This window comes from Dysidea avara, chromosome 15 (genome assembly GCF_963678975.1).
Source record: "Dysidea avara chromosome 15, odDysAvar1.4, whole genome shotgun sequence".
NCBI classification, from domain to species: domain Eukaryota; kingdom Metazoa; phylum Porifera; class Demospongiae; order Dictyoceratida; family Dysideidae; genus Dysidea; species Dysidea avara.
Genome location: NC_089286.1, coordinates 2,417,340 through 2,479,588, shown reverse-complemented (window position 1 = coordinate 2,479,588; position 62,249 = coordinate 2,417,340). Strand labels below are relative to the sequence as shown.

The 62,249-nt window shown below is 39.3% G+C and overlaps 4 protein-coding genes, 1 long non-coding RNA gene and 1 pseudogene across 13 annotated transcripts; 4 read left to right on the top strand and 2 right to left on the bottom strand.

Moving 5' to 3' along the window:
• Positions 1-10,230: 10,230 nt before the first annotated feature.
• LOC136245195 (uncharacterized) lies at positions 10,231-12,356 on the top strand (annotated as a pseudogene).
• Positions 12,357-12,365: 9 nt separating this feature from the next.
• LOC136246085 (uncharacterized) lies at positions 12,366-18,772 on the bottom strand. 8 transcript variants are annotated; one of them, XM_066037533.1, is made up of 17 exons: positions 17,844-18,772; positions 17,647-17,765; positions 17,453-17,597; positions 17,194-17,338; positions 17,018-17,143; positions 16,935-16,970; positions 16,852-16,881; positions 16,774-16,800; positions 16,690-16,719; positions 15,884-15,913; positions 15,781-15,834; positions 15,690-15,731; positions 15,599-15,637; positions 12,760-12,801; positions 12,674-12,712; positions 12,571-12,624; positions 12,366-12,515 (listed from the first exon to the last, which is right to left on the bottom strand). In XM_066037533.1, the coding sequence occupies exons 6-17, from the start codon at positions 16,958-16,960 to the stop codon at positions 12,464-12,466; spliced, it is 465 nt and encodes a 154-aa protein (XP_065893605.1). In that variant the 5' UTR covers positions 16,961-16,970; positions 17,018-17,143; positions 17,194-17,338; positions 17,453-17,597; positions 17,647-17,765; positions 17,844-18,772; the 3' UTR covers positions 12,366-12,463. The 8 variants fall into 8 exon arrangements, with proteins under 8 accessions (XP_065893605.1, XP_065893604.1, XP_065893603.1 ...); XM_066037532.1 differs by having other exon boundaries at positions 15,690-15,734; positions 17,844-18,595; XM_066037531.1 differs by having other exon boundaries at positions 12,760-12,804; positions 17,844-18,591.
• A 684-nt stretch (positions 18,773-19,456) lies between these two features.
• LOC136246083 (uncharacterized) lies at positions 19,457-25,694 on the bottom strand. 2 transcript variants are annotated; one of them, XM_066037526.1, is made up of 4 exons: positions 21,491-25,694; positions 21,313-21,443; positions 20,730-20,788; positions 19,457-20,677 (listed from the first exon to the last, which is right to left on the bottom strand). In XM_066037526.1, exon 1 carries the CDS (start codon positions 25,670-25,672, stop codon positions 24,395-24,397), a length of 1,278 nt encoding a protein of 425 aa, XP_065893598.1. In that variant the 5' UTR covers positions 25,673-25,694; the 3' UTR covers positions 19,457-20,677; positions 20,730-20,788; positions 21,313-21,443; positions 21,491-24,394. The 2 variants fall into 2 exon arrangements, with proteins under 2 accessions (XP_065893598.1, XP_065893599.1); XM_066037527.1 differs by having other exon boundaries at positions 21,379-21,443.
• Positions 21,380-24,377, top strand: LOC136246084 (mitogen-activated protein kinase kinase kinase 7-like). The gene is made up of 2 exons (XM_066037528.1): positions 21,380-21,776; positions 23,238-24,377. Exons 1-2 carry the CDS (start codon positions 21,671-21,673, stop codon positions 24,299-24,301), a joined length of 1,170 nt encoding a protein of 389 aa, XP_065893600.1. The 5' UTR covers positions 21,380-21,670; the 3' UTR covers positions 24,302-24,377.
• A 29,196-nt stretch (positions 25,695-54,890) lies between the features above and the next one.
• Positions 54,891-55,817, top strand: LOC136245857 (uncharacterized). Its single transcript, XR_010696168.1, has 3 exons — positions 54,891-54,976; positions 55,041-55,218; positions 55,269-55,817. It is a non-coding gene; the product is annotated as an uncharacterized lncRNA (long non-coding RNA).
• A 1,269-nt stretch (positions 55,818-57,086) lies between these two features.
• Positions 57,087-57,602, top strand: LOC136245194 (uncharacterized). The gene has a single exon (XM_066036695.1). The coding sequence runs from the start codon at positions 57,087-57,089 to the stop codon at positions 57,600-57,602; it is 516 nt and encodes a 171-aa protein (XP_065892767.1).
• The last annotated feature ends 4,647 nt before the right edge of the window (positions 57,603-62,249 follow it).

The window sequence follows — 62,249 nt, the reverse complement described above, 5'->3', positions numbered from 1 at the left end:
TTTGCAAAGTCATTTCCAAAATTGATTGGCCATCTTAGAATTGCTGGAAATACACTGTACATGACTTTCTGTAGGTATACCGTAGCTGTTGGATATCTAGACTAAGAAACATTACCTCCAGCAGCAATCCAGAATTGAATACACCTAGAACACACTTTGGACTCAATTCACATACATTTCAAGAACCCATCTGTGTAGAAGCTTGCTGTACACAACAGTGACTTCATATTTAATTGGATTACTATTAACATTAATTACCACTTTGTATGCATACACTTATCAGTTTTTGTAGCTTATTAGTATAATCAGCCAGTTGTGTTTACCTACCCATGTCTGTATTACTACTTTTTGTATGTTATCATTAGGTTGTTTTGACATATCTCTGTCTCTTTATTGTTCTAGTTTTGTAGCTAATTAACTTTCTTTGTGAACCTGCATGGTTAACCTTTAGTTGACCTTAGCACCACATCTTGTATAAATACAGTGTATGTGTGTTTGAAAAGTCAGTCTGTGCTAAGCCTTGAGAGAGCAAGTTTGGAGAATTGTAGCTAGAACCACTCCGACACGCGACATTTGGTGGCAGCGGTGGGATCAGTCAAGCCTGAAGCAGCTACTAAGAAAGCTAGTCTACCTGGATTGTACTTTGAACCCAACACTCAAACGCTGTGGTACCGTGGCATCGGATTGTCGACAACGGTACCCTTAAAGGTCTAGTCTAGATATAATTGTGAACTAGTTGCTCTCTTGTATTACATATTGGACAGGGTCATAGCAATGCCAACCGGAAAAGGGGCAGATAAGAACACAGACTCCGAGGGCTCGTCACTGGCTGGAGTGCTAGAGATGCTGCTGGAGCAGAATCAAGCAATGCAGGAACAATATAAAGCCCAGCAGAAGATGCTGTTAGACATGATGGGACAGCAACAGGAAGCCCACGAGCGAGAGATGAAGTTATCATTAGTAGCTATATATAGCTACTAATGAGCATGGACCTGCCAATCGTCATACAACAATACCACACTGTACGCTATTATACATTGAAACGTGTCACATGTCTACAGACTTGGACTCACAATGACCAAGCCAATTGTCCCAGTCATTACAGTCGAGCCAAGAGATTGTTTGAAATTCCTTCGCCACCTGAACTTCACCATTAGTAAGACATGGACAGCAGTTTGACATTTACTCGCCCAGTTATTACCAGGTCCCCATTTACAGGGCTGCCCACAAGGGGGGGACTGGGGCATTTTGCTCCGGGTCCCAGGAGGCCCCATGAAGGGTCCCCTGAATACCTGTTTAGAAGATCGATATACTCCAATAGAGCAGTCAAATCTAAATACTCTAATAGAGCAGTCACAGTATTCTTCAGAGGAGCAGTGTAGCTTGGGTGAAGGGCCCCACTTTAACTCTTTGCCCTGGGCCCCTTAATTTCTCTGGGCGGCCCTGCCCATTTAACAGCTGGGTAGACTGGAGCAATGTGAGTAAAGTCTACACCAAAGCATCCTGACCGGGCATTGAACCTGCACCTTTCAATTAACAACAGATGATGATATGAATAACACAAAACTACGTGATCTTATCATTTCTGCTGCCATCCCCATTTTACAATTATGGTCATGGTCCCATCAAAATAATAACTGTGTCAAGTAAATTCATGCAGTAGGTCCCAAGATGTACATGTACTTCATGATGACCGCATCATTATTGTGACCATATCAAGTAGGGGTCATGTAACACATTATTGATTCCTGATGGAAATTTATAAGTAATGACCACTCCTGTGATACATTTACTGTTGGTTAGATTGTGGAAGGCTACTTTTTTGCTGGTGTTGCTAAATACGTATGCTGCTTATAAGGGAACAGTTACTTGTGTATTATCTTGTGAGATCATGTGATCTTGTCGCAGGTGTTGACTGTAATGCAGATGAATGGCATGGCACTATCACCATGATGACAATTGCTACTACAGTAACTCTAGACCTATGCCTACGTACTGTAGCTTTTACTTCAACTGGCTTAGACCCATAATTATGAGTGTTGTGTTAAATGTTACTATCATGTACAAAAAAATGTACAACAGATTTTTTAAAATCTAATTTAGTCAAGAGTAATAGTTTCAAAACATAGAGGAACTAGTATTAACCTCTTAAAGCCATACAAAGGTTTTGAGGAATGCGTGTTTTTACCAAATGAGCTAAAGTATATAGCCAGGTTACTTGGCCTGTGAACGTTGTGTTAGCCTTCATTTCATAATAATGCATAATAATACTGAAATAAAGAGAGATATCAAAAATCAGTTCTTATACATTTTTAAAGCTATCTCTGTACTCCTTTACCACAAAGTTTCAGCTTTGTGGCTTGTACCTGCAGGGAGAAAAAGTGAAGAATGTAAAATACTGATTTGCACTAGTTACATGATTGCACAAAAAGTTTACATTGGTATGGCTTCAACTTCTGTTTGTGTAACTACAATGGTTACATGCTCCACCTGTCCGAATTTCAAGGACATAAACCAAACCCACATAAAGTTATGACATCACAAACACAGAATACAACTTTTGGAAAGTTATGATGTCCAGCACTGTACAAGTAGAAGAAAACTGGTTGTTTGGAGTGAATAGGATCAACTCGGAACGAGTTATGGATCATTTTCTAAAGGTATGTAATGAATTTGCGTACTTATAAACTAAACTTTGTTTTCACGGCGTGTTTTGGTTCTTGTGCTTTCGTTGTAGGGTAAATCTCTAGATGTCATTTTAATCCTTACTCCATCACGAGTAAAATGACATTGATTGCGTAGCCATAGGATAAAGACTTCGAAAATTACAATGCTGTGTTTATAACCATGCGTAGCGGTCCATCAAATTATATAGCACGTCACGTTTTTGGAAAGTTATGATGTCCAGCATTATAGGCACGCTAGAAATCGCTCGCTTGAAGTTTCTATTTAATGCCCACTGCAAGAATGCATTTTGCAAATACCTATGTTGAAAAACTATCATTTAACCTGCTAAACTATTATTTTGTAAGCACTGTAAGCATATGATTCACAGCCACTAACATGCACTGTGGTTAACTCTCGTAAATTATTGCCAATGCTGGTGGACTTCAGAAAACCATCCTCGCTGTTATAAAGACTTGGACACAACTGTAACATGAAAATACTACAGTAGTTTACCTTTTAGAATGATAAGGAAGTAATTCTACATCAGGATTTAAGAAAATTTGATGGAATGGTAATTTCTACTATGCATATGTGTAGAAGGAAACGAACTCTAGTACAATGTGTGGTAGTTGGAAACAATGCAAAATTCTTCTTAAATAATTTTTTCTACTTGGCGCACGCCCCAGTTGGTCCCGTTCCATTCCGTTCTGGCTTTTAGCACTACCCGGTTAAAACACCCACATTATCAGAGGTACACTAGCCTGACACCTAACTAACAAGTATAACAGGTTATTACACCCACATTATCAGAGGTACATATTATATCACTAGCTGGACACCTCACTAACACGTACGCATGACTACACGCGACTAACGCATTTGACATACGTAAATATGACTAACACGTATTTGTACTCACCTGTATGAACAGCCTTATGGTTATCACAAGTACCATTACCAATGTAAAGAACAGTATCAAAGCAGTGACTTATCATCCAGTACACCGGCCAGCTGAGTCCTACAGGAGAGAGGGGTGATTATGTCATGTGTGTGTAGTGCATAGTGTGTGTGAGCCTGACATGTGTCAGGCAAAAAGTAATGCATTATTATAGCTTTATGATTCTCAGTAGCTTTACAAACTTTTTGTTTGTGTCTCACCAGATATCACAATTTTACATAGGTTCTGCGCTCCAAAATACATCCCAAAGTTACTAAAAATTGCAGCTGGAGCATCTAAATAGAAAATTTTTTCGTAGATTCATGCCCCCAGACATCTATGTACATGTAGATAGCTTGGGCTCAGTATAGCTGAAGTATAGCTGTTAGGTAAACAAAAATTTTCTGGCTACGCCACTGCCCATGTTGTGTGGGGCTAGACTATAAAGGGTCACAACTGGCCTGCTTGTGTTACAGGTGACCATGATTACAAGCATTAAAAATTAACAGTAATTAGAATTTACCCCATGTGTATGCAGTGCATGGCCCCTCAGGCAATGAATTAAGACCATGCCTGTGTATGCAGTGCAGGTGTGTATGCAGTGCATGTACGATTAAGTTAGTGTCTCACATAATCCTTTAGCCTGTCAGGTAACTTAACTACTCTTCCCTTTGAGGTCACCGTTGGCACCTTAGGAGGTGTTTGTGCTTGACATAAGAGAGTCATCTTCTGGGACCTCGATTGTCACATTGCCTGGGATACTGCGTGCCTCTTGAGGTGATGGTAAGCTTGGGGACTGCTGTGCTACTGGCCTAATGAATTTTCTGTTTCGTCTATATGTTTGTCCATCATCTGTTTGGACAACGTATGATCTATTTCCCAATATATCAACAGTGGTTGCCTTTCTCCATGAGCCATCTTTTGATATTGGTGCATCCTGACAGGCTGGCCAATTTGCAAATCTGGAAGGGTTTTAGCATTCCTATCATAGTAAAGCTTTGCTCTTTGCCGTCGCAATTCAATAGTTTCCTGCACATTTCTTGGGACTTCTGGTAAGAGCAGTGGCTCTGCTGTGGGTAACAACGTTCGTGTACGCCTAGAGTGTAACTTTTGAACTGGGCTTGCCGTGTTGCTTTCTGTAGGTGTGTTGCGCCAATCCAGAATTGCCAACTGGAAATCGCTGTAGTCCTTCTTAGCTTTTGTGAGTAATCTCTTTGCAATTTTAACGGCTGACTCAGCTTTCCCATTGCTTTGAGCATGGTAGGGGGAACTTGTTGTATGCTCAAATTTCCATTTGGCAGCAAATGACTCATATTCTTGTGAGCGGAATTGAGGCCCATTGTCACTAATCACTCTGTTGGGTATTCCATATCGGGCAAAGTGTTTCTTTGTGCAGTTTATTACAGTGATACTGGTCATGTCCGGAAGCTCATCTAGCTCCCAGTAATCGCTGTAATAGTCCACTGTTATCAGGTAGTCTTTCTTATTCCATGTGAAGAGATCTTGTGCTACCATTTCCCATGGCCTTGAAGGAATTTTGTATGTCATCAGGGGCTCTTTCTGCTACTTTGCTTGGCTCTCACTACAAACTGAGCATTGACTAACTTGTTCTTTAATTTCTGCTGTCATACCAGGCCAAAATATTACCTCTCAAGCCCTCCGGATACTTGCTTCAACACCTTGGTGGCTGGCGTGAGCTCTTACCAACATCTCTGCCTGCAGTGACTTTGGCACAATAACTCTTGGGCCTTTAAATACACCATTTTGTGCTGTCACTTCATCCCGGTATCCCCAATATGTGCGAATGCACAATGGCACTTCCTCTTTTTTATCTGGCCATCCTCTTAACACTGTTCGTAGTAGTGTTAAAAGAGTCTCATCGGTTTGAGTGTGTTTCTGCACTTCTCGGTGTGTAGCATCACTGATTCGAACATATTCTATTTGGTTTATGGACTCGATGTCCCTAAAAAGCTGGTCTTCTGCTTGCAGTTGAAATATGTGGTACTCAGCTGCCTTTTGTTTTCCAGTTTCACTAAGGTAGGCTCGGCTTAACATATCAGCAATGCGCATTTTGTTTCCTGGGCAGTACTTCACTTGTAGTCGATATTTTTGAAGCCTTAGTAGCATACGCTGTAGGCGTTTTGGTGCTCCAAATATGGACTTACTAAATATAGGCACTAATGGCTTGTGGTCAGTTATGACTGACACCAAGTCACGACCATTCACGTATTGATCAAATCTCTCACAGGCGAACAGAACTGACATACACTCTTTTTCGATTTGAGCATATGTTTGCTCCGTGTTGTTTAGTGCTCTAGATGCGAATGCAACGGGTTGGCCATTTTGCATAAGGGTTGCTCCCAATCCCTTCTCTGATGCGTCACATTGAATGCTAACTTCTTCCTGCACATTGTAAAATTTTAGCACTGGTGCTGTGGTAACTAGGGTCTTGACCTTTTCAAATGCCTGCTCTTGTTGTGTCTGCCAGAAGAAAGGTGTTGCTTTCTCGGTCAATTGTCTGAGTGGTGCAACCACTTCTGCCAGTCTTGGAAGATAATGAGAGAGATAGTTCACAAACCCCAGTATTCGTTCAACAGCCTTCTTATTCGTGGGTTTTTGCATATCTCGTACTGCCTTCACTTTCATGGGATCAGGGCGCAGGCCTTCGCGGGGGAGTAGGTGACCCATGTATGCCACCTCTCGTAGGCGCAACTTCAGCTTCTTTTTATTAAGTTTGAGATTCTGCTCCCTTGCCCTTTGCAGTAACTTGCGAAGATTCTCATCATGGTCTCTCATGTACTCATTTTCTGACTCTCCACACCCATAAACCAAGATATCATCGGCAAGGACTTCCACACCCGGTAGGTTCTGTGCTATCAGGTGCATCCGTCATTAGAATTCTTCCGGTGCAGACGAGATTCCGAAGGGCATTCGTTTGTAACAATATCGTCCAAAGGGAGTCCAAAATGTGGTCAGATAAGAGCTTGCCTCATCCAGCCTGACTTGATGGAATCCATCTTTGGCATCTAGAGTAAGCCACCGATGTTCGGCCACCAGGTGTTTTCGGACGCCAGTACACAGAAACTACGGAATCTATCAAGTTGAATTTTGCATCATTATTGCCTTAGGCCATCACCATCCAGCACACCAACTTTTGTAGAATTCCATCAAGGACTGTGGGTTTGGCGAGCCATTAGGTGGTTGTCCGAATCGCATGTAGTTTTGGCCAAAAGTATGAATTTACGGACTGTAGTTCGCAAAGCTTATCAGATGCACAGATCTTAATGCAACTTGGTATCTAGTAAGGGTAGTCACCTAAGGTTCAGCATACCAAATATTAGCTAATTACTCAAAGCCACACCCGAATAATCGCTGAATGTATGAGAGCATGTAAACATTGGACATTTATGCTACACAAAATTGCAGCTTCTGGTGGATTTTATTAGCCAATTCAGACGTGATCAACTGCTCTACGCTACCAAACAGTAAACTAAATCATTTTAAGCATTTAATATAGTCTTATGCACGAGCAGCCGGACCTAGAACAGCTGATACAAAGCTCAGCATAGACTAGGTGCTGTTCAAGCACAAAAACTGTTAAAAGTATAAACTTACGACGAAAAATTACATACCTACTAGATCAACAAAAACATTCATTTGCTCCAACCATATATAAATGAAAGAACATGCTCTTACCGTATAGCAGGTTTCTTTCGAGGTAACTTTATTTCACTTTTTATATTATTGCGGATTGAAATTTTTGTGAACGCATAGCAACGCGAAAATATCAATATTTGAAAATTTTGATTGTTTGTTGTTTAATTACTGTATCTTACTTTTAATAGGTTGAAGAACTATAAAGGATACAGATAATGGCCTTTTAGACGCTAACTGCACATGTCTATGCGTTCCAATCGCGTAACTGTACCACGTGAGGTGTAAACCTGAGGATGATACGGAGAATGTGTATAAACAATCTGTTTGTATCAATTAATTATATCGAATTTATAATATTTATCAAGCTTGTTATACAGTGCTACACGAATCCTACGCCGTAGTTATAACGGCATTTGAATCGTCTGATCACGTGATTACTGGATTCCATGGTGATCTACATCAGTCCTCGTGATGGATGAAACTTGCTTCCGATCGTGTGTGCGCGGTTTCCATGTATATTCTGCGGTTTGGAATCCAACAATTGGAGAAGTATTACCTTGTAGGAGGGAACCAACAAATGTAACTGACCGTTATGCTGCAGCCGTATTGGATAGTGGTACTATTGTTGGACATTTACCAAGGAAGTACTCTAAGATTTTTTCTTTATTTATAAGGCGTGGGGGCATTATTACTTGTGAAATAACAGGGAGGCGAAGATACTCTAGAGATCTTGTGCAGGGAGGAATGGAAATACCATGCAAGTTAACCCTGCAGAGTATATATAAAGAAGTAAAGAAATTCAGAATGTTGGCAGCTAGAAGGAAAAAACAAAGAATCTAAAAACCTACGTTATTATGGTTATTGATGTGGACATCATAATTATATATTATGTGCAATGTATGTACCTCAATGAAATTTACCACGACGAATTAATCACACGTATACATGTTTCATGGATATATTCTACATGTAAGCACTGAAATACAGTAATAGAGCAGCCACATTACACGTTATAAAAAGATGGTCATTTTCAGCTGATATTTTCAACCTGCTAGGTCGCTTGCTACAACCAACATCATCTATTTGCTGTGACATTGTGAAAACTTCTTTTATGACATTTATGGTGAATACATGTTTAGTAATAAAAAAACAGTGGACAAGTTTGTAGTCATTCATCATCTGAAATGATCACAGTATCAGGGCTTTCTTCATCATCACTGGTAACCGTATTATCTGTGTTGTCATCTTCATCACTGTACACATCTCGTACATTTAGTGTACCACAACATCTGTCTACATGTAGCAGCTCTTCATACTCATCATCAGACTCTGACTCTGTGTAGTTTTCTATCTCATTGGTCAAATCTACTGTGATGCCTAGTGCGTCAGTGATACCAGCAGCCTTAAAGCCATTGGTCAAAATGGCTGGGTGACTTTCCAGGTAATTAATTGCATCCACCAGCCATTTACCTCCTAAGGATTTCATTCTAGCTGCTGATGTATCTACTGGCTCAAACTCTGCTCTTGTGTCTTCATCACTGGAATCACTGCTAGACCCAGTACTATCCTCATCATCTCTCTCATCGTCACTTGATTTGCTTTCTTCACAAGAAACATCATCATCAGAAGAATCACTCCTCCAAGTCTCATCACTTTCTTCACTGCTGCTCTCAGTATTTTTGGAGGTGTGCATTTCTTTCTGTTGCTGAGCTTGTGAAGGAGCCTGTACAGCTTCATTACCATCCTGTACTTGTTGTGAGACTTGCTTGGCATACCATGTTGTGAACTGCTTTCTTAAAAAGGTCTTGATAGATTTGTTCACAGATAGATCCATCGGCTGAAGCCGATCTGTGCAGTTGACTGGTATTAGTGCTGATTGAATGTTGTTTTGCTCTAACTCATCTAGTACCTTCTTAGTGATTTGGCCTTTGAAATTATCAAAAATGGCCATGGCTGCTTGCTGTGATACCTGTAACTCCTGACGAACAGACTCAACATAAGGGACAATCACCTCTTCGATATACTCTATCATAGTATTCTCATTAGACCAGTGATTGGCACTGTGTGTAATGTTCCAATCATCTGGAAAGTTGTATACAGCATGACACCTTTTTGTTTTACCACCATAAATTAATTGTACAGGTAACACCTCTCCATCTAGGTTACCACACAATACGGTTGTGATTTGCCGCTTGTCATTTAACCCAGCAATTTCCACCCTCTTCTTCCCCTTCTCTTCCATAGTCCAGGTAGGGCATGGCACAAGATTTAGGCCCGTCTGGTCCCAGTTGAAAATCAAACGAGACGGAATTTTCACCACTTCAAAATCTTTGATGGTTACTTTCTGCTTGGTTGATCCTTTCCTCTTAGTAAAATTCATTCTGGACAACAAAGACTTTGCCCAAGTGTTTGTCAGCTTTACATGGCCGCCATTTTCTGCAAGTCTGGTACTATCCAAAGCCAAAAGAATGCCTTCAGCAGCTGCTTGTACAACCAATGCAGTTACAGCAGTACCACGTTCACAAAGATTACGAATATACTGTTGCACTGCCATATCTATTTTCTCACCCAACAGTAAAGGCTTTCCTCGTTTCTTTGGCGGAAGCGATTTAAGTGGTTTGTTTTGCACTTTTCGCTTTCTTGTCAGGCGTCCTTCTTTCTGCTTGTAGGCCTTCAACATACTTCGGACTGTACTTTCATTCACCTTTTTACCCAGTCGCCTGGTAAATCGTGCAGCTGTGGATTTCACACCAATTCTGCTAGCTTTCCAACCTATCTCTGTTCTTAGTTCTTTGGAATAGGTATTATACTTGCCACGCCGTTTGGTACGCCTCTTCACTTCCAAAACCTTTTCCACCTGTCGGTTAGCGGATAATATCGCTCGTCTTGAAACTCTCTCAGAAAGATCTCCATCAGGATCAGGTAGAGTAGAAGAGTGTGCAGCCCTTGCAAAATAGTTTAGAATGGACATGGGTCACTTGTCTTTGTGAACTGGCACCTGACACCATCTATGGCAACACACAGCACGTGTATGCCTTAACGCGTCAGCAATAATTTGTTTGATATTTTATTATAAACTGCAGTAATTTTTGAGATTGATATTTTCACGTTTTCTTCCTTGCGCGAAAATTACAATCCTGCAGAAAAAAACCGCTATACGGTATATTAGAAATGTAGTCTAGGTCTCATGGTCTTTGTTATACGGTGTATGTTTAGACGAGCAGTTCAGTCGGGAGCAACTGTAGTTTTCTTGCTTCTAAACAGCTTAATAAGCAAATAGGTGAGTGATTTTAGGCCATAAGCGTAATTCTATGTGTTCATGTGCTTTCTTTTGTTAAGAACCATTTTGGGCGGGTTTAGCTAGGCATGTATGGGCCAGCCAGCAGTGGTGGGTGTATGCGTGTTCATCAGGCCTTGCGTAGGTCTAATTTCAGTTTACTGTTGAGTCTGAATAAAAGTATATAGAAATAGTCTATTGTGGAGTGTTATAACTTAAAAGCGGGTATGCCATAGTGTTTGCACGTGATCAAACTATCCTAAACTACACTCTACACCCTTAACTGAGGTGAAGGGATTTTATTAAAGCATCTTCATGGATACTGCAACTTCTAGCTAGTACTGTACAAAGCTAAGCAGCCCACTTGTATAAGTGACCGAATTTAATAGAGTCACACTAACAAGGTAGGCTTGTACACTGTCACTGTAGTACAGTACTAGCTATAAGTTGCAGTATCCATGAAGATGCTTTAATATCCCTTCACCTTAAGGGTGTAGAGTGTAGCTGAGATTGTTTTAGGATGAATTTAGCAATTGTGCATTCCAATTAAGGCTCGCCGTCGATCCATTGTGTACACCGCAGAGTTGCTGCAAGACTTAGGTATCTCAACACACAGCAAGAAGAGGAGCTTGTACACTTTCTGTTAGAGTGTGCTTCAATTGGATATCCAAAGAGTCGTCAAGAAGTGATTGGTATGGTGCGGCGTCTATTAAGTGACTGTGGGATTGAAAAAAAACTGTGACACATGGTTGGTGGGAATCGTTTTGCCACCGTCATCCTAATGTAGCATTGCGTGCTACCGCCTCCTTATCCCTTTCCAGAGCTAAAGCGTCAGACACTACTGTTATTAACAAATATTATGATCTTCTTGAAAGCACCATGGATTTATATGACCTTCGTGATAAACCTTGCCAGCTGTTTAACATTGACGAAACTGGTATGCCTCTTAATCCCAAACCTTTAAAAATGGTTTGTGGCACAGGATCAAAGAATCCGGCTTGAATATGCTCGGGTAACAAGTCTCAAATTACTATAGTCGGATGTGTCAATGCTGCAGGCTACTGTATTCCTCCTATGGTCATCTATGGTCGCAAAGCTATCAGTGCTGCGTTGGTGGAAAATGAAATTCCTGGTACAATCTATGGGTTGTATTCCAAAGGTTGGATTGATCAAGACCTGTTTGATCAGTGGTTTGACCACTTTTTGTGCTATACTCCATCGACTAGACCACTACTTTTATTGATGGATGGACATTCCGCACACTATTGTCCAAGTGTTATTCACCGTGCTTCTGAAAATGAAGTGGTGCTGATGGCTTTGCCACCTAATACAACGCATTTAACACAACCTTTGGATAAAGGTATATACGGGCCTCTAAAAGTTGAGTGGAGGAAAGTATGTCATGATTATATTGTTCAAAACCCTGGAAAACTGATTACGCTATACAATTTTTCTCCTTTATTTTCAAAAGCTTGGAGGATGAAAAGCATGACAACTATAAATATTATGGCTGGGTTTAGCACTACAGGAATTTTCCCACACAGGAAATCCAGAACAAAGGTACGCCATCAGAATCATTCCGTACATAACGCTTTCTCGTTGCAGCACGCCGAGCCGTTCCAACGCTTCCCGCTTGTCCGTTCCTTCGACGAGAATGGGACACCTTTCAGCACGGAAAGCCGTTCCAGCGTCAGTGGTACTATTGTGTCCATTGTTGAGAAATTCCGTGTCCACTGTACAGCAACTGCCACAGCACTCCCGTTCTGGTGTTCAATGTTTACGATCGTATACGAAAAACAATTACTCCGTTTTACGTAATTATTTAAATTTAATGGAATTCAGTAATTATAACTGCAAATCAAATATATACATAAAGCAAATCAAATATTTACATCACTGAAATGAGTTAGTAATCGTAAATTGTTCTATGCGCTTTGATCATCGTCAAGCAAACCTGGAATGTCACCTGCATCCAACCTACAGTAAACATATACAGTGATAATAAGTTTGCCGAGTGTAAATACATAAATACCTGTAAGAACTAGTAGCACTTGTAAGGGTATCATCACTGTCCAGCTGAACATTGCTATTTTGCAAAAAGTATCATGAACGTTCAATAAACAGGTTTGTATTACCTTGAAGAATGTTGTCCGAATGTTGGAAACATCAATTCCCTATAAGATAAACACACTGAACTAATCTGTGATCATATGCCACTTACGAAGACATAGAACGAGGCGTCGAATGAGGTGTTGAACGACATCTGCTGCATAAAAAGGAAAAAGTAAGCATATAAACAGACTTGTACAGTATGCCCAAATAGTTAACCCCCAGGATGGCATCGAGGTTAGGTGTATCCAATCTCTGTGTGTTTACTGAGGGCCTTCTACGTGTTCTATGAATATCCTGTACATTGTGCAATAGAAGGAAATGGGTCACCAGTCAATTTTGCTTTGTCTTGTGCCATGTGAGCTACCACTAAGTAACGATAATGTTACAAAGAGTGGCAGGAGATACTATATAATTATGGCTATGTAGACAGCAATAGTGGAAGCTCTCTTTAAGGTTACGGGATACCGTAAAATACCTGCACACACGCGTGACCATCTACAGGGATTTTTCTACTGTACAGCAATGTATCACCCTACTACGTACTTGAAGTGCAGTTTTATACTGCATTCACCTTTGAAGCTATTTACCGAGAGTGTTAGCCATAGAGAATCCACTAGGGCATGTCACAACAATGAAAATCTTCTAGCCAAAAATCGTCGTACTTGAACCCTATTTCATTTATTTACTAATTCGTAATAATAACCTTGAGAGACAGACGAGAGCTTTTTCTAATTGATTACACCATTGTTCCAGCGCAAGTCGTTATGGTAGATGCTGAAGCCATTCTGATATTTATAAAATTTGTGCTCAGCCACTCGAAGGTGATATTCAAAAATTGGCTCGTTGGTCCCTAGACATTAACTTATTTTAGTGATCTCAACCACTAAAATAAGAGCAGCGACATGGACAATCGAAAATTTTGGCTAGAAAATTCACCGTTCACCAGTCTCCTATTTCTATGATGTCACTAAAACCACACACAAATATGTGCGCCACAGAGACTTCGCGCAAAACACAAATCCTCTATATAATGAAGCAATTTCTACTCTACTTACTTTACCACTACTTCCAGTATCCCGTAACCTTAAGTACATTTTTGGACTAGTGCTGATTCAATGAAAAGCTATGTGCCACTCTGCAAGAGCAGTTGTACTATAACATGGTAACAGGACTGGCTGCCCTAGTGTGGTACGTACTCTACCCTAGTGTGGTACGTAATCTACCGTAGTGTGGTACGTACTCTACCCTAGTGTGGTACGTAATCTACCGTAGTGTGGAACGTACTCTATCCTAGTGTGGTACATACTATAGTACGTTCACGTTGAGCTGGAACCTGAAAATCAGCGAAAAATTAAAAGTCGATTTTTTCTCAAGTCAAATAACATTTCAGCCAACCAGGTGATTGGTGATGGCAGTTAAGTTGTCAACAACAGACAGAAGTGGTTTGACTACAAAACAAGTTTGGGAAAGGGCCGTAATGGAACCTGCACTTTTAAGGGTTTACCCATAGGAAATGTATGGGGGAAATTTTGATTGGCTGTAAATGTTGTGTTAAGCATTCGAATCAACCAATTTCGAAATATTTTTAGCGGCAAGGAGTACTACAAATGAGCCAAATTTCAAGATCTTGTGTAATTGCATTCATGAGTTATTAAATGTTTTTGAGGATCCAGCTCAACGTGAACGTACTATAGAGTTGCACAGTTAATTGGATCGGCTATCGGTTATTGGCTGTATATTGACCTTGTTTTTCAATATCAGGTGTGGTAGTAGCAATTGGCATTGGCACACAAGTAATAAGATGTATTCCCAGCAGGTAGGTAAACATGAACATAAACATGGCTGTATGGGGATTGATTTAACATAATAGTTATACTATGGTCCATGAGGGGTTATCCCGATATATAAGCCCAAGCGACAGCAATTGACAATTTACGTCAATCTACACATATACCACCAAAATCAATTACTACATTAAATTCGGTATTTTCAGAAAGCCACAACGGTACCTGAAAAATACCTTTTAACTACTAACAACTAAATACCTTTTAACTACTAACAACTAAATACCTTTTAACTACTAACAACTAAATACCTTTTAACTACTAACAACTAAATACCTTTTAACTACTAACAACTAAATACCTTTTAACTACTAACAACTAAATACCTTTTAACTACTAACAACTAAATACCTTTTAACTACTAACAACTAAATACCTCCCAACCCTTGTACACGTCACAAATTGTGACCGGGCCTGTGAAAACAGGGCATGTGGGTACAAGTACACCCATCACATTGTTGGTCACATCTCAGTCTTGGAAATGGATATTTAGATTCTGTAACTTGCATCACAACCCTTTGGCCTCTGAAATAATAAATAAAACGGTTGCATGATACGTGAACGCCACTATAGTGGCTCTTACATATGCATGCATTCAAAGACACGCATCTCATAAACGAAATATCCTATTCATGAATGGATTTCACCATGTTACTCCTTGGTAAACACCCAACAATTTGAGTGTTATTTGGAAGTGTTAGAAGAATTGAGTGCAAAGTTACTTTTCTACCTAAAATATGGGACAGAAGAAGCAAGCAAAGGTTAGTAACTGTTACATATTATTGTAGATCTATGAATAGGGAATGCTTTAACGTCAACCACATTGGAATAGGTGGTTCTGTCATGGAGTAACAATGGCTAGAGTTTTGTGTCGATAATGCATAATTATGTAAAATTTATTTCGTTCTTAATAACCAAAGCCACTATAGTGGCGTTCGGGATCAAAGGGTTAAACGCTTGTTACATGTGGAAAACTTTACTGCTATAGCATAATGGTATACAACATTATGAACGATTGAAATGTGAAAAAGTAGGCAAAATCCTGTTCCCACATGCCCTGTTTTCACAGGCACAGTCACAATTACAAAATCACCGCTTCCTTACCGGCTGGGAGTTACTGCATTACTCTGACTAACAGCACTCCTATATTTGTAAGAAACAATATCTCGTGAAATATTTAATTTCTTTTACTCACCGAATTGGTGTTACTGTACTACTTCGATTAACTGTACTACTCCTACTGTATTTGTAACAATTTAAATGTTCTAATCATTAATAAAGCTTACCCTGAACTGTGTGTATGCCTATTGTGGTCATATGGAATTGCCATCTGAGGTGTTCTGTAGTGGAGCAATCGTATCATGTGGTAATAAGATACAAATTTCCTACCTGGGTACTGACTCATAGTTACTATGGCTCCTACAGGAAACATAAGAATCAGTACAAAGCATTCATCTATTTCTAGAATCCCTTATACATTGGCTAAATAACAGCAAACAAAAAAATTTTACAGACATACAGGAGATGGTGCACAAATCTTGCCCACAAAATCTATAAGGTTTATGCAAAGAGATTGCGGCGTGTTCACATGTAACCAGTGGATCATGGAGCCAAAATTGGTTGGCCAATACATTAATGTTGGTAAGTGGTTCAATAGCAAAATGTGGCTGACTAAACTAAGTTTGAATGGCCATCGTCCAATGACCAACTGTTATTTTGTACTCTGTAACGTAAAACTCTAACTAGAATTAAGATCAATGAATAGAATTCGGTTAGTTGTTAGGTTACTCATGACCTTAGCACTTGATTACGTAAGCCGTCGTAAATAGTGTTGCACCGATTATCGGTTTAATAATCGGAAATCGGTTTATCGGCCACATTTTTGCAATATCGGTATCGGTAATTATTAGCTGATTAATCGGCCAATTAAATTTTACAGAACTTGATGGTATTTTTTCAAAAAATAGTATTAAAACAGTGTTTTTAAAATGGTAATTTTGTCAAATGTATGTGGAATTTTGGTAAACATAAACATCGGATCAGTTATCGGTATCGGCCATTATATGAATTTCAATATCGGTTAATCGGATAATCGGCAAAATGTCTTATCGGTGCATCACTAGTCGTAAAGCCCTGCACTCAAATTTGAGGTAATGGAATCTACTTTGTCACCTTTTTGTGCATTTGTAACATACCTGTGCTGCTCTTCTCTAGTATACTGACTCCTACCATTATTAAGGGTCCAATGTTATTCACTTATAATATTCATGGTTACAAACCGCTGAATGGTGCTGCTCTGTTCATTCCTACACATGTACAAGTATATGCAATGCACTTATAACAAATAATATTAGTACCTCCATTGCACACTATTACCAGGTGGTGTTCTGAAAGAAATTTGGTGTTCATTGTTGGCAAACAACAAGAAAATGTATCTTGCCTGTTAGTAGAGCTATGAGGAGCCATCACTGGATGACTGTAGAGGAACTATATATTATGGTATACAATTTTAGTTTATCTTACCTGTTAGGTGGTTCCACACCAGAAGGACTCCTACAGGTTCATTCAACATATAAGATAATCATCATGTAAAAATGTAACGCATACCCTCCAAAGGATCTGGCACTGCCACTTCTGCTCAGGTATGCCCTTATGGACAAAAGAGGCAATTGTCAGTAAATTTCAGGTATTTTACGCACCCATTGATTGCCCACTTCACTGGATTGCGTGGTATTGGTGTAGTTGAAGGAGTGCTAGCAACTCTCTCTTTACTAGTAAACTGGCCAGGTCTTCTATTACTACTGTTATACCGCTGGTCCAACACTTCTTTTGCTTCCCTTAAAGCTTGAAGAAAATTAGCAATAATTATACACATGTCCATTGACGTAAAATTTTCTATTTGCTAGGTGTTACTGTGACAGTTTAGTTAATAGTTAGACAATATACAAGCCTACATACTTTCAGATTGCCAGGGTATATGGTGCTGCCTTATGACTCCAGTTGTCTCATCTTCGCTTTCCTCTGTCATATATACCGCAGCTAACTCACCCCACATTCTCTCTTCTCTGTCCGTCTCTGTATACTTCCCTCTTCTTTTGTACAGCTAAAGAAGGAAAACTGAAAAATTCAGCAAGATAATGAATTAAACATACTCCAGTTTGGTAGCTCTTCCTTTTCTTCTTTTTCAAATTTTTTTGTACCTGCTCTCTTCTTTCCGGCCTACTATCATTATAAACCCTGCGACGGGATTCATAACAGCGATGAGCCCCACCTACACATATACATAATAGAAGTGTGCACACATCTAGAGCATATAGAGCCTTAACAACATGTATGCACACTTCATTACCTTACTTCATTCTGAGCAAGTATGAAGGCAACTATTTTGAATTTCTTAACAACCACAAGTCATGATGGGCACATCTCAACAGGCCATCGGTGTGGCAAATGTCGGAAGTACCACATCAAAAATAAACGTTACCCATGCTGAAACAAAACAACATGCAAGACATTCACTGAAAAACAAAACACAGAATTTAGTGACCACATGTCAAGATGGGCGCATCTCAACAATTTGCTGTCATCAGGTGGGTGCACCCGTACAAGCAAAGGTCTAAACAAAGAAAAAAACATACACTTATAACATCACATCTACACAATAAAGAAACAGGGAATTTAGTGACCACATGTCAAGATGGGCGCATCTCAACAATTTGCTGTCATCAGGTGGGTGCACCCGTACGAGCAAAGGTCTAAACAAAGAAAAAAACATTCACTTATAACATCACATACTACACAATAAAGAAACAGGGAATTTAGTGACCACATGTCAAGATGGGCGCATCTCAACAATTTGCTGTCATCAGGTGGGTGCACCCGTACGAGCAAAGGTCTAAACAAAGAAAAAAACATTCACTTCTAACATCACATACTACACAATAAAGAAACAGGGAATTTAGTGACCACATGTCAAGATGGGCGCATCTCAACAATTTGCTGTCATCAGGTGGGTGCACCCGTACGAGCAAAGGTCTAAACAAAGAAAAAAACATTCACTTCTAACATCACATACTACACAATAAAGAAACAGGGAATTTAGTGACCACATGTCAAGATGGGCGCATCTCAACAATTTGCTGTCATCAGGTGGGTGCACCCGTACGAGCAAAGGTCTAAACAAAGAAAAAAACATTCACTTATAACATCACATACTACACAATAAAGAAACAGGGAATTTAGTGACCACATGTCAAGATGGGCGCATCTCAACAATTTGCTGTCATCAGGTGGGTGCACCCGTACGAGCAAAGGTCTAAACAAAGAAAAAAACATTCACTTCTAACATCACATACTACACAATAAAGAAACAGGGAATTTAGTGACCACATGTCAAGATGGGCGCATCTCAACAATTTGCTGTCATCAGGTGGGTGCACCCGTACGAGCAAAGGTCTAAACAAAGAAAAAAACATTCACTTCTAACATCACATACTACACAATAAAGAAACAGGGAATTTAGTGACCACATGTCAAGATGGGCGCATCTCAACAATTTGCTGTCATCAGGTGGGTGCACCCGTACGAGCAAAGGTCTAAACAAAGAAAAAAACATTCACTTCTAACATCACATACTACACAATAAAGAAACAGGGAATTTAGTGACCACATGTCAAGATGGGCGCATCTCAACAATTTGCTGTCATCAGGTGGGTGCACCCGTACGAGCAAAGGTCTAAACAAAGAAAAAAACATTCACTTCTAACATCACATACTACACAATAAAGAAACAGGGAATTTAGTGACCACATGTCAAGATGGGCGCATCTCAACAATTTGCTGTCATCAGGTGGGTGCACCCGTACGAGCAAAGGTCTAAACAAAGAAAAAAACATTCACTTCTAACATCACATACTACACAATAAAGAAACAGGGAATTTAGTGACCGCATGTCAAGATGGGCGCATCTCAACAATTTGCTGTCATCAGGTGGGTGCACCCGTACGAGCAAAGGTCTAAACAAAGAAAAAAACATTCACTTCTAACATCACATACTACACAATAAAGAAACAGGGAATTTAGTGACCACATGTCAAGATGGGCGCATCTCAACAATTTGCTGTCATCAGGTGGGTGCACCCGTACGAGCAAAGGTCTAAACAAAGAAAAAAACATTCACTTCTAACATCACATACTACACAATAAAGAAACAGGGAATTTAGTGACCACATGTCAAGATGGGCGCATCTCAACAATTTGCTGTCATCAGGTGGGTGCACCCGTACGAGCAAAGGTCTAAACAAAGAAAAAAACATTCACTTCTAACATCACATACTACACAATAAAGAAACAGGGAATTTAGTGACCACATGTCAAGATGGGCGCATCTCAACAATTTGCTGTCATCAGGTGGGTGCACCCGTACGAGCAAAGGTCTAAACAAAGAAAAAAACATTCACTTATAACATCACATACTACACAATAAAGAAACAGGGAATTTAGTGACCACATGTCAAGATGGGCGCATCTCAACAATTTGCTGTCATCAGGTGGGTGCACCCGTACGAGCAAAGGTCTAAACAAAGAAAAAAACATTCACTTATAACATCACATACTACACAATAAAGAAACAGGGAATTTAGTGACCACATGTCAAGATGGGCGCATCTCAACAATTTGCTGTCATCAGGTGGGTGCACCCGTACGAGCAAAGGTCTAAACAAAGAAAAAAACATTCACTTATAACATCACATACTACACAATAAAGAAACAGGGAATTTAGTGACCACATGTCAAGATGGGCGCATCTCAACAATTTGCTATCATCAGGTGGGTGCACCCGTACGAGCAAAGGTCTAAACAAAGAAAAAAACATTCACTTATAACATCACATACTACACAATAAAGAAACAGGGAATTTAGTGACCACATGTCAAGATGGGCGCATCTCAACAATTTGCTGTCATCAGGTGGGTGCACCCATACAAGCAAATTAAGGTCAACAAAACTAATACCACATAATATATACTACACAACAAAATAAACATGACCACATGCCAGCACTATGACAAACAGCCCATAAACCACAGACGTCGGATTTCTTTGCTAGTATAGGTGTTCCCCTCCCTGGACTGTATCTGCTCAACTAGTAACTCGGTGACAGAGGTGTTATGAGAACTTCTAAAACTGTAATGACACAATTATATAAACTATATAACTACTACAGCACAATCCTTACCATTCGGTGTTATTATAACCATTCTGATCCATACTATTATGGAGTTGATGCACAATTCGCTATAAGAAATTAATTACAATGTTAAGCAACACAGAGCATAAATATGCAAGTTACAGTACAGATTTAATGCAAGGTCGTACTTACATGCAAGTTATGGTAATCACGACTATACTCTAACTCCAGTGCTCAAATTTATCATTCGCTCATATTACTTGTGATGGAGCAAACCCTTATGTACCATCTACCACACATGAGTTATGATGGCAAAGAATTCTTCAGTCTAGCACTCCAGTAAATTTCCACTCATCAGCGTGATTATTGCTGTCTTATTTATGGTACAACGAGCACTGACTGGTGGTTTGATTGCACATGCCAGCAAGAATGTTATTGTAACAAAATACGACATGTCCAAAGCTAATAGCACCTAACCGAGCCATAATATTATCGCATACACATAATCCCTTTTCAATTTCATATCTGTAAGTGTCGTAGCATTAAACCTGTATGTACACACTGTAGCATGAACTGTACTTGTACATTGCTGCTCACAAGTTAAAGCCACAAACACACAATTACAACTTACTGAAAGACCATCAGGTAACTTGTTCATACTCTTAGATTTGCTGATGGAGCCATTACCAGCTCGAACCTGTTCAACATCTTCCTTCAGCACTGCCATTTCGGACCTCATCTTCTTGACGTCATCGCTAATGTCTTGAAAGATAAGCATAGCTGACTGGTACTCTTGCTGGTTTACATACTGCTCGAGATTGTCATGCTGGGGATTACCGTCAAATCTACCACCATTAAATTCGTATCTTTCATCAGTTGCTGTCGAAACACTGCCGTAGAATTGCGCGGACATCTTGTACACGAGGTGATCACGTGAGTTTCTTTTCTGCTCTTTATCTAGAGTTCGGTGACAGGGTGGTGACAGGGTGATGTCCGAGGTGATGTCGCAGTGTCCAGCAATACGTGTACAGAATAAAAAAAGGCCAACTGCAGAAGACGAAGGTTCTGATGACTTAGACGGAAATGTGACTGATGGTCAGTTAAGTTACTATTTATAGCTACTGTTGAGTTTGTAAAGATCAGCTCAGTAGTAGTGCTGTGAGACGAGAGTTATGTCTTATTCGGTTAGGCCACTTTGGTGTTGTTTCCAGGATCCTTGAACAAGAACTTTACTCACTTAGCTCCAATCTGGACCTGGTGGCCTGGTGCTAATAGGGGAAGTAGCCCACCCAGCTGTAATATCAATGGGTACCTGGTGTAAACTGTGAAAAACAACTTTAAATTCCATGTCTCGTTTCGATATCACAGGCAAGGGTTCTGCCTCATGTGAAGTAAAATTGCCCCCTAAAGGGTAAATTGCTGGCCCTACTCTAGAGAATTTCCAGCACTAAATCCTTGCACTCGAGTTGGTGGGCGTGGCTACTTAGTGTGTGTATATATGTTGAGGGTTCAGCTGGCCTTCCCAGTGGAGTTCTACAACTGGAAAACAGTGGCATAGCCAGCCATCCATATTAACCAGAGTTTTGTTGTTTCGTATAAGCAACATGCAGGTTAACCTGAAATCCAACTGTACTATGGATTGCTAGATTGACTTCCAATAACATGGGCTTACTTTGGGATTACCCCTTCTATGCCATTCATTAGTGCTGAACCAACCGGATCGGTTATTGGAAAAATCATACTGTATGGCTCCAAATTTTCATACCATAAAATTTTCGTAAAATGTCTTATTTTTATGAGTATGTAAATTTTCGTAAAAATAAATTGTTAATTTCAAGCACTTTACGCTTTAAAAAAATCGTCAGGTATTAATCAGGATAGAGTAGCACACGCCAGGTTCCCTTTTTGTGCTGAAAGGCTGAGGAAATCCCGTAGGCATGCTGCTCAGTTTCATGCAAGCATACCTCGCTTATTTAAAGGCGTGGCACCCATTTTACTAGCGTCTCACGGATAAATCAGTGCCATAACTACTTTTAATTAGCAATTTTAATACTCCCGAAGAGCAAGACAACATTACATTACATTTGGGCATTGCCATACTTTTGATACACGTCGCTGCTACCATTGGTGAGCTACAACACACTGAACATTTAAAACCGGCTTTTCTCAATACTTTAGAAAGGGTGATAAGACCCTTTTTCCCAGACTGGGTCACATATGTCACCCACTTGTTTTTTGTATGGTGGCACTATAACAGGTATATAGCTAATACATGAATTCATGCTCACTAAACGGCACTGAATACCTTGGTTTCTTGTGCTGCAGCACTAAAAATTGTGGATACATTAGCTGAAATATAGGCAGCAAGGTTTATCAGCTTGGAAATTAATAGAGTAATACCCACTAAAGATAGTTTATTAGTTAGACATCTGAGTGCAATTGTGAAATCAGCATTTAACATTATAGTATGGATTGTTTTGTTTGTTTTGACCGGTACTTATTCTTGCAAAGATAACAGAACCATGCAAAAATGTTAAATTTGTTGTATGTTTGCAGGGAAACGTCCACGAATTAGAAGAGCAAATACAGTTGCAGAGAAACAGAAGATGAAAAGGGACAGGAAGGCTAGAAAGCGACAGAGAAAAAAGTGTGGTGCTGCAGAAGTTGTTAAACAGTTATATCAAGCCAAGTTAGATCATGACAAGACCAAGAATCAGTTGGCATTCAATCAAAAGCTTGCTCAACTTTATTGGGATCGTTGGCGGCATGAAGTACAAGAAAGGAAATGCCGTCGAGTATTACCCTTACGTGTAAATCTACCGGTTATACCAAGGTCTTCTTTACATGACACTGAGAAAGGTGTGGTTGGTCGTGGATCTTTTGGTGTGGTGAAGCATATGATGTATAGGGGCATTGATGTTGCTGTTAAGACATTTGACAGTGATTGTAGCAATGATTCTGTAATATGTGAGGCCAGCTTCCTATCAAAATTGCAGCACCCAAACTTGCCACTGTTTTTTGGGTGCAACACAGTTGAACAACCTCCGTACATCGTTGTGCAATTTTATGGAATTTGTGGTAAATCTATTACCATACATAAAGAGCTGGCATCACCTATTTACATTACTACTGTGGAAGAATGGCTTCTGTTGTGTAAGCAGCTTTCTGAAACAGTAAAATATCTACACGATGCAGTACATTGTCTACACAATGACATCAAGAGTGACAATGTTCTTTTAACTGATGGACAGGTCACCAACCAAAGCAGCGGGAATTATAGTGTGGTCCTCATTGATTTTAACAAGGCCACCAGACTTAGTGATGGGAAGCAATATACCTTATCCCCATATGAGAAGACACTTCACTACACACACCACCCACACTTGGCACCAGAGGTTATTGAAGGTACTTCAAAACAAACATGTGCCAGTGACATGTTTGCTGTGGGAAGACTACTTAAGCAAATAGCCAAAAGGATGCAACATAATACAAGTGACGATACTGCAGTGTGGAGTAGATTGCAATCAATAGCATCACATTGTACTTCCCAACATGCCGAATCAAGGCCTTCTGCTGAATTTCTTGCTGATGATATCAAGAAACTTTTAACCATCACATAATATAGCATTAATATTACATTATGAAGCAGCAAACCATAAATAAAGTAAAATGAACATGTGATATTTAGCCATATAATTGTCACATTAAGTATACTACATACAAAACTTCATAGAGACAGGAGATGCTATTAAAACACGTTCAGTTATTTCTCCGAAGTCAATCGGTAACTCACCACTGGCACACCTAAATGCTATGCGTTGAATTGGCATAAAACAACACCCATCTTCAACTTCATTTAATGTTGACGACACTATAGCGGACTTGCCAAACCAGTTATAAAGCGGGTGTTTCTGTTTCCAAGTCACATAACAGAACAAATGTGTCTTATCTGTGTTGTTATAATCTAACTTAATAGAGTGTTTTAGAAAATACTTGATAATTCCTGCTCGGCAAGCAGAGTAATCAATGTTGGAAAGAGAACTTCCACTTCCAGGCCAATAGGCCATTATAACTTCTCCAGATCCCAACAGCTCATCTCCTAGTAAAACTTTTTTGTAATGCATGTACAGTAATGAAAAATGTGTTGTAGTTTGTCTGGGATAAAGCTGACCATACACTTGTTGCAACTGGCTGACCTCTACCCTAGATAGCACCTTTTCGCCCATTGGTGGAAGGGGTTTAATGTATGTTGACTGCATGAATTCAAATGAAATTGATGTTAAGTCTACAACTGTGGAAAGTCTTACCAAACTCAGCACGTCAGCATGGTCAGTACAGCCTTCTGTTTCGTGTATTGAGCCTCTACTCTGGTCCGAATCAAGCAGTAACACATCACTAAACACGTTGTCTTGTGTAGATAATCGTTTAATTTTCTGATGCCTTACAAACTTTAACATGATTTGTTCCTCGATGTTTTTATTATTGGTGTGGTAAGTGCCAAGCATACCATTTAGTCTTTCAAAAGCAAAGGCCCAAAAAGCATGTATAGGGCCAAAGTTTAGAAAGCAATCCTTAAGGTGCATGTGAAGATGTTGGTTGGGAGAACAAGGATGACTGCCATAGAGCCTTTGAAAAGTTCTACAAAAAAGAACCAGATAATTATCAGCCTGGGATACTGCATCTAGTGATATAATGCGTATAAGCATCAGTCGACAAGCATTAACAAATATCAGCCAGCAATTCAGATCTTCGGTTTGTAGAACTCCTTTTAATACAATCGGCGAAATTATTGTGGTCCACGTACGCCATTGATCAGCAGTAAACCCAGAAAATGTACTCGCGATCTTAATGGGTATACGGCCTACATCATAAGGAAACTTAAGGAGGGCAGCTTTCTCCTGTATTACCTGCAGATCTTGCTGTGTTAACCTATCAGTCTTGATCCAAATTGACATTACATGCTTGGCTGTGCCAAGCAGCAAGTTGTGCATCGGGTCTATCGCCACAAACGATACTGGATCAAACAAAGGCAGATCAATTAGAACCGATTATCTTATACCAGTACTGGACTCTAGATATTCACGAGCTGACTTGGTTTGACACTTTAACCACTCTGAACATACATTCTTGTGATGATCTTTGGTACGCATTTCCCAGTCACTCCTGTTGTATCCGGAAAAATCAGGTTTTCTTCCGAATGATTCAGTAGGAAATTCTTTAAGGCATTTATTACAGCCAAAACGAGCAGAATGGCCCAAAAATCCACATAGCTTTCTAGTGGCTGGTATATCACAGACAACACTTCCAATACAGAGTCTGACATAAACACTTTTCAGAAAGGGATGTTTTGTCGGTATCATCCAACCTTTATAGGCATCATTAAGTTCTTTCACCAGTGGAGCAACAAAAGAATTCATTGTCAATTTTGGTTCCTTTGGCCCAGGAATTATCCCACACAATATAATGTTCTCTATTTTGTACCGCATGTTCCTTGGCAGATTAAGCACTACCAAATACAGCACACCAACAGAATACTTAGTTCTAGTGAAAGGTTGGAACCAATCTGTGTTCAGCGATAGCAGCAAATTTCCTGGGAATTTGAGGAAATTAGAAAACTTGTCTGAATTAAAATCTCGCCATATAGCTCCATCATACACATCTGCCAATATATCAACTGGAACAGTTTCACATCTTTTTCGCCAGTGGTCACAGATAGTCAAAAAACTTGGATTAGCTACTAAATCAGTGATCGCAATTTTTAGACTTTGGTACGGAAATGTTTTCAGTGGCACATAACGAGTCTTTCCAGAGTCCCGCACTTTTATTTCCTTTAGCAGTGGTGCATTACAAGGTACTCGCTGATCTCTGTGAGGGTGATTAGGGAATGCAACAGATCTGCACTTAAGTGGTCCTCTAGTTGTTACACATTCATCATAGTTATAAATGGAGCTGCATGATGTGCAAACAACAAAAACATTGAGATTGTGTGCATCAAGCCCTACATACTTCAGTAGTCCATTATAAGAATTAGGTACCTGATCACAAGCATCATTGAGATCAGCATAGTTGAGCTGGCCACTTAACAAATGAAGCAATTTTTTTACAACTACCATCATAGCTTTAATAGCAGAATCGGAAACACGAAAAATCATCTGCCACATAATTAGTTGCAAAAAGAATAACTTCACAATGGGATTACTAGGATTCTCCTGACTTATAGGATTTCGGTGTACCCCAATGGTTCCAATATCACACTTCTTGGTAAGCTTCTTCCTGAAACAACACACACACCCAGCTGTAAATCCATTATAATGACATTGCATACATAAACAAATTATAGTGCTGGGTAATTGTTGATATAATGTATAGCTAAACAAAGAAGGCAATCCACGAAATTATAGAATAGCATGAAAAGCATGAATATTAATTCGAACAAGTCGATATGCTACTTCTAAAACCAGGTGCCATGCAGTCAGCTTTCTATTAGCAGAATTTTTAAAATATATATTGTATTATAACTTAAGTTTTGGTAATTATTTATTTCTAATTCATGAAAGTTAATTTTCGTAATTCAATGAATTACGTGGCTATGCACTGGCTAGCAACATTTCTTAAATAAAATATTTAACTAACATCTTACGTACAGAAGTATCCTCTAAACCATTTAATAGCTTGACTAAACTGTTGTTTTTACAAAATTCTCTCGACAAAGCCTCTTTTCTGCTATCACTGTTGGAAGGGATACTCCCCCTTTCAACTAAGGAATTCGTTATATCTGGTACCCTAGGAGGCCAGCTGTGTTGTTTCAAGGCTACTAGACATCCACTGAAGCCCTTTAGGAAAGGCCTTTACTGTGCCCTTTTAAACTCGTTTCACCCGTATTTCAAACCGGCAAGTATTAACAGTCTTAACCTAAAGCTTAGAGGTATAATACAGGCTATATATGGCTGTTGTTTACAACATAAAGGCTGTTTTCAGCAAACAAAGTTTTGCTCGTGTGGGTGCGGAAAGACAAACAAATATACAAATACACAAACAGACATACAAACACACACACTTTTTAGGAAACAATTTCAGTACACCAGGCACACGCCCACAGCTAGTCTTCGGTCGGCTGTGGGCGTGCGCCTGATTAAAACTGTATCATGATATTAAGCCTTTACACCATTGTTAGTGGATGTAACACTTCCAAATGGCTACTAAACAATTGTATTGATGAACCATGCACTTGTTTCTTGACAGTAAATAATATGGATAGAATAGAGATATGACTTTGCTTACAAGCAAGATGATTTCCCAAATAAAAGAGCATGAAGTATTGAGTATAATTATGCACTATAACTCTATAGTTATCATAAACACGTTACAGCATCATGCACTCTGCACATACATATATATACCTCTAAGCATTCATCATCATCTTCTGATTCAAAAAACTCTTCATCTTCACTAGCCATATAAGATCCATCTATAATAAAATAATCTAGCTGAACGGTGCATGTACTTGGCAATGATTGAGTACTTCAACCTTCAACTATACTGTAGCATGCAATAACAAAGAAAAACAAAAGTTTAAAGGATTGTTGAAGAAAACAAACAAGCAAAGACTGCTTAAATGGTAAAACTGGCTCACCACTGCTGACCCAGTGATCCAGATACCAATCAAGGCAGATATGACCTGGATTACTAAAGTGGAGATGCGCATAGAAGTCACAGCCTGGCCGATGTACGACACTTTGTGGTGAGTAGACTCAATTTCAATGCTGATGGTAATTAATGTAGACCACAAATGCATATTTTGACTCAATCAAAATGTTGCCTCAGGGATCACTGGGTCAAAATAGGGATTTGTAATTAACATTAATTACCACCTCAGCGATCCTTTCTTGTTCGTTGTTCGTTGGTTTCTTTCCCTTGTTTGAAAATTTATTCTTTTGTATCAGTTTTGCTAATTAATACACTTTTTCTCAATCCATTTATGGAAAGTAAACACACACCACACACTGCACAGATGAACACATGTAGCTATGCCATGCAAATTATTGCACATGTAGGAAACATGGATATAGTCATAAAGAGCCATGTGACCTGGAAGTAAAAGTTGTATTACTATTAAAAACCAGGTGCCATGCAAGATTTAGTTGCTAAGATGGTAGCGTTCTGCATTGAATGGCTAATGTAACACACCGTAAAAAAATTGCTAATCAAATAATGTATATTGTAATTCACGGAATAAAATAATGTATTTTGTAATTCACAAATTACATGAAACATGTTGCTATGGATGCATATTTTAATCAGACTATTTTTAACACGCGCCACACAGAACTACGTATCTTCTTAACTGTAATTATTCTTTAATTTTCATTCACGTAAGTACATGCAAGTCACACTCACTTTCAAAATGAGCACGTAAACACCTACGTACTGGGAGCATATACGAGGCCTACTGCCATGTTTTTCAGTATGCAGAACAACTAGAAGGTTTATTAGGAAGCCAGTCTCGAAGTCTGAGGAGAGTAGCTATGGCCCAGTTTTAAACCCGGAAAAGAAACCACCTTTGAGCCAGGTGCAATACTTGATTACTGGCTGCTGTAAAAGTTTGCTCACGTATGGGTGCAGAAAGCAAAACAAACACATACATAGGTACATATAATGCACACACACATTTTGGGAAACCATTTTAGCGCCTGCCCACAGGCCGGTTATATATGTGCACTTAACATTTCCGACTACAAAGTCATTATAACAATCCAGATGACAGTACCAGACAGTCTGGCACTGCATGCACAAGTATATCACAACATTCCATATAGTTAGGGTAGTTATTAGAAGATGTTCTATCTGTTAGTGGTGACCCTGATAAATTAAGGCAGCTACACATGTGGAATAGCTTTTAATTAGCCATGTGTAGCAACGTCTTTGTAATTAGGCCACAAAAACTTACTTACCCTCCTGACAACGTGCGGGCAGACGGGCAGGTATTTATTATTGACTAGATAAATAATAACAGTTATTTTGGCCTTGGGAGGACAGCATCAGATAATGCTACTTTTCATCTCCACACCTGTATTATATAGAGCATACATGAGTACCGTATACGCTGAATATTTGGCGAGCGTAAACTTTGGCTATTTGGAAGAAACAGCGTATTGGCGGACATTTAGTTTGGCGAATTGTACAAACAATCTACCAAGCAAACTAAGACAATGGAAAGCTAACTGCTGTTGGCGGTCAATTAAATTGGCGGTCGATGCTAATTTCGCCAAACCGCCAAATTAAAATCACCGCCAAATATTCAGCGTATACGGTATGTGCTTTATTTATTTACTATGCAAAAAACCTCAAATATGAGTATGTTTGCATATACAATTTGTTCAGTTTGTCTGTAAACGTGTCTAAGTTAGGGGAGGTAACCACATCGGCTGGCAGAGTTCCAATCACGGATGGCGGCAGGTAGGAAAGAGTGTTGGAAAGAATTAATTCTTGTTTGGATTTGTCTGAATCTTAGTTGATGGCCTCTTGTAGATGTTTCAGAGGGTAATAGATAAGAGTTGAAGTCAATTTCTACTAAATTGTTGAGAATTTTGTAAAACATTATCAATCTGGACAAATTTCTTCTATTTTGTAACCTATTACAGTCCAATTTATGTAGCAGCTCAATGGCTAGGGGGAATATTTCTTGCCCAAGGAAACAATAGTAGTATAAAGACCCAGCCAAGAATTGACAAACCTAGGCATCAACCAGGCTGATGCCCAGACAACTGGGCTAAGATCACCTCAAGCCCTTGTCTTCACGACGACAATTTATACAGCACAGCTAGTGTAGTGCACTACGATAAACCGAGAAGAATTACATAAATTCTTCAACTAGACTATTGGCTGACAGAAATTTGCGCATACATCAATACTTGGACACGAAATTAGTTATGAAACTGAACAAACCTTCCGGTGTGGATTCATGCATCTCCTCGTCCATGTCTCCCATAGCAGGTTCGACGCTGTCCATATTAAACGTACTATCCTGTAACTCCGGCTGGGCGGGACGTAATGGCTTAGTGCTGTTGGATTTCCACCTCCTTAATCGAACCTTGCTCCATTCACGTTTTTGCTCATCGTAAAACTGTTGCTTGTGGCGGTAAAATGTTGTATTAGGAACAACAAGTTGGCAATGGGGGCAGTATTTGTCCCTGTTCCTCGACGATTCAGAAGTCGCAGACTCTTGATTACCACATTGCACGGTCTGAGGTTCAGCCATCTATGATCAGCCTTAATAAATTATATTATGCGCTTTAAAGGCTGTATGCGCGTAATCCTCAGCTAATCATAATGGAAGAACGGAGAAACGTGATAGTTCAGGGAAACTGGTAGGACAATAGCACGGATATCGATACTACCTGTGACAATGGGAACCAGGAACAATGCACGAATTTCACCGTGCAAGCGTAAAGAACGGTAAGTGAAGAATGTACGTACTTGTGTTGATAATCTCCTGTGCCAACTGATAGAAATAAAGTGATTTCCAAGTTGGAAGCATCCATGTGTACTCCAACAAAACAACCCAGCAAGCTGTCATATTTGCCATTGCTGACACCTGTTCCTTCACCACCCAGAAAAACAAGCAGTAAAAAATGCATTGTTTTTTCAGAATTAGAAATACAGCTGTTTCTTGAGAGACATGAGGAGGGATATGATGGTGGGGATGAGCGGTACAAAATTTGGCTGGAAACATACCACTTAGGAGCAGCACTGCAAGGCGTATATAAACTCTAATACAAGTAACATGTTATTAGTTGTCTTTATGGTATGTATTATCAGTTTGAAAGCTTTATGTTATATTTTTATTTGTAAGTAAAGTGTGCCATCAATGTACGGTCACCAGGTAGCTTTGGATGCCAGCTGCAGCACGCTGAAATATAATCCACTGTATTAACTTGCATTCTGCATCATTATTACCTTAGACTCTCACCATACAGCATACAAAGTTTTTGTAGAATTTCATTAGGACTTGGTTTGGTGAGCAGCTCACAAAGTGCACAACAGCTCAGTATTTAGCACAGGTAACCATCCAAATGTATGAGTGTGTGTAGCAGGGATGGATCAAAAGGGACCCAAATTTAGTTGTAAATATGTGGTAACAAGTTTATGATGTAGCCACAGCTATGTATAGAATAGCCATGTCTGACGTTCGTCGGTAACTCCATAGCTATAGCTGCAACCAGGCAAACGTATGTCTAGTAAAAATGCATAATAATGATTGCTCTATTAGAGTAGTTGACTGCTTTATCAGAATAATGAAATTAAAGTGCAGATCACTACATTTTTCACTCCTGCCTATTCTCAAGGGTACAGTGCTACGTTATGATCAATTTTTCCCATTCAAGAGTTTAAATGTTTTCATGGCTGCCTATCTATTGTAAGGCAACCATTTATTTCATATTATTATACAATTTTACATGTAACAGCATCTTGTAAATTTAAGAGTAAATTAACCAACATCAAAGCTAATTAATTGATGTATGACATACATATTTGTAACTGCACCAATGTCTTTGTGCACCATACTCTTTTTGAGGTATTGCACAACACAATAAATAAAGTAAATCATATTGAGGATATATTGTGGTCTTCTGACAATCTGCAGCTGCACAGCTATAGTGAGAAAAGTCAGAACTGCTGATAGTAGCCTACATTGCTTATTAAAGTAATCATGCATGATACAGTACAAATTTTGAAGCATTGTGCATTAATTATAAGTGACTGCTCACTATAAAATATTTGCATGCTTTAGTTTGTTAGGCACTGAGGATAAGTTGCCCATTACCAACTGATTAATTACTATCACATCTTTGTATGCAATATTTATTTTAATTGTAGTATCTCTTGCAAATGTCTTACCTTGACATCAAGATGTCTGAGCTAAAAGAAACTATAATGCATATATAATGAATGATTTAACAGAACTCCGCCTGTTTCTGTAGATAATTCATTTACTGGTAGTTAGGCTATAATACATTCCTATAATGCACAGATACAAATATTTACACAAATTTTGCAGTAGCTGGTTTGTTACAAAAAATGAATAGTTCAGTATTCTCTTCTTAAATCTTCTATACATTATATATGTGCTATTCTCAGTATGGAATTTCTATGACCTTAAAAATAGCTTATAATTATATCAAAATCAATATTTCATGCATGGCATGGACAAAGGCCATGCATGACATTCCCACAAACTTTAGACTATTATAGTATAACGTTCTAGGTCATTAATTAAAAGATATTCGGATAAAACAGTCAAGCATGAAGTTTCAACTATACTCTAATAGAACAATCACTAATAGCTACAAAAAATTTCTGTACTTTATCAATTAACTTTTATTTTGAGGGAATAAGTTAGCAAAAGGGGTTTAATTTAATTGCTGTCAGGGGCGGATCTAGGATTTTTGAAAGGGGGTTTCCAGAGGTACACATCTGGAGGATTTGATTGACTGTTCTATTAGAGTATCTCGATCTTATAAAAGTTTGCTGGATAGCTATTGCTTAATGTTTGGACAGCTGTTCTGAAGCAAGCCCATCCTAGAGGGGTTTTTGGAAACCTCAGAAACCCCCCTCCACCCCTAAAACCGCCCCTGGCTGTATAGCAGTCCTGACTTCTCAAAATCAAATAGCTAGCTGTGCAGCTGCAGATCGTCATAAGACTACAATAAACACTTAATATAATTTATTTTGTTGTTTGCTAGCATAAAACAGGTGAACACATCTAAATTTGCTCATAAATCCACCAAAAGTTGTATAGTTTCGTGTAGAATAGATGTCCGATGTTTGATTGCTCTACACGCGATAATATATTCAACGATTGCTCGGGCGTGGCTTTGAGTAATTAGCTAATATTTGGTATGCTGAACCTTAGGTGACTACTCTTACTAATTACCAAGTTGCATTGAGATCTGTGCATTTACTGGGCTTTGCGAGCTACAGTCCGAAAATTCATACTTTTGGCCAAAACTGCATGCGATTCGGACAACCACTTAGTGGTAGGCCAAACCCACAGTCCTTGATGGAATTCTACAAAACTTGGTGTGCTGGATGGTGATGGTCTAAGGTAATAACAATGCAAAATTCAACTTGATAGTGGGCGTCCGAAAACACCTGGTGGCCGAACATCGGTGGCTTACTCTAGTACTGAGAAGACTCGTGCATTTGCTAGTTGAGGCAAAATTTCATCTAAGGTAGGGATTGGGTGTGTAGGCCTTTGGATGGCTTTATTGAGGTCCCTAGGGTCTATGCACACTCTTATCTTTCCAGGTTTGAGCACCATGACTAAGCTACTAATCCATTCAGTGGGTTCGTCAACTCTGGTTATAATCTGTCTGCTTTCAAGGTCACGCAATTTGTCTCGAAGCTTAGCTTTAGGGCTACTGGTGCTCATCGCGGGGCATGTTGTACTGGGGGTACGTTTGGGTCAATGGCAATATGGTAGTACAAGTTGCCCCTGTATCTAGCTGACACTGAATTAATGCAGTACCAGCTGCATCAACAATATGTAACGGTACAAAAAATTTCTTACCCTTATTGTGGTGTAATGCATCTACCTGTTCTATGTAAAAGGCTGAGTCATCGGAATCATCTTCTTGAGAATCTGTAACTAGATGTAGTCTCTGTCCACTTTGTGGGTATTGCTGGCCCTATCTACAAACTGATTGAAAGTGGTTCTGTTTTCCACACTTGCGACACACTTTACCATATGCTGGGCACTTCAGTTTGTCTGCTTGATGCTTCCCACCACAGTATAAGCACACGACAGTCTTTCTGTGTTGGTGTGAAGATTCTTTAGCTGGGACATTTGGAGACTTGCTTAGTTGTTTCTTGTTAGTGTTCTGTACAGCATTGATAACCCCCTCTTCTGTTGCGTTGAGGCTTTTCAGTTGCTCTTGGGTTGCCTCACTGATGCGTAGTGCTTCGATAGATCACTGCAGGGTGCACTCCTTCTCCTGGAATAATCTGGCTCTAGCTGCCTTATCTCTACACCCTAGGACTAAGCGGTCACGTAGCATTTCGTCATGGAGTGCACCAAACTTGCAAGATTCAGCAAGGTGTCTTAAACGTAAAACGTATTGATCAACAGTCTCACTCTGCTGCTGCTCCGAGCTGTGGAACAGATACCGCTCATACAAACGTTTTGCTCTGGCGAAAAATGTATTTGTAAACTGCTCAGTATGGTGTCTGTTTTCTTGAGTTGCCCAGCCGCGAGGTCTAAACGGTGTAGCACTTGTTTGCACTCTTTGCCCATCAGTGTTTTGACCATTGCAACTTGGATGGTGTCATCTTTGGCTGTGAGTTCCGTGGCTATGGCGTAGTCCATAAACGCTTCATGAAAAATTCTCCAGTTCTCCGTCACATTTCTGCTACATTTCATTGGTTCAGGGGGAGGAATCAGGTAGGACGCCATTGCATACTCGAAGTAGTTCTTAAGACAAGGATTCAATGCTCCTTAAAGGGATACGCGGGAGACCACTTCTGACACCATGTTTCAGTATCAATCAATTAATTCCAATGCCATGCGCATGCGTACAACTACATGATATTACAAGTGCATATTTGTAATACAGATATAATCAATCTCCTAACAACACCTAAGAAGTTGGGATCGATGTCTGCACTTCAAGCATTGCTTTAAGACAAAAGGTTGCACATGCAGTAGTCATGTTATAGTGCTATAATGATCAGTAGCAGTACTATTATAATAGATTCACATTATATTTTTGTGTTTCTTTGGTTGTTTTTTCTCTTGGTAGACCATCATGTAGCAACTGGACAGTTAGATCAGAAGGATGATAAGCAGTCAGTAACACCATTGAGAAAAGTTCTACTGCCACCACCTCTTCAGAATCCTCGTTCCACTGTCAATGCAGTAGAAAATCCAGTGTGGCTGCACTTGTACAAGTACACACTAACTCATGCAGATTTAAGTACTTTGCTTACATCAGGGTCACCACTAAATGATAAACATGTTAATCTGGCACAAACCATTCTGAAGAAGCAATTCCCTAAAGTATCTGGCTGGCAATCTACACTTTTACAATTCAAAGTGCTAGACAAAAAGTATTCGAGTGGTATTCAAATTGTACATTGCCCAAATGACCATTTTCAAGGAGAATTCTTCAGCCAATGTAATCTATGTGTATGATTCCGTTTTTGATTCTCCTAATACAGCAGTGTATACAGTTGCATGTAACTTGTTTAGTGTTGAAGATGATCTGTCTGTTGTGATGGTACCAATGCAAAAACAGGCAGCTGGCTCTAATAATTGTGGTCTTTTTTCCATTGCTGTGGCTACCGCTTTAGCTTTTGATAGTACCCCTTCTAAATTACAATTTGTAGAAAGCGAAATGCGTAGCCATTTAAAAACTTGCTTTGAGAAGGGAGCGATGAGTATGTACCCCATACATTAGTGTTATACATAGTACTGTGTAAAGTTGATTTTCGCACAAGTATCTTCAGCTCCCTCAGATATCGTGCTTTACAGGTAGCGATGCTACTGACCGGTATTTTGTCTCTTGCCGGATGCAGGGATGCATAATGGCGAATTGTGTCAGTTATTCCGTGGTCTATAGCTCTTTTGGCGATCTCAGCCCTTTCCTTTCCGCTGTAGTGTTGATACCTTCCTCGCTTGGCATCCGGTTCTTCTTTCTCAATCAATACTTCCCTTATAGCAGTGTTAGCTGCTTTAATAGCATGCTGGGAATCAATTTAGACAGTGCCCCTGACGGGTTTGGCAAGTCTACAACAGAAGTCGGGTCGCTTCTACTTCGAATAACAAATCCATACTTTAAAAGTGCCATTTTCCGAATATATTCGAATAATCAATTTTCGAAAATGCTCCGAATTTTCGAAATTAAAGTCTTCGAAAATTTCTGGCTATATGGTATATTCTTTAATTACATTTATTTTTGGTTTACTCGTTGCTCTAATACCCATCATTCATCACTGAGTTTAAAGTTGGAGCCAATAGTAGATCATGAGTTATAAGTGTTAATGTGTAGCCTTGTAATAAGGGTTTGTATTGACAAGGGTTCACTACAGTGAAACCATACTAACAGAGCCCTTTTAAAGCTAAGAAAGTTGGAGCTATAATTAGGCTGCGTAATGAAGGAATCACTGATTATACTTTTGCTGTAAGTTCAGTGTCCTATATAATAGAGGTGGCCACTATAACAAGGTGGCCTTATTAAAGAGGTATCCATTTAGGGGATTTACTGTAGAACTAATGATATTCCTTTCAATCTTAATGTATATAATAATAATAATGCTGCTACAACATTTACCTACGTACTTAGGTGGCCTGTGGATCAAGTCATGATGGGGTTGGCTTTTTTTTTCAGCCCTTCTAGGTATTTGTCCCGTTTCACTTTAGGATATTTAGCACAAAGATTTTTGCTTAGGCTCCTAGGCTATGGGTGAATCCCTCGAACAGGCTCTGCCTTCTGTGTACACCTTCCAGTGCCTAACTGGTAAAGCAGATCAAGACACACGGTAGTGTGTTGTGCGTCCCAAGAAGCCGGCGCGTAACACACGTGAGTATATTGACCGGAAGAAAGAATTCGCAATTTTCGCACCTCCGTAGCTCTGTGCTGCCTTGATGAAACAAGACGAATTTTGCTGTGTACACTACCTCCACCTTCAGCACTCCACATTCCAAATTAGAGCAAAGTCGCTTCAAGCGTTCCCGAGATATGTGACTTCAAAAATTGGCTTAGTTTCTTGGTTTTTTTTCTTATTTTTCTTCCTCTTTTCGCACACTTACAAAAACTGCTATAAAACGCGAACGCTATATCCGATTGCCTTGAAATTTGGCACACAGAAGGGGGGGTATAAAGGCGCATCTTCGTACTAACTTTAGCTAGGATACGATAAACAGGAAAAGAGTTATGATCGATTATTCACGAAAAATAACACCAATATGTTGTCACGCCTACAGGGTAAACCGCGTATGGGAAGAAGCTGAAAATCGGTGGGTGAATAGGTTAACTATTGAACCTCAAACCTTTTGTGGTTTGAAAGAAATTGAGCTAAAACGAGGAAGATAAACGAAAAAACCAACAGTGTGTAACAATTATGCAATCGAGATTAGCTAATAAACGACTACTTGCCACGCCTACCAAATAAACCGCTAGGGGGAATGCTTTGAAAATCGCTGTATAGAAGGAGTAATCATCTTAGAAAGGCTCTTCAATGGTGTAGAAGAATCAGACTTAAAGCCACAGAGTTATAACATGAAATCCAACTTGGTGCAGCAAGTGCGAGATCGAGATACTCTAATAGACTACAAAGAAACTACCATGTAGAGAGTTCAACTACAAACAAATCACCCTGTAGAGAGATCAATAGAAGAAGTTACCTTGTAGAGAGTTCAGCTAGAAAGAAACCATGTAGAGAGTTTAGCTGCAAACAAATCACCTGTAGAGAGTTCAGCTACAAACAAATCACCCTGTAGAGAGATCAGTTAGAAGAAGTCACCTTGTAGAGAGTTCAGTTACAAAGAAACCATCATGTAGAAAGTTCAGCTACAAACTAGTGACCTTGTAGAGACATCAGCTAAAAGAAGTTATCTTATAGAGAGTTCAGCTACAGAGAAACTATCATGTAGAGAGTTCAGCTGCAAACAAATCACATGTAGAGAGTTCAGATACAAGCAAATCTCCCTGTAGAGAGATCAGCTAGACGAAGTTTCCTTGTAGAGAGTTCAGCTACAAACAAATCACCCTGTAGGAAGATCAGCTAGAAGAAATTACCTTGTAGAGAGTTCAGCTACAAAGAAACCATCATGTAGAGAGTTCAGCTGCAAACAGAACACCTGCAGGGAGTTTAGCTACAAACAAATCTCCCTGTAGAGAGATCAGCTAGAAGAAGTTTCCTTGTAGAGAGTTCAGCTACAAACAATTCACCCTGTAGAAAGATCAGCTAGAAGGAGTCACCTTGTAGAGAGTTCAGTTACAAAGAAACCATCATGTAGAGAGTTCAGCTGCAAACAAATCACCTGTAGAGAGTTCAGCTACAAACAAATATCCCTGTAGAGAGATCAGCTAGAAGAAGTTTCCTTGTAGAGAGTTCAGCTACAAAGAAACCATCACGTAGAGAGTTCAGCTGCAAACAAATCACCTGTAGAGAGTTCAGCTACAAACAAATCTCCCTGTATAGAGATCAGCTAGAAGAATTTTCCTTGTAAAGGGTTCAGCTACAAACAAATCACCCTGTAGAAAGATCAGCTAGAAGGAGTCACCTTGTAGAGAGTTCAGTTACAAAGAAACCATCATGTAGAGAGTTCAGCTGCAAACAAATCACCTGTAGATAAAGAAAAAAAGACAGGTTTAAAAAGTCCCAAAGGCGGCCTATGGCTGGCTTTGTGGTATACAAATACAAAAAGAAATGAAATCTAATCCAAAACAGCCAAGCTGTAAGAAAACAGTGCGGCCCTCAAAAAGGCTATGGTGAAAAAAGATGTGAAATCCAAGGTGGCGGCCAAGAAATGGCTGTGATGGTAGGTTAATGGTAAAAATTTTAATAACTGGAATTTAGGTGAATTTTTTGCCAAGACCAAGTGGCACAAAAATTCACCTGAATTGTCGTTATTAAAATATTTACCATTAACCTACCATCACAGCCATTTCTTGGCCGCCACCTTGGATTTCACATAAACTGCTGTTAGAGTCTGAATTCATTCATAAATACATTATGTACCAACTTGCAATTGTGGCCACAGTACCATTGTTATATAATATCCAATTAAAATTAATAAAGTTCACCTTTTGTTGTTTTTTTGCAGATTGGATGGTCTAGGATAGGGTCCGCAATGCGATAAATCGATATCCTCCAATCAACTACCTAACTATTGTCATGTGTTAGGCTAAGTGTAACTTGAATAACACCAGTGTGGCAGCCAAGTTTGTCACTTTCTTCTGGTAGAAAACGATACAAATGTCTTAAAATCACGTGATTTTTCGTTGCAGCAGTTCGTAAGGTTCTTCGTATGCCACGATATTCACTCTCAAGATTGTTCAAGTAGTCTTTCATCAACTCAAAGTATTGCTGGTTTGATTTTATTGGTCAGTTTCCGGTGGCAACACGATCTGTGCAGCTTTTTGGCAACAGACAAAATGTTTCTTGCTCTGTATCACAGGAAAAGCAGAGCAGCAACTGCGCTGTGGGTCAGCAATGACCAGTACTAGGTAAAGTACCTGCATGCGGAGTATGGTTATAATCGAAGCTTGTTAGCCATCTGGCTGAGCCATCTATATGCTGAAATTCGGCCAAAATGATGCGATTTTTGCAAACAAATACCAGAATGGTTGATACATCAGTGAGACAATCTCCAACAACTATGATACGAAGCTTATAAACGCCTAACAATACGGCTATTTCGCCCAGTAAACGCATAGAGCAATCCAATGCATGAAATAGGCACTCACGTGATCGATATTCAAATCTCGGAAAATACAACCATAATCTATTCCAATGACATTAAAATCACTTGGAATCAAGTGAAAATCAGTTTGTGTGCATTAGGTTCAACATCTCGATTAACCCAGCAGTCTGAGACTCTCCCTATGATGTCATCACAGCATAAAACACACCTGCACCGGCCCAGACCACGCCTGAGTGAACAATTAACACAAATACTTACAAAAGGAGCACAGTGCATGGTTCCTATTCAGAAATGAAAGCAATTTCATAGGTATTTCTGCGATTTGAATTTAAATCACGTGAGTGCCTATTTCATGCATTGGATTGCTCTATGCGTTTACTGGGCGAGATAGCCGTATTGTTAGGCATTTATAAGCTTCGTATCATAGTTGTTGGAGACTGTCTCACTGATGTATCAACCATTCTGGTATTTGTTTGCAGAAATCGCGTCATTTTGGCCGGATTTTAGCATATAGATGGCTAACAAGCTTCCACTATAACCATACTCCGCATGCAGGTACTTTACCTAGTACTGGTCATTGCTGACCCACGGCACAGTTGCTGCTCTGCTTTTCCTGTGCTCCAGAGCAAGAAACATTTTGTCTGTCGCCAAAAAGCTGCACAGATCGTGCTGCCACCGGAAACTGACCAATAAAACCAAACCACCAATACTTTGAGTTGATGAAAGACTACTTGAACAATGTATCTCCTTTGAGCCGAATACATCCATGATGCTGTTGTCAAAGCAAGCCTATTCTAACATTCCACATACTTCTTCTTCCTTGTAGCAGTAGCAATATACACACGTTGACACTGTAGCTTTTTATGTCTTATTGACCACAGGATCTATCCACACTAGCCACATGGTTACGCATGTGACTCATCCAATGCCGGACGATGAATAACTGTCCAGTGTGCTGATTTTTCTTCTACAACTCAAAAATTATTGTGGCACACTGGAAAAGTACATGTAAACAGTCCGGGGTTTCACATACAATGTAGGAGTGCTGTCACCTTTACCAATTTTCACGCATACAAAAGGCATCTCAGGAAGAAGCATCAGGAAATTTATGGAAGTGATGGGAACAGAGAACAGGTGCGTGGCTAATAATAAAGCATGTAAAATTAAAGCTAATAGAAGTCTATCAGGCAATCCACCAAGATGTTTAAATCAACTACTAGATAGCTATGTTGATAACTTTATAATACATGCTGGAAATGAAAGTGTGCTTTAGAAATAATATTTTAATAGGTGGAGCACAATGGCTTAGATCCTGAGTCAAATACGGATACTGGTAATAGTGTGCAGAGTCATCCAATGATGCTGTTCCCAATGCTCAGTCCACTGTTTCATTAGAAAAGCAAATAGCTATGTGGATAAGCTGAAAGAAGGAAGAAAACTTACACAATCTGCCACTGATGAAATATTGTCAGATAAAACAGCCTTGTTTGAACTCCTATGTGTTCAAGTTGAATTACCAAGAAAAAACTACTGATTTTTTAGTATTTATTTGAAAAGATTTTTAAAATTTAAAGTGACGTGTAGTCAAAGAAAATGAAATCATCAGTCGTGGCAGTTCATGTGTCTGGTCTGAGCAGAATTTTTAACAGCCTTCAAAAGGAAAACACAAAACTAGACTTAGTTGTGAACATGATTTTAAGTGCCCTGCACATTTTTGTATGCTTCAGATGTGTGCCATTTTTGGAAATCAGAAAGGTTTGCTAAATTTAATTTGATTTGTCAAAATCACAATTTCATTGTACATGTAGTACAAAGTCCTTTGTATATCTGACAAATGTGATATACAAATGTAATTGTTGAATTAACAAACTATTCCATAATACTCATTGTCAACTTGACAAATATGTTTTGTTAAATTGGCATATGGTTTGTTTAAAATTATTTGTTAATTTGACACAAAAAACATATTCCATCGGTTTCATAGCCTTGACAATTTTTGTTAATTTGACAAAAAAAATTTTTTTAGAAGTGTATGTAGCTAAGTTTGATTTCCCTTTGCATGACCACTAATAATTATTATTATAAATTCTGTTGATTCTAATACAAGATTTTGTTCAACTGAAATAAAGTACTGATAGTATTCATCTTTCTCAATTGCGACAATGTGTGGTTGACTATTATCCCAGTCAGGAAGCGGAGTTCCAATCTAAAATATGAGAAAAGCTACTTTAAATTAATATGTAGTGGAATGTACAATATACAAGTAGTTTTCTGATAGGCAAGTATCACAAATATTATTGAAAAACTTTGTTCTAAATACCGTCTATTAAATATGGAACCATAACTTCCGCATACTTTATTTTACAGAGATATGGTATGGCTCATCACCCTTGATCAATGGCGAATCAAGGGATATATACGAGTTTGTGAAGGTACGAAGAGAAAGCCTTGTGTCGCCAAATTACGCGTTCAGATATGTAATAAAACAGCAGGGAAAACCATGTTTTTTCATATGTTTTATAATGTAACTCAGTCTAATAAATGGTTAGGCACTTACTTCGGGCAAATTATTAATCAGCAAGTGTTGACACGTAGAATGATACCAAGTTTAGCCAATTTGGTTGAGGGTACCAGATTGCTTTTTGGGTTTTCCCACCCAAGTAATTAAATTCTCCAATATAAATTGCATGGGGATGCATACTATGTTGTAATCAATAGTAAATAAATGTTACCATGGTAACGCTAGAGCATTATTTCGGGGGGAATTGTGTAGACCAATTCAAGGGCTTCAATTTTTTAATGTCCTGTAGAGATTATGGATGAAATACAAAATGCATGTATTTTACATAGGGCAAGTGTCAACAAGGTTTTTTCAACCTACTGGTTTGACTAAGCTAAGACTACCAAAAAAAGTGTAGACCTGACGATTGGTAGATCTGTTGGTGACGGAATTCCAGCTATAGAATATGCCCATGTTAGCCCACTGCTTCTTCAACAGCTGCTTTTGAGCTCTTTGTCTCAGCTAAATGCTGTAGATATAATGCTATGTGGACTCCATCTGCTGGAAAGGTTTTCAAGCTATGTGATGTTGCCCAAGACTTCCAGCGCTTGAACGACCCGAGATACTTCTTGGTAGTGGCTGTGGCTTTAGACCGCAATGCTGATGTTGGCAGTGAAGTGGCCAGTCTCTGGAGTTCTTCATCTTCCAACTCCTCAAAGTACCACTACAACCCAGGCTGCTTCTATACAAAATATTACTGTATGTGTTGATAAAATTCAAAGCCCTAACGTAGGCCAGAATAGACCTCCTTTCCTGGGCCACTTCCTCGTCCGCCTCGTTGTCAGCCAGCTTGATCCGTTTATTGTCCTCTTCATTGTCCTCTTCATTGTCCCCTATTCCAGCCCTTATGTAAGCGTCCACTGCCTTCCAGCTATTCTTAACTTGGTCCGCAATGCGGATATGTTTCTGCCTTTCTACAAGACTGCCCATACCTTCTTGTAGCTCGTCCAGGGCGTCCTGCAGAATCTTTACCTCCTTGTCGCTCGCCGGGTTTATCTTCTTGACCCTCTTGGCGGTGGCCTCCAACCTATCTCCGACGCTAGCTCAAAAAACACAGGCGCTGGAAGTCCGAGAATGCTAAAGATGGTTATGTGGAAGATTCCTTAGAGCAACGGTTGTCAGTTACAAAGAATTTGGGTCTTTAATTGGGAGTATCCTTTTTGTCTGTTATATCACAATAGTGAAATGGAGTGGAAGGTGACATATAATCTATATATGTGTGAGTGAGGTGGCTGTAGATCTGGTATGTTAGGTATAACTTGTAAGGGTTTGGGGCAAGGGTACAGTAAATGAGGAAGGAGGTCTATTTTCTGGCAATACCTATGACACCAGCACACCCTGCTAAGCCATCACTTTCAGGAGAACAAAGGTGGTCTGTAGACAAGAATTAACAAAATGGATGGTAACTGCAAGGTAAGGCTGCATTGTATTAGAAGACCACATATCTGTAGTAATGGAGAAATGCTCAGAATTCTTTACTGATTCTGATATTCTTCCTCTTGTATCCGCATAGAGATGGTATGATCGTCTGTCGTCCATCAAGTCTACTTATCAGCTTCTCAAAAACCTGGCTGCTCTACGATGTTAATGTCGTCATTTCTTTGGCGATGAAATGTGACAGGGCATTGGTGATTTCTTGAACCTGCTTGCTGCAGCTAGGGTAAGGCTGAATTCGCTCAATGGCGGCTAGTAAAGTTAATTCTTGTTTCGTCTTGCTAGATCCGGATGCTTCTTTGTCTCACAATGAGAAACTGACATTGGCTCATGCATGCCAACATACCCATTTTTGAGATCTGACATTGGCCCATGAAAGAGCCGCATGTTGACAAAAAGACAAATATTAGAGTTATAGAAAGACGTATATTATCTTGTAAAATTCAGAAACTTTCATACTTACGGGAATGACAGAAACAACTATGGTGGTGGTGTATTTGTTTCAGTCAAGAACACTGTTCACTCACAAATAGACAGTAACACTTATTGAAATTGTGTGGATGTATGTTCATGTTGGCAAGACCAATGATGTAATTGTTGGTTCTTTTTATTGTCCCCCCACAGTACTTGAGGACTTGCAAGCCTCTATAGATGCAATCAAGCAGAAATACCCTCATATCCGAGTCATTTTTGGTGGTGGCTTCCAACTGCTCAGGCATTGACTGGGAACATGGTACTTTAACACCAGACTCATATGTGCCATGTCACTTCCGTGCAAAACTTCTACTTTAGTCACTTTTCCAACTAGAGGTAATAATACATTAGATAAATGCTTCACCACTCACCCAGATTCTGTGTTGTCTTTCGAGCAAGTTCCTGGTTTTAGTGATCATGATGCTGTCATATTGTCTGTCCAAACTCAGACTCATATGAGTAACAACATCCCAGATCCATCTACCTGTACAAGTCAGCTGACTGGGATACAATCAGAGAAAAACTGTCAGAACTATCACATATTTATTTTGAGTTAAATAACTCTAAAGAACTAATAACTCTAACTCTCTAGTTTCTTGGGCCTAGTATAGATTTATTACTAAGAAATGATGCTACAGTTACAATAACAAGCTAACTATATACCAATATACCGTGATATTTCCTGTTACTAGTACCGTGTATTTAAACTTCAGTACTGCTGAGCTCTAGTAGTACACCGCACTTGAAGCTAGGGCTCTGCTCTCCATGTCGTGTCTTGCATTAGAGGCACATACAGCTAACTGTAGTCTATCTTTTTAAAAATTAGGCGCTGTCTGTTGTACTGAGCTGAGTTTGGTGGTACATTGGTATCAGTTTATACAGCTGGCGCTCTGGTTTCCTGTTTCTCTTAATCGGTATTAGTGCATAGACTAGTGTGGCATTTGCAGTGGCACTTACAACAACAGTGCCTCGATGAGCAGGAACTGAGTTTGTGTCTACCCAAGCAGTTGAAGCACATATTCTCCTGTGCAACCGCAGATACTATACTAACAAAGGATTGGCAGTGTGCATAACAACCATTCGGCAATCCTCGTTGTGGTCACATGAATTGTTACGTAAGTGAGCGTGTCTATTGTCATAGATACGGCTGATACAATGAAATTGCCCATTTGCCATTCTGCTCCGTTTATACCATTCCTAGTGCTGTTATTCGTACTATACGAGAAGGGAATTGCTCTTGTAAAACATTATTGTAGTGAGTTACAACTGCAGTCCCATTTCATCATTTTCAATGAATTTATATGAAATCCGCTGACTCGGCTGCAGCTGAGCTGTGATGGTGGAAGTTAACTACTAATGAACCATGATAGTGCATCCGGCGATTAAAATTGATCAACCTGCCTGTATCACAGGTGCTCTTGCCCCTGCAGTCCATTTCTTATTGAGTAATTTCACTATCAGATGAGTATATGTGACCCGATTTGCGAAAAGGTACCTTTTTCGCACATTTTTTTAAAATTGTTTTTTTCTCATAAACAGGTTGGCATAATCGCTCGCTACGCTCTGTTACAATTCTAGTGTAATACACCCAACCGTTATGGAGATATAGTAATTTTTAACTTCAGTACATTACAAACTAACTTTAATGAATTGATCAGACTTGCAGTACAGAAGATCCGTACATTCTCTGTAACAAATCAAGGCGACAAATCTTTTCCAGGCTTCTCCTTAATCGGTAACAAATCACCATTCTTATAAACGGAACGAAATTACAAAGTAAAACGGAATTGCTTCAAGTGACCATGTGCTGTTTACTTCGTGATGATTTGTATTGCGACTCACTGCTTGGATTTCAGGTTGATTGGTGAGGTGATTGTTTATCTGTCAACAGTAAATGTACGATAGGTTTACCAGAAAGTTTCTTTTAGCGCGCACTTTAGCCTTACCTCGTGGTGATTTGTATTGTGACTCACTGCTAGTTTAACTTGTATTTCTGGTTATTTGGTGAATGATTGTTTATTTGTCAATGGTAAACGTGCGATAGGCCTACCAGATAGTTCCATTGTAAAGTCCTTAGCGCACACTTTATGGTGTTCTTTTGTTTATTTGTTTGGTAGACAGGAGCGATTATACGGAAAGAAATGATTATTTAATTGTGTTTAGTGAACCCTCTTCCTTTATTAAGCCAATTTACACCTTGAAAAACATTCACAATTGGAGAAGGTGGGTGTGGATACAATTAGTTGGAATTTTTTCTTATAGACTCAGTACCAATTGTCAATATTATTATACGCAATAATTTAATAACTGTTTCAAGTCTGCATTATGCTATATTAAAATGCTCTATTATTTTAGGTCATGGACGTGGTTCTGTTGGCTTGGGACATACAAGATCTAGTACCTCTACTGGACAAAACTCGCGTACTTTGTCGAAAAGATACCATCTCCTTTCCAAAGAAAGTCCGTCAGGGACAATTACATGTGGAAGATCAGTTGGAGTCGGGTTCCATGATGATTCCTTCCGTAAATTGATAGATCGCTCCTTGTCGGACTTGCAGTTCTTGACAAACACTTTACCAAGATGTGCTGAACTGAAGCGGAAGTGATGCATCTGTGTTATCCCTTTTAGTGCCGTTTTGACAGTGTGTGGATTAAAATAATCAGCCCAATTGTACATCGGAACAATGTTGCTGCCATCCTGTGCTCCCACTAGTTGAGCCCAGTTAGGTTTAGCTGACTGATTTATCACTTTGACGATGTCATCAAGGCATCCAACAAAAGTCTTCTTGTACTTTTGTTTTAGTAGCCCAAACCCCCAGTCTGGTGAGAACTTTGTGTGGCCAGTTTTGTTATTGGATTTACAAGGAATTTGTGCTCCAGGAAGAGGCACTTCCATTGTTTCCCCATGCTTATATATCTGCTCTAATGATTTTGTGCTGTCTTTGCATGCCTTTCTGTAGTAGTCTCGTTCTTCCTTAACATGTTTTATGTGTGTTTCAGCTTCCTTGATGGCCTACAATAGAAAAGTATGAATCTTACATATGCAACACACTTACCAGGAATTTAAGCAGAGGAGGTTGGATGTGCTCTAAAAGTCCTACCTAATTATATTACTCTAAATTGCATTATTTTATTTGGTGTTTCACGTGACCCTCAATAGTTGCAATACAAACAATGCATGGGGTTCACTGGGGTTCATTAGATATTCAGAACGTGCTTCAAGTAAGCTTCAAGGCAATGTACTTTGTTTTGTAGAAAGTACTTGAATTCTGGGTGAAATTAATTTATGTTGCGGTTAGTGTATACAACTTTACCAGACTTGTCACGTACATATTCCTTGAACAATGATTATCGGCTGCAGATCAATGTATTACCCTACTCAGAAAGATGATTTTTGAGTAATTTGTTTTAGTGGCACTTAAGGCGTGTCCAACCTCCACTGGAATTTAAGTATGCCTTGCCTATGAAACCATGTCTACAGTTAAACGCAATTTAAAAATGTTCATGTGCCAGCCCCTTAACCAGCTAAGGTTTTTTTGTTTTATACAGTTTCATGCAAAAATTCTATAGATATTACTGTGATGCAAGTGATAAGCAACTTTTTTCTAAATTGTAAAAATCCTATTAATCTGGATTAAAGGTGCTTTTGTCAAAATAGTATTTCTTGCCAGTTAAGATTAGCGTACCACTCATAGCGTACCACTCATGTTTGGGAATTAGTAAAACGCGGAATAACGGAATTGCGAATAAAGAAATAGCAGATTGTACAAATAGTTACATGCTCTATAGCAATCATACTTTATTTACACCTTTCAACAGCTCTGCATGGCACGCCACGGTGATGGATAGCTAAACAGCAGCTGGGCGAGCATTAAATAGGACGAGCGAGTACACAACCAATCACCCTTAACGATCTACCTTCGCTAAACTTACTTATCTACACTCCTTAGTTGATATAGCTGCAAAACGCCAAGACCTAGTTCTATTCTTAGGTTAAACTAACTGCCCTTCATGTGCATACTACCGGATTTATTAGAGTCACACTAGAGTTCAGTAGGGAAGTCCAGTGGTTGTGTGTCTTTAAATGGATTTCAAAACTCTTCAGGTTTGAATCAAGAGTGTAGCTAAGTAAAGTTAGCGAAGGTAGATCGTGCTAGGGTGATTGGTTGTGTGCTCATCCCATTTAATGCTCGCCGGCTGTTGTTCTATCCATCACCGTGGTGCTCCATGCAGAGCTGTTACAAGGTAAATAAAGCATAATTACTATATAGTGCGGTTGTTGAAGGTTTTAACCCGGAAAAAAGTGCGGTTGTTGAAGGTTTTAACCTGGAAAAAAATGGTACCAAGCTGCAATTGGTACCATTAGAAGCAGAAGTTTTTGCAGATTAACATATCCAAAATCCTCTAATATCTTCTTCGGGGAACATTTTTTATGTACGTTTGAAATTTTGGTCCAAATTAGTCAAAAATGTTAGAAAGATGTTGATTAAATTTTAATATGCACCTTATTTATTGTGTTCACTACTGCTCCCACAACACCATTTTAGGTAGGACAATATCACTATGTACTAATATTACAAGAATTACACATAATAATTGAGTTCATAGTTAGTATACAGAGTTAATGTAGTAAATTTTCTGAATTGGTGTTAGTTTGTTCTTCTTCTGTCTCTAGAATTATTTCAACAGCATTATTACATCCTTCTCCTCGGCAGTCTCCTCATGCTGCTACACATTTTAGTCCATTCTTATGGCAGGAGCACGAGTTAGTTCCACATGAATTTCTCGATGTGTGCTTACATTTACATCGAACAAACTTCAGCAAATTTTCTGGAGCTGCCTCCAAATCTGTCATTATTGGTGTAAAATTTGAGCCATCGAGTTTCCAACCCCACTACCTAGGATCCAAAATGTCAATTGATAGCTTCATCCATATTATAACTTGCAAGTGAACCCGTAAACTGTGATGGAATGCTGCACGTTCTGTGGGTGGAAGCTTTTGAGGATCAAGCAATGATTTGCTTGATGATACCATCTCCATAAATCGCAAAAATCGCTACTTGTTTAAGGAATCCTCTTTCTTTCCGCCGTAGGTGATAGCAAATAATCTAATACCCACTTTGCCTATCTGTTGTGCTGTCACATTAGCATCGCTCATTGTGAGGGATATCTGCCGTACTTCTTCTGACTCCTTAACCTTCTTCAACAGGGAAGCTTTACCATGGCCGTAGGTTGCAGATGTTGTGTCACAGCCACTCCATGCATGCACAAACAGAAGGTTTGAAGTTATTAGTTTTTCAGCTTTGAAAACTAAATCACGTACCTTCCATACCTGCGACTTTTTCTTCTTTGCTTCGGAAGAAAAATAAACATCTGCCATGCTTTCTGTCCAGTGGTACATCAAAAGAACAAGAATATCGGTGTCATCTACCACAACATTAACTTCTTTTCCCTGAGCAGCATAACTTAAAGCTTTTGTGACTATCAGTGTGTCAGCATATCCTCTACTGGTATGAACAATCTGCCCATCAGATTCCAAATATTGGTGGAGCAATGAAAACATCTGTTGGTTGGAGTGTGCTTCCATAAACTCTCTTACTTGAATATCAGCACATGCTTTCCCAAGTCTTCTCTGGTGCTCGTGATCTTTTATGGAAGGACCCTGCTTATATCCATCAAAAATGACACAACAATGTCCATAGTGTTCTTGCACATAGTAAACATACATTCCCACAATATCTTTGTATGTTGTCTTTTTTGGCCATTTCATCCTATGAATAGGAGCTACACCATCCAGTACATGAAATGATTGCGAATTTCGCTCCAAGGTTGGCACATTGCTTGTCAAAACTTTTGCTAATTGTGACTTAGCAGTTTTGCGCATAGCGTAATCTTTAACAGCATTGTGACTTGTTTCTCAGGCACACTTTTCATGTCTCAAGATTATCAGCCATACTCTTTAATACAACAATGCTAGTCTTGCTGGCTAAGTTTAACACACACCCTAATGTCTGGGATGATCTTTGTACACTAACCAGTCTACATTACGGAGTAAGAGAGTTTATGGAAGCACACCCCAACCAACAGATGTTTTTATCAAATGAAGGCAACAAATGTCAGTTCATCTCATTGCTCCACCAATATTTGGAATCTGATGGGCAGATTGTTCATACCAGTAGAGGAGATGCTGACACACTGATAGTCACAAAAGCTTTAAGTTATGCTGCTCAGGGAAAAGAAGTTAATGTTGTGGCAGATGACACCGATATTCTTGTTCTTTTGATGTACCACTGGACAGAAGGCATGGCAGATGTTTATTCTTTTCCGTAATAAAGATGTTGGAATCGGTGTAAGTTCGATCGGTGTAAGTTCGTATTCAAAGTATGGGGTCATGTCTTCTTCTCTTTGTACAATAGCTATTAGCCTGGACAACAGCAGGGTTGGGTTTATGTGCACTCTCTGTTTTTCAACCTGAATTCCTGGACATAGATGATCTAAAGATTTAATTTGTTCACTTCTTTTAATCGATGCTTCTAAGACATTGACATTATCAAGGCGTTTCTGAAGTTTCATGCCAACCTCCTCGGTCCTGTCACAGCTGATTCCATCACCATCAGTAGCAGTTAAACCAGATGATAAAAAACGAAGCCTGTGTTCATTTAAATGAAATGGTTCGTGTTGATCAAACCATCTTTGAACTGCACTAACATCTTCAAAATCATGGCTGCTCCTTGAATTTCCTAATTCAATGTGCTGCTCACTTGTTGTTTGCTGTAAATCTGTGATAGCAGTCATGGCATTATGGATTTCAGCACACTTGTGCATGCTGTAAATCCATTGCAGACGTACAGCTTCAGTCATTCCTCTCCCTCTTGTAAGACCTCCGTGGCTCTTTATGGACCTCATCATTACTTGTTCAATGGCCAAGTCTGTCCATAGTCCTGCCCAGTATCTATTGCTTCTTTGAACGACATGAAATCCAAGGTTAATGAAGCACTGATATAGCCACGGATGGTCAATTGGCAACTGCAGCATTAGTTGTAAATACATCCGAGAACTTTTGGCATAGTTAATGTGGCCAGTTGCAGCAAAAAGATTGATCATATTTCCAACTGCAATGAAGTGCAAATTCCAATCTCCCTTTCTTTCAGCTCTGATAAAAAGCTTCAAAGTTTCTACGTACTCAATGTACTGCAGCCATAGCTTAGCTGTTGGTGATTCCTTGGAGAGCAATGCTTTGTACTTGAGCAAACCGCTTTCTAACTTCATCAATTCCTGTGATTCAGCAATACTAGATACTGGCAAAAGCTTGTCTTTAATCCCTTCATACAAGCTTGTCTATATCATTACCAGTCTCTAGTTCTTCATCATTAATGTCTGCACAACCAGTTTCAAGCAAGCAAGAGGTTTGTACACCAATGCAGGGGGCAACATTTTGATTATCAACAGACAGACCTTGCTCAGTGACATTCTCTCCCTCTGCAGGTGTTTCATGATGACTACTGGTGGTCAAATCTAAATTGGGTATGTTTGGCCAAATTCGTAACATCAATTTATTTACTAAAGCTGCCTCAACTAAGAAATGCCCACGTAGTGCCCTAGAAATAGCTTTCCCAGACATCATATGAATGACTGCATTAGGACCATAGACATTTTCCAGTGCTTCCTCTAATCCAGATCCTTTCATCATTGAACCAATACTACCTAAGAAGCTCATCATAACGTGAAAGCCACCAAGTCTGCACACCACATTCAATGACTTTGCCTTGGCAATTTCTACAGCTTTAATCCACAAAGGTTGGTCAAAAGTAATACATGGAGTTGGTATGTTCAGTTCCCTTGCTTGTCTTTGGATATACAGCAAGGTAGAGAAAATACAGGTTTCATCAGATGGATTCAAATCTATTATCGGAAGATAAAGTATTTCAGATTTTGAAACTGAGTTTTGGCTATCACAAAAAATGTGCTGCATAAAACCTGACCAATTTGGTCTTGGTTTGGCGTGGCTAAATACCCATCCAGAATGCCAAAGTAGATTTGAACACAGCATTGAAGGCAAAGTGTAAGGATAATGCAGTTGAGCAATGGGCTTATAAAATACTGAAGCTAGGCCTTTATTCGGAGGGCTTACGTATGGAAATATTGGCACTCCTTTATCTTTAACCAAGTCGTTTACCCTCATACGTTTTTGCTTTGTGATTACCCGTGCTCTTAATGTAAGTGGTGTCTTATCTTCAGGTGTCGAAACAGCAATAATTCCCATTCCATGGAAAGTCCCTTCTCCATCTAGTGTTGCTACATTATGATCAATATTGTCTGCTACCCACTGAGTAAAAGTGCCTGGAAGATACTCAGTCAATGTGTACTCAAGACGTTCACTTTGAATAACCGACTGCTTGTATCTGATCACTTCATCATAGCTTACCGAGAAGCCCAATCGTGACAATTCATTGATAAGCCACTTTGATCCAAATACGTGGTCCATCTCAACACCCAAACCAAACAGTGTTGGAGTGATCACCGACTTTGGCCGAGCTGCTTGCACAATACACTGTCCAATGCTGTTCTGTTTCAATTCAGATGTGACAATAGCTTTAACAGTGTTTGTAGGTATTGAGGTACCCATTTCCTACTTCTTTCTGTGTTTGCAATATCTTCGGTTGTTGGATAATGTTCAGAAGTATATTCTCTGTCTCTAATTTCAGCACGTATGATTTTGGCTGCAGTAACTACTATACGCTCTGCTTCATCTTCTACATTCGCTTTCCTTTCTGAGTGCCATCTTTCATTTATAATGTACTTTGCCATGTTTCTAAAGCAGACAACGTTTTCACGCCCTTCAACCTCAGCAAAGAATATAAACTCTTTATAATGTTCCTGTAGCTTTTGTTTTAGTCTTTTGATAGAGTAAACTTCAGATTTATCAGCAAAATCTACCATTATGCTGTGTAATTCTGATAGTGTGTATGATTCAGAATCAGCTTCAGATTCAAGCCACTAACATAACACATTAAACCAATGCAGCATTCCTTGATCTTCTGGCCTACCTTGAACCTTTCTATCTGGTAGTACTTTGTCTGGCTCTTTGCTTAGCATAAACCGTGATAAACAATTTGAGTGATATACCGCATCTGCTGCGACTAAGTCAATAAACCCATGAAGACGATTTTGAACTTCAGAACCCCAATTATCCCCTCGCCTAATGCATTGCTTTAGGTTATTGTTACGCATGGGAAGTGTTGTTACCCTTTTAACCTGTGCTCTGTTTGGATGGCGAGTGTCAAATCCAGCACATTTTCCACAGAGCATGCATTCCTCTTTCCAGTTGAAGTGAGGCAAACTAGACCTTAATTTTTTGGGGCATGGCAACTCATTGTTACCTGATTCTCTATGCATCATTCTTTTAGGGTCAGTATAGTTCCTGTGGCACTTTTGATGAACTAGAACAGTTCCAATAGGTGTCATGTTAATGCGTTCAGTTAAATAGGTAGTGAGTTCTGACCACCCATGCCTTTTACTATACTCAGTGAGGGTCAAAATACCTTTCCTTGTCATATTTGTTGGTTTATCATCTTCAAAACGTAAATTGCATATCACACAGCAGTCTTCTTGAAACTCAGGAACACATTCTGAGCTTCCTTGCTCCATACTCATTATAATCCAATCTACAGATTAAACTAATCATATTGTTGCTCTATGTTTTGGCTGTAATAACTTACAAAACTGTCATTCAGGCAAATAAACACAGAGTGATTTCCAAGTTACCAAATTAAAGCCCACCACATCACCAAGGAAACACAGTAAATTCCGTGTAGTTGTAGACTTTTTCAGGTGCTGCCAACATATGTTGACAAACATTTCAGGTGATGGACATTATGTTTGCTACAAATGAAGGATGAATCTGATACTTTACCTTCTATTATTTATAATTGAATAACTTTTTTCCCCAAAAGATTTGAGAGAGGATTTTGAGTATTTTGTTCTATAATAAATTCTGAATCCTTTGATACTAAATTTGTCTTGGTACCATTTTTTTCAGGGTATGGCATATTATTTGCTTATAACAACCGCACTAATAGAGCATATCATATCTGTACAATCTGCAAAAGATTAATTTTGCTTATTTCGTTATTCCGTATTCCGCGTTTTACTAATTCCCCTCATGTTTATATATTTAATTTACCTGTGACTTTTCATCTTCAGGTTTGTTAATGGATCGCATGATGTTCTGCGTAGTTCTGCAGAAACTTGACAGCAGCATTGATGATGCCAAATGGCAAAGAATTGTGTGGAAGACTCTTAGTGTTGCCATGCACTCGCGGTGTCATACCATTTTCCAAATAATGGGACCTGAGTGACTGGAGTCTCATTTTGGATCCAATGCCATAGAGAAAGCCAAAGGTGACTGTACAAACTGAGAGGCAGTTGTGTGTGTAGTCAGAGTAATCTCTCTCTCGCTTTTTAGGCTTGTGTCTACCATCAACAATATTCTCATTCCTGTTCAGTGTCGTCATCAATGACCCCAGGATGACCATATCAAGCTCATCGTGTGTCAGCAGAGAGGCTTGTGCTCTCATTTCGATGATGTACTCAGCACTAAACTGTGTGCTACAGGTCTACCATTGATCTTTTTACAACCACAGGTATTTTCAGTGAATTTTTTGCAAAGTGCATTTTCCTTTTTGTCTACTAGAATACCTCCTGCAGGTGGTGTTTGTGGTGAAATGCTTCTGTCACTAATATCAATTCTTTTTCTTCCTGAAGATGGACCAGGGGTACTGCTACTGCTGTCGGTGCCTGGTGTATCAGGAGTGCTAGTTATCAGCTCACTACCAGTAGACACCATGTCATTGCTGTTTGACTGCTGTGGAACACGTGGAGACTCAGGAGTGCTCATAATCAGCTGACTTCCGCCTGAGTGAGTTGGAGATAGAGATTCCTGACTACTGTCAAAAGATGATACATTATTGCTAGTTGTCAGACAAGGCTGAAGCAGTGGGCTGGCAAGAGACATCATACTATGTGATGGCATGTCATCAATCACCGGGACAAAGTTGAGTTGAATCTCCTCTTCAAAAAGACCTATTTTTAAACTTGTACTACTATAATGTTGTTTTATGTATGCAGTAATACCTTCACTGTTATCCACTTCTTCATCAATGTATTCAAATTCATTAGCATCATAATTAACATCATATCCTGTTGAATTTGTGTGCGAATTGTATAAATATTTTAATGGATTCCTTACTGCATTCCGACTCTACATCGCTTTCGTCATCATCAAAATATTCTCCAATAAGCGCCTCAAACTCTTCATGATTTGTATCGTTTATTCGTGAGAGACCATCATTGCAGAGAGAGTTTAAAGCAGACGCCACTCTGCTTCTACTACAGCTGGCCATTCTCTATCTTCGCGCGTAAAAAAAATGCCGTTGAAAACAAATGGGTAATTTGTAAGTGATTCCGTGTTACGTCTTTTGTTTTATATGTACATACTCCGATATTTTGCATTGTATCTTTAAATGTACTGCACCCACGAAGCTAAAACTTTGCAGTGTAATAGATTAGGCTTGTATGCACCTGTATCTGCAATAAAAAGGGTGGCGAATTTTTTCCGGAAACGTTCAATCGCTCTTTTCTCGAGTTTTTGAAATGTGCGAGAAAGGTACTTTTTTGCAAATCGGGTCACATATGAAATTGTTATGTCTCTATTTATGAAAATTCCCATGGTTTTTCAGATTTTCATGGTACTGCACCCACAAAATCTCTGTAGTACTATGAAATTCTGATATGCATTTGATTGCCTATGAAACCAATCCTGTAAAATGACTTTCATGTTACATTCATGATTTAACTTTGACTCCATGGCTGTCCTAAGCATTTCATGGCATGCATTTCATGGCGTAATGCTCTGGTATAGTGTGAATTTGTTGACTAAAGTATGTTGGTTGAGGGGTCCGAAACCAAGTAATCAGCACCAAAATCTTCACCTATACCACAATATGGTCTGTATCCCCCGTCTCTTGAGTAGTGGTAGAACCAGGATCAGACAATAGGAACAGTATGAGAAGTGGGTGGAAATGGAATTCATTTGCTGCAGAACACTCTTCATTTGCAACTGAAGTGGTAGCAGAGTAATAATGCTCTGGTCATACTGTGATAGAGCAGTCACTTCAACTTAAACTCAAATAGAAAGCCTCTCTATTTACCTGTGCTTAAAAATGCAACGTTACGAGAAGCCATATAAATGCGCATGTATTAGTGCTGCTGTTATGGCTAAAATATTCTTACCATGGTCAATGGTTACGTAGACTTTGACTCAACGAAAGAATCGATTGAGGACTTTCGCGAAAGGTTTGAATTCTACTGTGTGGCGAACAATATTCGTGACGACGCCGCACGACGGAAGAAGGCTCTTTTTCTTACGCTACTGGGACAAACAACATAAGGACGAAAGTTAAAGGATTTGGCGAGCCCTACGCCAGTAAGCGAACTAACACTTGGTGATATCATGAGACATTTAGAAGGCCACTATTGCCCGAAAACCATAGAAATAACGGAACGCTTCAAATTTTTTAAGAGAAGTCAGCAGAATTCAGAATCAGCGGCTGAGTTTATGGCGCAATTACGACGATTGGCAAAAACTTGTAACTTTAAGCAATATTTGGAACTTGCCATTTGTGACCAATTTGTTTGTGGACTACGAGACTCGAAGTGTCAGAAAGAACTACTCTGTGTTGCAGAATTTACTGCAGACCTCACCCTACAACGGGTCAAAGCAGCCAAAGTAGTTCGCAAAGAGACAGAAGGCATGCAAGAATCCCTGAAGGAGAAAGAGAAAGGAAATGGTGGGACACACAGAATTCACTCAGCTAAGTTAGAATGCTACTGGTGTGGGAAGCCATATCATTCAGCTGCAGACTGCCGCTATAAGGATGCTACATGCCACATGTGCCAGAAGACAGGCCATCTAGCCAGAGTATGCCGATCACGGAAAAAGAAGACCGAACTAACAGCAGACACCTAATAAGAAAAGTGGCATCCATCAACTGCAAGAAAGTGATGCTGACAGTGATAGCAGTACCGATAGTGCGTTTTTCAACTTGGAGGGTCAGGTGGTAAATTTCTAGTATCTGTGTGTACTAATGGGGTGGACATCGACATGGAGGTAGACTCAGGTGCGGAACGTACCACGATTCCATGGTCACACTTTAGCAATTTTCTGTCTTTGGCATGTGAGTTAAGGCCAACTTCTATCACACTTTACCAGTATGACAAGTCACCATTGGCAGTTAAGGGTGAATGTCAGGCCACTGTTCAAGTCAATGAATGAGTAATTGCTGCAACCTTCACAACTCATTACGATATTTCACTAAGTACTTTTCAATTGTGGGTTGGAAATTTTTACTCTTGACTGTTGATTTAGCACGAATTTGGTGGCCTTGGCCTTTGACTTAGACTATGGTTGCAGATCTACCTACAGTGAGTGTCTGTGTGTCACCACCATGTAGTGCCGTCCCTTGAAGTTAAGAATACCCATAGAGCATTTACATCTCCATGGTAACGTAATTAAGGCCATGTTCTTGTACCAAGCTGACACTTCTATCAGCTGAATTGGGACAGAAACTAAGTCAATAAGTAAGTGATTTAGGTGTAGATAACAGGAATGATATTTAAAAAAGGTACCAGGCCTAGGAGATCTGTACTGAATCCCAAAAGGACAGTTTTGTAGGGAAGGGAAACGTGTATTGATCAATTAGGCCAGGTTACAGGCAATTCACGACTCCAAACTGGCTAGAACAACACAATCTGTAGTACAGGATTATATCCACCACCACAGAACCATACAGCAACGTTCAACTTTAGCCAGAGCTCCATCAATGTCCCATACCAAATGTATTCTAGCTTACCACTCAGCTTGGAAAAGCAGCTAGCAAAACCAAATCATTTAACTCTGGTTGGTTTTACACATGAAGTTCGAATGTAATATATTTATTGTCAAAAGTCAATTAAGTGGTCTGCCTTTACTGGTTCCATTTAGGACGAATCTCCTATACTTGGTATCTTTTCTAAATAGCATTCCTGTCACTTACACCTAAATCACTCACTTATTGACTTAGTTTCTGGCCCGATTCAGCTGATAGAAGTCCCAGCTTGGTACAAGAACATGGCATCGATTACGTTACCATGGATATGCAAACGTTTTATACTGAAGCATACACACTGTGATGTACTATGACAAATTGGGCATACAAAATAATAGAAGGCTTTGTAGTTGAGATAAGGCTAGTGGGATCATTACAGTGATGGTGCAGCCATTAAACAGCCCTCCACTAATAATCCTACCTCCCCAGAAATGCATTCATTAATGATGCTTGTGAGTGCTTGAGTGTGACAGTCCCACTCTGTCATGTTGGTCATTTCACTGTGTCATTTTGTATGTCCGCTGTGTAACTTTTAGTGATGTGCAATTGTAATATTACGTATTCTGATAAGTTTCTATATTCATGAGTGTACCCGGACCATGGATTAAAACTAAAAGTGTCTTGATTATTATTTGACTGAACTTAACGTTTGCTATGTGCATGTGGACTACGTGTGCTTAATAATCTTTTCCCAGATTGCAAAATTTACATGTGTGTGTATGCAGAGCTGTGTTGTGGGAGCCATGATTATATGTAAGCACCAATGTACATAAGTTGGAAAACATTATGATACTCAAAATGATGAAGTACCAGTGCTTTATATTGATGTCAATGGATTGGTCAGTTAGTACGCCCATCCTAGACGTGCTACTTGTCACTTGAGAGATTATCAATTACCCATTAATGCTGGTGTATATGCTATATACATGTGTATTGAGTATAAACTAAACAAACATGAGCAAAACCATTTATTCTCATTTGTAACTCTGTGCAAGTGAAACATGTACAGTTCAAAATAAAGTAAACGACTGGAATTTTTAAAACAAATAATAATCTGTGTACACACAGGACATACACTGTATGTATAGTGCAGTACATAAGCCCTTAAAATTGACATAATCGTTCACTTTTTGATAAAAGCACCAATTTTTTTACAGGGTATATGGAACGTGCACTAAGTGTTTTAAGAAGGGGAGGCACGTATAAAGTCGTCAGGAACACCCCTATTTGCACCCTGACAAGAAAACCATTTGTTACTATTAGAAATCAATCATGTTTCTATCAAGTTAACTGCTGGGCCTAGTATCATAGCAGTACAAAGCATACAGCTGAAACATAATACTCTATTAGTAATCTATATAAAATAAAATAAATAGTTTTCCCACCTAGGCAGTAAACAAAATCACTAAAATTTCCATTTGCAGGGATTCTGTTAAAGTTTTGGACCTTCAATGCTGACGATTGTGTAGTACTATGTACAAGGATCATCCTGATGTGTATTGTTTCTTTATTAAAGGGGTATAACAAAAGTTATTTAATGCTAAAGTCACAGGTGGATAGCTCAACAAAAAACCATGAACTACAATAGTTCAATTATCAAGTACAGAGCTTGAACAAAAGTTCTCTTGTCCTTATACTGGGAACCATATGAAAGGTAATTAAATTTCTAGTTTAATGAAGGCAGTTGCAAGTTGTTTCAACATCTTGTTCTCAAGTTACAGCGCTTTCAATTCAGTGTAATATAGCAAAAGCAAGAAAAGCACACAGATGAGTATTAAGGTATTTTTTAGTGCTGTGATAAAGCTCAAAACTCAAAATAAGTATAAAGGAGCTGGGTTCCAATGAAGTGAGATTTTGAGCACTAAGAAGTGCCTTATGACACATCCATGTGCTTTTCTTGCTTATACTATATTACACTGAATTGAAAGCGCTGTAACTTGAGACCAAGATGTTGAAACAACTTGCAACTTCCTTCATTAAACTAGAAATTTAATTACCTTTCATATGGTGTCCAGTATAAGGACAAGAGAACTTTTGTTCAAGCTCTGTACTTGATAATTGAACTGCTGTAGTTCATGGTTTTTAGTTGAGATATCCACCTGTGACTTTAGCATTAAATAACTTTTGTTATACCCCTTTAATAAAGAAACGATACACATCAGGATGATCCTTGTACATAGTACTACACAATCATCAGCATTGAAGGTCCAAAACTTTAACAGAATCCCTGCAAATGGAAATTTTAGTGATTTTGTTTACTGCCTAGGTGAAAAAACTTTGTTTTTTTATAGATTACTAATTAATAAGCTAATATGTTCCAGCTGTATGCTTTGTACTACTATGATACTAGGCCCAGCAGTTAACTTGATAGAAACATGATTGATTTTTAATAGTAACAAATAGTTTTCTTGTCAGGGTGCAAAAAGGGGTGTTCTTGAGGACTTTTTACGTGCCTCCCGGTCTTAAAACACTTAGTGCACACTCCATATACTCTGTAAAAAAATTGGTGCTTTTATCAAAAAGTGGCTTAGGCGCTGGACTAGTAAAGCCGTTAACTTTCTAAAGCTCTTTGCTACATAGGTGATCTTGTATGTTTCACAAAGCGAAGGATGTAATGTACTTAAAAGGAAAATTACTTATGGGTATAAATACAAGTGTGCACTATTAGGAATTCACTTGGGTGTCTGAGTGGTGCATAAACACCCCAGTTGTCATTCACTGGGAGGCGATAGTTATGGTAGTAGGGCTGGGCTGCCATTTGTAGTGCACACACACTACACACACATCCACTACACACACACACACACACAAAACATGGGAGGTGTTACTCATATTTCGTGATGTTGATTAGTATGAAAGGCACAGGCCAAAGTCAAATGATGGTGAAAGACACATTCTTCTACTGAACGAGAGAACGCTGCAGATCAATCAGAGGTTGGGTTCCATATCATGCATTTTTGCAGGATGATCCAGATTGCTCCAATCACCCAGTATGTGCACGATGGTAAGTCCCTACCCTCTCTTTGGAGTTTTTCTCTAGCAAACATTGTACCGATTTATAAAGTGATACTTTTATTTGAAAAGCATTATTGTTAGTGTAATAGTGTGGATGATCAAGTTTAAGGAACTGCAAGTTGAACCATTATTCAGAGGTAAAGGTGTGGACTCAGTGCATACAGGGTAGGCTTTTGTGATATACTGGGCGACTGTTCGTGATACGTATGTAAATACTTACACATAGTGTATGTGTGCTATACCTCAATTGTGTTTCATACAGGCTGCTGTCGGTGATGTAGATAAGATTGTCCATAGTTGTTTTCCTAGGACTGATTGCTCTAGTGTGTTGGTGTGTGTAGTGGTATGTCATGTTTGCATTGCACAACCACATGCACGCAAGCGCGCATGCACACACGTACACATGCACAACACGAGCATGTACACGTGCACATACACGCACATGTACATACACACTCGCATACAAGCATATTCCTGAAATTTACAGTACAGTGTATTTGTTGCTTTTTTTTATTAGTGCTTGTTGAAGATACTCATGATCACTTACGTCGTTTGCTTTTAAATGCCTTCTAAATGCATTGTATGCTACATGTTTGCAATGGTCAAGCCTTGTTTCGTAATATCTACTGTACCATTGCAACTACAGAGCACAATGAGTATGGTATATATGCTCATAACCAGTAACCCACAGGAGTGCCAATTTTTGTATGAGGTCATGTAATTGGTACATGTTA

Coding starts and splice junctions, on each gene's coding strand:
- LOC136245194 (XM_066036695.1), top strand. CDS start 57,087: ATGAGACATTTAGAAGGCCACTATTGCCCGAAAACCATAGAAATAACG.
- LOC136246084 (XM_066037528.1), top strand. CDS start 21,671: ATGTCCGAGGTGATGTCGCAGTGTCCAGCAATACGTGTACAGAATAAA. Junction 21,777..23,237: donor AGACGGAAATGTGACTGATG/GTCAGTTAAGTT, acceptor GTATGTTTGCAG/GGAAACGTCCACGAATTAGA.
- LOC136246083 (XM_066037526.1), bottom strand. CDS start 25,672: ATGCACAACTTGCTGCTTGGCACAGCCAAGCATGTAATGTCAATTTGG.
- LOC136246085 (XM_066037529.1), bottom strand. CDS start 16,960: ATGGCTCCTCATAGCTCTACTAACAG. Junction 16,882..16,934: donor CCTCATAGCTCTACTAACAG/GCAAGATACATT, acceptor AATTTCTTTCAG/AACACCACCTGGTAATAGTG. Junction 15,835..15,883: donor AACTATGAGTCAGTACCCAG/GTAGGAAATTTG, acceptor GCTCCACTACAG/AACACCTCAGATGGCAATTC.